At 53.9% G+C, this 60,948-nt stretch overlaps 6 protein-coding genes, 1 long non-coding RNA gene and 3 other non-coding genes across 16 annotated transcripts; 8 read left to right on the forward strand and 2 right to left on the reverse strand.

The window, feature by feature from the left end:
- Positions 1-5,728: 5,728 nt before the first annotated feature.
- Positions 5,729-18,497, forward strand: KLK15 (kallikrein related peptidase 15). Its single transcript, XM_058708919.1, has 6 exons — positions 5,729-5,739; positions 7,877-7,985; positions 15,943-16,159; positions 16,438-16,737; positions 16,857-16,993; positions 17,633-18,497. Exons 1-6 carry the CDS (start codon positions 5,729-5,731, stop codon positions 17,795-17,797), a joined length of 939 nt encoding a protein of 312 aa, XP_058564902.1. The 3' UTR covers positions 17,798-18,497.
- A 1,044-nt stretch (positions 18,498-19,541) lies between these two features.
- Positions 19,542-23,819, forward strand: KLK1 (kallikrein 1). Its single transcript, XM_058708490.1, has 5 exons — positions 19,542-19,623; positions 21,047-21,206; positions 22,441-22,727; positions 22,865-23,001; positions 23,617-23,819. The coding sequence occupies exons 1-5, from the start codon at positions 19,578-19,580 to the stop codon at positions 23,770-23,772; spliced, it is 786 nt and encodes a 261-aa protein (XP_058564473.1). The 5' UTR covers positions 19,542-19,577; the 3' UTR covers positions 23,773-23,819.
- Positions 23,820-24,166: 347 nt separating this feature from the next.
- Positions 24,167-34,445, reverse strand: LOC131499922 (uncharacterized). 3 transcript variants are annotated; one of them, XM_058708508.1, is made up of 5 exons: positions 34,343-34,445; positions 31,857-32,057; positions 25,614-25,760; positions 25,086-25,178; positions 24,167-24,899 (listed from the first exon to the last, which is right to left on the reverse strand). In XM_058708508.1, exons 1-5 carry the CDS (start codon positions 34,362-34,364, stop codon positions 24,697-24,699), a joined length of 666 nt encoding a protein of 221 aa, XP_058564491.1. In that variant the 5' UTR covers positions 34,365-34,445; the 3' UTR covers positions 24,167-24,696. The 3 variants fall into 3 exon arrangements, with proteins under 3 accessions (XP_058564491.1, XP_058564489.1, XP_058564490.1); XM_058708506.1 differs by having other exon boundaries at positions 25,086-25,214; positions 34,343-34,444; XM_058708507.1 differs by lacking the exon at positions 34,343-34,445 and adding an exon at positions 32,552-32,865 and having other exon boundaries at positions 25,086-25,214.
- LOC131499877 (uncharacterized) lies at positions 34,397-39,272 on the forward strand. Of its 3 annotated transcripts, none has more exons than XM_058708411.1 (4): positions 34,397-35,528; positions 35,943-36,220; positions 36,781-38,747; positions 39,027-39,272. In XM_058708411.1, the coding sequence occupies exons 1-3, from the start codon at positions 34,651-34,653 to the stop codon at positions 37,092-37,094; spliced, it is 1,470 nt and encodes a 489-aa protein (XP_058564394.1). In that variant the 5' UTR covers positions 34,397-34,650; the 3' UTR covers positions 37,095-38,747; positions 39,027-39,272. The 3 variants fall into 3 exon arrangements, with proteins under 3 accessions (XP_058564394.1, XP_058564393.1, XP_058564395.1); XM_058708410.1 differs by having other exon boundaries at positions 36,781-38,730; XM_058708412.1 differs by lacking the exon at positions 35,943-36,220 and having other exon boundaries at positions 36,781-38,730.
- Positions 39,273-41,584: 2,312 nt separating this feature from the next.
- LOC131499907 (Friend virus susceptibility protein 1-like) lies at positions 41,585-46,781 on the forward strand. Of its 3 annotated transcripts, none has more exons than XM_058708478.1 (3): positions 41,585-41,668; positions 44,955-44,997; positions 45,369-46,781. In XM_058708478.1, exon 3 carries the CDS (start codon positions 45,430-45,432, stop codon positions 46,303-46,305), a length of 876 nt encoding a protein of 291 aa, XP_058564461.1. In that variant the 5' UTR covers positions 41,585-41,668; positions 44,955-44,997; positions 45,369-45,429; the 3' UTR covers positions 46,306-46,781. The 3 variants fall into 3 exon arrangements, with proteins under 3 accessions (XP_058564461.1, XP_058564462.1, XP_058564463.1); XM_058708479.1 differs by lacking the exon at positions 41,585-41,668 and adding an exon at positions 41,675-43,402; XM_058708480.1 differs by lacking the exon at positions 41,585-41,668 and adding an exon at positions 41,675-42,954.
- On the forward strand, positions 43,257-43,347 carry LOC131500516 (small nucleolar RNA SNORD88). Its single transcript, XR_009256331.1, has one exon. It is a non-coding gene; the product is annotated as a small nucleolar RNA SNORD88 (small nucleolar RNA).
- LOC131500517 (small nucleolar RNA SNORD88) lies at positions 44,765-44,870 on the forward strand. Its single transcript, XR_009256332.1, has one exon. It is a non-coding gene; the product is annotated as a small nucleolar RNA SNORD88 (small nucleolar RNA).
- LOC131500515 (small nucleolar RNA SNORD88) lies at positions 45,209-45,299 on the forward strand. Its single transcript, XR_009256330.1, has one exon. It is a non-coding gene; the product is annotated as a small nucleolar RNA SNORD88 (small nucleolar RNA).
- Positions 46,782-48,697: 1,916 nt separating the features above from the next.
- Positions 48,698-53,278, reverse strand: ACP4 (acid phosphatase 4). The gene is made up of 10 exons (XM_058708420.1): positions 53,113-53,278; positions 52,937-53,041; positions 52,763-52,849; positions 51,572-51,718; positions 51,108-51,206; positions 50,909-51,004; positions 50,106-50,238; positions 49,940-50,022; positions 49,380-49,504; positions 48,698-49,135 (listed from the first exon to the last, which is right to left on the reverse strand). The coding sequence occupies exons 1-10, from the start codon at positions 53,209-53,211 to the stop codon at positions 48,763-48,765; spliced, it is 1,347 nt and encodes a 448-aa protein (XP_058564403.1). The 5' UTR covers positions 53,212-53,278; the 3' UTR covers positions 48,698-48,762.
- Positions 53,279-57,477: 4,199 nt separating this feature from the next.
- On the forward strand, positions 57,478-57,978 carry LOC131499934 (uncharacterized). Its single transcript, XR_009256091.1, has 3 exons — positions 57,478-57,611; positions 57,701-57,760; positions 57,881-57,978. It is a non-coding gene; the product is annotated as an uncharacterized LOC131499934 (long non-coding RNA).
- The last annotated feature ends 2,970 nt before the right edge of the window (positions 57,979-60,948 follow it).

Here is a 60,948-nt window from a genome sequence, read left to right on the forward strand (position 1 = left end):
ATAGAGGCAGGCTTGTGAGATAGTATCTCCTTGAGAGCAGGTCGTCTTATTGTCCTAGATAATGAAGATAAGGTCTCCCTTACAACAGATTTGTCTGCTGTCAGAATAGCAAATATGTCCCTCCAGAGCAAGTCTGTTTGTGGTCCAGGATGATAAAGAGAATATCTCTCTCCAGGGCAAAGGTCAGGCAGGTTTGCTAGCAATCCCATATATTATGTTAAAAAAAAAAAAAAAAGCTCACATTCTGGAAATGGGTAAGCATATTATTTATTAACTATTCAATTAAACATAAATCAGAAAAGGAATTTTGAAATTCCTAGAAACGAATGACAATAAAATATGTAAAAATTTGTGGAAAACAGTGGAAGTAACAATTAGAAGGAAGTCTTAAAAGAAATGAGCTGAGTGTTCATAAGACAGAATAGAAAAAACCCAAAGAACCAATAGGTTAGCAAATAATCGAAAGAGGGGTGGAAATCAAGGAGGATACAGAGAACAACAGCAAAAATGTTGAGATAATTCTCTCAACCAAATATTAGCTCTCTTAAAAAGATTAATGAGAGGCAAATAATAAAGACAAAGACACAAGAACATTAATTTTAAAAAGCAGAAACAGGGTGCCTGGGTGGCTAGTCGGTTAAGCATCAGACTCTTGATTTCAGCTCATGATTTCAGCTCAGGTCATGATCTCACGGTTCACAAGTTCAAGCTCTACTTGATCAGAATGTATCATTTTGTTTTTTATTTATTTTTTTAAGCTTATTCATTCATTTTGAGAGAGAGAGAGAGAGAGAGAGAGAGAGAGAGAACTAGCAGGGGAGGGACAGCGAGAAGGGGGTCAGAAGATCCTAAGCAGGCTCTGTGCTGGGAGCAGAGAGCTCAATGTGGGGCTCGAACCCACAAACCTCGAGATCATGACCTGAGCAGAAGTTGGGCACTTAACCAACTGAGCCACCCACGCGCCCTAGGATGTATCATTTTAAGACACACAGTTGGATTTGGTTAGCTTATATTTAATTTTTTTTTCTCATCTATATGCAAATTGAAACCAGCCTATAGTTGTCATATTCTATCATTATCCAGACTTCAAAAAATAAATCGAACTTCAAAAATAAATTGCAGCTTCCTGCCTTTCTCCTTCTTTCTAGAAGAACTTGTATAAGCAAGAATTATCTGTTGCTTGAGAGTTTGGTCACAACATTTTTCAGATCGTCATTTAAATATCTTTAATGATTGTAATCCATTCAAATTTTGTGTTTCATGTAGCGACCTTATGTATGTTTTCCCATTTATTGGATACATTTGTTTTACTATTTTTATGATTAAAAAGAATTCTATTATAGTTGTTTGCTCTTTTATTTCTGTATTTTTTTAAATTTTATTTTAATGTTTGTTTATTTTGAGAGAGGGAGCATGTGCACATGAGAAGGAAGGGCAGAGGGAGAGAGAGAGAAGAATCCAAGCATGACTTTTTAGTCTTCCACGTCCCAAGCTCAGAACTTCAGACTTTAGATTCCAGACCCCATGATTACAGACTCAGATCTGTGACTCCAGGCCTCACAATTCTGCCTTGGGATTGCAGACACCAGGCTTCTGATCACAGGCTCTAGAAGGCAGAACCCAGAATAGATACACTCAGCTAGAGATAATAGAATTCAGACCAGGCCACAGACTCCAGATTCCAGACCCTTTGAGGCCAGATTCCAGAACTCCAGGCAGACAGCAAGCCTCAAAGCACAGACCCAGCATGTCAGATCTGTGTTCCAGAATCCAGCCTTCCAGCACTGAAGCCAAGCCTCACAGCTTAACTCCAAATCCCAGATTCTGGACTCCGGAATCCAAGCTTTGGGTCTAGAATTCTCACACTCTAGGCTTCAGGTGAGGTTTGCAAACATGTTCATCTTAGAACACCTTAACACACTTGAAATTTTTGTTTATGTGGATTGTATGTACCAATATTTATCATATTAGGAATTAAAATGGAGACATCTTTAAAATATTTATTCATTTAGAATATTTAGAGAGCACCCCCTCCGACTCCCTGCGGGACAGGTGGACAAGATTTTGTAGGTCTTCAGCTTCTAAAGAATACTAATATTCTAATACTAATACTAATAGAAAATTTTTTCAATGTTTATTTATTTTTGAGAGACAGAGCATGAGTGGGGGAGGGGCAGAGAGAGAGGGAGGCACAGAATCCGAAGCGGGCTCCAGGCTCTGAGCTGTCAGCACAGAGCCTGACGCAGGGCTTGAACTCACGGACCGTGAGATCATGACCTGAGCCGAACCAGGTCAGACGCTTAACCGACTGAGCCACCCAAATGGCCTTCATTGATTCATTTTAAAACAATTACAGGGGCGCCTGGGTGGCTCAGTCGGTTAAGCGTCTGACTTCCGCTCAGGTCATGATCTCACGCTCCGTGAGTCCGAGCCCTGCATCGGGCTCTGTGCTGACAGCTCTGAGCCTGGAGCCTGCTTCGGATTCTGTGTCTCCCTCTCTCTCTGCCCCTCCCCACATTCATGCTCTGTCTCTCTCTGTCTCAAAAATAAATAAACATTAAAATTTTTTTAACAAAAATTAAAAAATAAAACAATAACAAATATATGTCAATATAAATAATGTATCTTAATGAAAAATAACTATTTTCTGAGACAAAAAAACCATTGAGAAGATAACAACGTTTTTACATTTTTGCAAGTTTCTTTAAAATGTGGCAACAGAAGACAGCTGGGTTGATTCCCCTATCTGCTTCTGCATTTAATTTGCTGTGCTATCACTTTCATGTACACTCATGAAAGTCAGAGCGAGAAAGGTAAATAGTGCATTAGGATTAACAGGAAACTAGTTTTTGACCTCACAAGACCCCCTATAACAGTCTCAGGAACCCCTTCAAGTTTCTACTAACTACACTTTGAGAACCACTACACTGGAATACAGATTTCAGGCCCAAGACTCAGACCTTAGCCTCTGGAGAACACAGTCCACTTCCACAGCCCTATTTTCTTTTCTTTTTTAAACTTTTATCTATTTAAGTAATCTCTACGCCTACTGTGAGGCTCGAACTCAGGACCCCGAGATCAAGAGTCGCATGCTCTTCTGACCGAGCCAGCCAGAGCCAGGCACCCCCTTTGTCCTATTTTCTGAGTTCAGATTCCAATAGCAAATTCCAGAATCCACTTCCCACACTCAGACCCCAGGCCCAGACCCTGGAGTCCAGACTTGATGTTACAAACTCCAGAATCCAGGTTACAAACCCGAGATTGTTGGTCCCAAGTTTCTGGCTCCAGACTTCAGTGGCAAGTGCCCAGCTGCTATTTCTGGATGTTGGTCACTCTGACCCATCCACCGTGATTCCCAACTTCTTCCTTCGGAACTCTGCCTCTCTCAATACTGCCTTTTGACTACCAGGTGTGCAAAACAGCAGGATCTCGGGGCCTGGCTCCTCATCACCACCAAGTCCTTGGGCTCTTTGTCAGCCTCTCCTGTTGGTGCCAGGGCACAAGGGAGGGGGTGGGTAAGGCAGGTCTGTTAATATGCAAAGGGGTGGAGACATGGGTGGAAGATCAAAGAGAGAAATGGATAAAGGAAGAGTCAGAAAGGAGGCAGAACCAGAAAGACAGAGAGAGAGAGATCTAACTGAAACAGAGCTGGGCAGAGGGAGGAAGACGGAGGAAAGTAAGGAACAGACATAGAAAGGCAGAGGGGCATCTGGGTGGCTCAGCCAGTTAAGCATCTGACTTTGGCCAAGGGCATGATCTCACTGCTCATGAGTTCAAGCCCCGCTTTGGGTGAGCTCAAGCCCCACTCCAGGCTCCGAACTCTCTTTCTCCCTCTCTCTCTCTGCACCTCATGGGATTCTCTCTCTCTCTCTCTCTCTCTCTCTGCCCCTCGCTCACTTGTGCTCTCTCTCAAAAAATAAATAAAATAAAGTTATTAAAAGAAAAAAAAGAGACAGAGAGGAACCCAGAGAAAGGAGGAGGGAGGAGGAGGGAGGGGAGGAAGGGATGGAGGCAGAGAGGAGGGAGGGAGGGACAGAGTCTGAAATGGCCAGAGAGCACCCCCTCCGACTCCCTGCGGGACAGGTGGACAAGATTTTGTAGGTCTTCAGCTTCTAAAGAATACTAATAAAAAATACAAGATTACCGGTGTAAACTTATATATGAACCTGATTATCCTAATGAGAAAAGAAATAAAAAATATAAATAGCAAATCTACAGGATAAAAAGAGTAACAGCAAATGACATGTTTCAAATCATCTCGAGGCACCTGAGTGGCTCAGCCGGTTAGACGTCTGACTTAGGCTCAGGTCATGATCTGGAGGTTCATGGGTTCGAGCCCCGCATTGGGATATGTGCTGACAGCTCGGAGCTGGATTCTGTGTCTCCCTCTCTCTATATGCTCCTCCCCCGCTCGTGCTCTCAAAGATAAATAAACGTTAAAATTTTTAAATACAAAATAATAAATAAAAAAATCATTTAAAAAAATTTTAAACTATTCCTAGTAAAAGAAAATAGTATATCAGGAAGCTATTATGAACCCGGGCACTAACTGTGCGCTTCCCTCATTTCCCCACGGGGGCGCTGCCTGCGGCCCACTGCCGTTACGGTATAAAAGGCTCCCGCGTCCCAAGGCGGTAGGGCTAGGACGCCAAAACGCTCGGAGTGGGGACCTGAGGGAATGGGGGGCTGGAGGGTTTGCACTCTTGGATCTCGTGGGACTTGACGGACGGGGTTCTGGATTCCTGGTCGGAGAGGGGAAGAAAACGGCGGGTCTGACTGCCGCTCGAGCCATCGTGAGCGGTTTGGGACTTTTAGGTAGCTGAGAGGCAGAGTCAGGGATGGTGCCCCGGGGTCTGGGGAGAGGTAATGGGATCTCCAGATTCCCGAAGGGTCAGAGGGCTCCAGGTCGCCCACTGGTTGATCGTTCTGTCCTCTCCTCACTCGGTGTGCGGGTAACCACGCGGGCGCACGCCTCCATGCCGGTGCCCCTGGACAAGCATCATCAGCGCAAAGGCAATGACTGAAAGCACCAGTGGGGGGCTCCAGGCGTCGGCCACAACCGCGCCGAGGTGCGCGCACGACGTCCCTCGCAGCCACTAGCCTGACCGCGCTGCTCCTTCTTTGGTGCCTCCCGGCGTGCTGCTCACGCCTGCCCCCTTGTGGACGCCCTCCGCGTGGCAGCTGGCTGAGCCCTGGTGTCTGACGAAGAGCCCGGGGCCACAGGGAGCCCTGAGTTGGAAGACGTTGAGAAGAGCCAGATGCCCACAGTTTATGAAGCCTAGACTCCTCGGCTTCTGGGCGGAGGGACCCGAACTTAATGGGTCCACTGCAAGTCCACCGGTCTCCCCAGCGACTCTCCTCCATGGTGCATTGTGCCAACCCGTATCACGGGCTGGGCATCATCGACCCAAATAATACATGCCAGGGCGACCTCGCCGACTGCATCCAGGACACCTGGGTCTGAAGGAGGAGGAGGCTGGAAACTGACACCTCTCGGTCCTCGGGAGGAGGGACTGAGGAGCCAGATGATGTCGCCCGCACCCCTGTCCCTCCATTGCCCGTAGCCAGAAAGCCAAATGATCTCCACTGTGTGGACCTCAAACCTGTCTAAAGACTTGTGTGCCAGATACCTCGCCCAGAGGGTGACAGACTTCATGCTGTGTGGCGGGGAGTAAGAGGATAGTAAGGACACCTGCCTGGAAAAATGGTTAAAATAAAAGGAGTCAAGATGGCGGAGAAGTGGGGGGGGGGGGGGGGGGAAGTTCCCTCCTCCCTCAAACTCGGCAGTATTGAGGTCAGAGCACTTGGAATTCCAGGAATCCGGGCTACAGAGTGACAGAAACGTCTCCAGGGGTCCACGGAGACAGCTTGGCGGGACAGGATTTCTTCAATGAACAAATCAAAGCACACCTAGTGGAAGGTCCAAACCACCACTCTGAGTAGTGACATAAAGCAACCAGAGACACAACAACAGAGAGCACACAACACTGCAAAGACACCTGCCTGCTGGCCATCTGGGCTGGGGGAGGGGACCAGATTCAGAGCTGGGGTGGAGGGTTCACCAGGCCCAGCTGTAGCCCCGCCCCCCAAGGCCTCCGCGCCTGCCCTACCCTATCCCACACCCCATCCGGCACTACCCGCACCTCCGTCCACACCACAGTCCACCCCCTTCTCCGTGCAGCACATATCAGCTCAGCATCCATCACGTGCCCAACACCAACCTAGCCCCTGAGAAGCCCGCAGTGACCAGACAGAGAACAGCGCCCCTCCTGGGGCCCCACTGTACCAGGGGACACAGGCAGAAACAGTGAACCTGACCCAGAAGGCATAGTGCATGTCAGGAGGCGACCCAGTGGAGCTGGGGGAGACAGCAGGTGTGACGGGGGAGGAGAAGGCGTGCAGAAGGGGAGACAGGGAGGAAACACCTGCAGCAGGTGAGGGTGAGCCGTGCGGAACGTGGGGGAAGAGGAGGCCGGGGAGGCGGGCCTGGTGTGTGTGAGGGTGTCAGCGGGGCCAGTGTGGATGGAGCCCAGGGAGCAAGGGGAGGGGGGAAGGTGACGCCAGAGGGAAGAAAGGGGCCTCACCTGGCACCACGGGGAGGACGCGGCCGTTCCTCCGAGGGACCCAGGGGCCGTGGGCGATGTTGAGCAGAAGCAGGACAGGGCCTCACCTCAAGGGTCCCTCAGGCATCTGTGCGGGGGTCAGACCACAGGGGTGAGGAGAGGCGGAGTGAGGACTGGGCTAGCCCGGGTGCAGGCAGGGAGGGAGAAGGGGTCCACTCCTGATACCTCTAAAGGGAGCCCTCAGGGTTTGCTGAGCGAGTGCGAGTGAGGAGAGGGGCAGAAGGGACTCAGGATGACCTGAGCTCTGACCCCAGTCTCTCAGCTGAGCAGCTCCAAGGAGACATCTACACTCACGACGTCCCCCCCTCACAACACGCAGGTGGGAGCCCAGCCTCTCACCTCCTCAAGCCCCACTTGAGCCCAGCATTTTCCACCAAGAGCCCTGCTCTTCCTCTTCCACCCCCTGGGTCTGTGAGTCCCCCAGTCTCTGGGGCACACCCCTAACTTCCCCTCCCCCAACCCATCCCTCCCCAAGCCTGGCCCCTCCTGCCTCCCGGCTGTCACTGACTGTCCCCTTCTCTGTTCCTACGCCCCAGCCCAGATCAGGCCTGTTAGCACCTCCAGCCTTCTTCACCCGCCTCTGTCCCTCATTCTCCCCCTCTATCCCATCCCCGTCCTGCCCCAGTAGGTCAATCTAAACTCAGAACTGACCTTGCCCTTGCGTGCTCACTTCAGGGCAGTGCTACAAGCAGTGAGCCCCTTGCTCAAGGAACTTGAGTTCACTCTAGGAGCTGCCCTCCAAGAGTTGGACACGGCCAGGATTTGGGGCGTGGTCTCTCTGCTCCTTGGGGGGGTGGGGGTGGGGGAACTGGATGGCGGCGTGGCCTTACCTCCGGGGGGCGGGGCGGGGCCTAGGCCGGATGTTATCTGGGCAGGTCTAGCCGAGGGCTGTGGAATTAAGTTAAAATCTCTATTCGGGAGAGGGCTGGTCGCCCGGCTATGGAGACTTAACATGGAGGGATGATTAGAAGCTGGACAAGAGGACCGAAAGGGTACGGCAGAGAGTGGGGTCTGTTGTGATGGGAGATTCCTTCAGCCCTGGATCCGAATCCCAAATCAGCCTCTCAGGCAGTGCGTGAGATCAGGAAGGTTGTCTTTGAGCCCGGGTCCTCATCCTGGGGGTCCAGGATGGAGAGGCAATTGAAGATGAGTCTGGGATTGAGGGCGGAGCCAGATTAGCAATGGGGACGGACGTGATGAAGCAGTTGCCCAGAAGCTGACCTGTCCCCTGGTCCTTCTTTGTGCCACACCAGAGAAAGCCGTTCCAGCAGTAACAGCCTCACGCTACTCAAGCTGAAAGCACCAACCACCAACTCCGACGCCTCCAGCTCCACCGGCAGCGCCCCAAGTGTGCCAGCCCAGGTAACCCTGCCTCATCTCCAGCTGGGTCTGGAGGAGGGAAAATGAGCCCTATCTTTAAGTGTCACTGTGTCTCCATCCTTGACTGTCTCTGCTCTCGTCGTGTGTCCCAAGCCAGTCCTCCAGTGCTGTGGCGTGGCAATGTGCAAGAGGTGACTGAGGAGGTCAGCAAAGCCACCTGCCGGTTGCAGTACCCTCCCCGCACGCACATTCTGTTCCAGTGGGGCCCCGAGGCGCAAAGAGAACAAGATGGGAGACAGCGGGCCATGCAGAAAGGAGGGAAGGTGACAGAAAAGGAGGAAGGAGATGCCCAAATTGAGATGAAGACGGGGGAGGAAGGGAAGCACTCAGAAAGGCAAGAAAAAGAGTAAAGAAAACAAAGAAATAGAGGGAACCAGAGGGGAAGAGAGAGAGATGGAGAGAGGGGCAGGCTGGGGGACACCCAGAAGGGCTGGACTGGATGTTGGTCCCTCCCCCTCTGTCCATGAAGGACGGTGGGAGCTCTCTGGTCTGGGTGGAGGGACACGGCCTTGCGTCCACCGTCCACGGCAGTCCACCCCTGTGGGAAACCAAACGCCTACACAAACCCGTCCCATCACTGATTGGATCCCGAAACTCCTGTAGACCAATTAGGGACAAATCCCGGGACAGGTCTCCACCCCCCACCCACCTCCATACCTGCCCCTGCAGCCGCCAAGATTCACCTCGTTCTTCAGTCAGAGTTCCAAGATTCTGGGTCCTTCACCCAAACCCTCCTCCCTCAGACCCAGGAGCAAACCCTCCGGCGGACAAGTGCACATTGGCGCCACCTAGCGGCGGGAGCCTCCCAGGACAAAAAGAAAAGAGGCAAAAGTCGCCAGGCACGGGTTTCAGGCATTCATGCCTCAAAACACTCCTGTGAGGCAGAAGCAATTATTCTCGTCTTACAGATTAGGAAACTGAGGCACAGAGAGGCCAAGCGACTTTCCCAAGGATGTGTTATGTGCTCGAGGCAAGATTCCAACCCAGGCCCCCTGGTTCTGGAGTCCACATCTGAATCACACCCTGTGTTAACCAGTCTTTCAAACGCCAACCTAATTTTGTGATTTACACACCTGTTCCATGCGTATTACTTCATCCAACCCACAGACCATCCCCATCCCTTTTCTACTCCTACCCCACACTAAGACCCTGATAACCAGAGAAGTGACGCTTTGCACCCAAGAGGTAACAGGATCCCTTGGACCATTCTCTTGCTCTCCTCCCAACTTCTACAGCCTGGGTGATCTTGAACCAGTGGGGCCCTCCCCTTCCCCCTATCTGTTCCTGTGTGAAATGGGGCGAAATTAACAGTCATGGTTTGCTATGGGCTCTTAGCTCCTGACATGCACTAGCTCTTAGATACTCCTTGGAAAACTCTATGATGGGGTCCTCTGAAGACCTGATTTTAAGGATGAGACTCAGAAGCACAAAGAAGCGAAAATACATAACAGGATCTCCCAAATTAGCAAATGGGGGAGCAGGGGCCTGAGCCCAGGCTGTCTGACTTTAGGGCCAGCACCCTGAAACACCACCTTCGAGTGGTCCCATAATGAAGGGGAAGGGGGAGCTTCCAGCACCAGGAATCCAGGGTTATTCCAGGGTGGTCAGCATACAGTGACTGTCTCCCTAGGGGAGGGATTCAAGGTGAGTCTTGTTCAGACAAGGGGGTCCCAGCCTCGAACGTCCCACTGAGGGCAGGAACCTTGTCCAGTGGGATGCGGAGTCACCACAGAAGGGCTTGTGAGCAGGAGGAGAAAGGGGTCAACTCTGAGTGTTAAAGAGACCTTCAGTGTAGTGAGACCTTCTGAGGCCACCTGGTGATGGATGGGAGGGAGGCTGGAGGCAAGGATCTAGAAGCTGCACCCAGGCCAAGGGAATAGAGAGAAGGGGTGGGGCTGGGGACCGCGGAGCTGCAGGGCCTAAGGGAAAGGGAGGGGCTGGGACAGTGCCTGGGGGAACTGGGTGGTGGGTGGAGCTGTCCCTGAGATGAGAAACAAGAGAGGAGGAGTTTGGGGAGAGACAAAGGAGTTAGGACGCGAGTGAGAAGGGCCTGGGGACACTGGGGGCGGGAGGATGCCAAAGAGCGAGTGCCTCCAGAGGCTGGAGTTCAGGGTCAGATGAAAGAGACCTGGGTGGTTGGCGGTTGATCCACAGGAGTCGAGGAAAGAAAGGCTCCGGGGAGTGTTCGCAGGAGGAGGAGGAGGAGGAGCAAGGCAGAGGGCGGAACTCGGCCTGCTTTTGGAGGTGAAGGACAACTGGAAAGATGCCCAGGAGGACTAGGATCGATAGCCCAGGTCTGCCGCGGTCAGAGTGGGCGGGAGGAGGGGCGCAGACGTCACCGCGTCGAGGGCGGAGCCAGGCGCCCTCCCCGTGAGCCCGCGAGCTTGGGCTGAGCTAGGTGTCAGTTCCCTCGGGGTCCCCATCTGTGTCACATGCCTGCGTGACTTAGTGGGAGGAACACATGCGATCACGATGGAAAGCGCTTAGCCTGGCACCAGGAAGTTCTCATGATGATTAAATACCCAGGGGTTCACCTCCTTCCCCTCGCCACCACCCACTCAGGTCCCACAAAGGAAGGTGGCTCAAGACCTCAAGTCTTAGATTCCAAACACCAAATTCCAGATTCCTAGTCTGGACTCCAGATTCAAAGGCTTCTAGTATCCAAGACTAAGAACTGTCACTCAAAGACCAGACTCTAGGATCCAGATTCCAGACCCAAACTCCAGAATTCAGACTCTAAAATCCACACTCTATACTTCAAGTCATAAATGCCTGACTCTAGACCTCCAAACTCAGAGTCCAGAGTTGGAGAGCCACAGAAAAAACTGCAAAACCCAAGATCCAGAATCTAATATCCAGAATCCAGAGTTAGGAGGCCCAGGCACCAAGATCCAGAATCAGAGATCTGAATCCAGAAATCAAGATCAAGTGGGGATCCAGATCCAGAATCCACTGTCCAGAATCAGAGATCCAAGGTTCAGAATCCAAAACCAGGGATCCAGATCAACATCCAGAATCCAAGATCCAGAACCCTACTCCAGGCACAAGAAGCATGACTCTAGAATCCAGTTTCCACACTCTAGACCCCAAATTCCAGGTTCCAGACTCCTGGTCCTATGTGTTGATCTCTGATTTGGGGTTCTTGCCCTCCTACTTCCTCTCCCTTGAGGAACTGTCCCTGGCAGGGAATTCTTCCTTACAGACTCAGACAAAAACTTCAACCTAATAAATGCTTATTAGGCCTTGTCCCCCACCCCACTAGCCACCTAGGCATCCCCGCCTGTAAACCTGAATCTCAACCACCTCCCACCCCACCCTACCCCCTAGACCTGGGTGGGGCTGGGAACTTATAAATTCAAGTATTCAGATACCTGCTCCCATTCTTCTGGCATCCAAGCTGCCCCATATGAAGCTGGGGGAGTGGAGGGGGTGAGATCTTTTGAGATAAAAGTCAAGGTTGGGGGGAGGTGAGAGACACTAGAGGAGACACAGGTCTGCCCTGATCTAGAAGAGACACTGGGTGCCCTATCCCCGGGAACAGACATGGACTGCCCTGAGGGAGCTGAGTTTCAAGGGCACCTGTGTAATTTCATGTGTCCTTTACTGAGGCTCCAAGTTGAACCTGAACCAAGAAAATGTCCCGGAGATGAAAGAAGGAGCTGCGGGGAGTGGGAGGGGGGGGGACGGGGAAGGGGTGGGGGTGGAGTGAATCAGGAGGATGTCCCCAAAAACACTTGTATCAGAGCCAAGAACAAAGTCAGGAGTCATCAGGGGTTCAGGTCAACTCAGCTCAACCTCCCCAAGGTGTCCCGTGTGACAGGCTCCAGGCTGGGCAGTGCTGGGGACACAGAGAAGACCTTGCCTGAGCATGTCTGGGGATCTGTGATGTGGTGGAGGCAGAACCAGGGCTCAGCGGCCCCAGGGCCTCCCAGAAGAGGTGGGGGCTGAGCTTTGGGGGCGGAATATGAATTTGGAAGATGAGAGGAAGGCTTTCCTCCATTCCCTAAGCTTGCTGGGGCCTCCCATGGACTAGACCCTTCACTGGGCAGTGCTGGGGATCCAGATTCCAGTCAAGCCAAGCCTGCCCTCAGTAAGTTCCCAGTCTGGTGGGTAAGGTAGACACCATGGACCAGAGAAGGTCAGAAAAGGCCTCAAGGAGGAAGTGGACCTTGAAGGGAATGGCATACCTGCCAGGAGGAACAGCCTGAGCAAAGGCAGGGAGGCATGAAATCACAGAAAGGAAAATGGGAGAATGAGCTATGCCTAGAAAGGCAAGGTCATGAGACACCTGATCAGAGGGGCTGGAAAGGGAGAAACCCCCATATCCTCAAAAGTGAGGCTGGGGAGCGAGGACTTTATCCTGAGGGTGCTGGGGATCTATGAGGGCTATAGGCAGGAGTCGGACAGGGCCAACTCTGGGCATGGAAAGACCCTGAGGGGGCATGTAGGGGAACGAGCTAGGGGAGTGGGAACTTGACCGGAGGGACAAATGGGGGGAAGACACACCCCCAGGAGGCCAGACAGGAGGCTGGGATTAAGGTCTGGGGGGAGAATGTATCCTGAACCAGAGCCTCAGGGTTGGAGAGAGATCCAGGGGCAAGTGGGATGGTGCTGGGGGCTGACGGGCTGTGGGGCACCTGAGGGCCTGTTCTGGTGCCTGGAGAAACAACAGGAACCCTCAGAGATGGAGAACCTGGGCGGGGCGGGGGGGGGGGCGGCGGAGAGCAGTCTGGGGTGGGGGTAGGGGGGACCAAGATGGTGAAAGAAGTTTCTCAAGCAGCAGGTGGAATGGATGTGTTTGTGCCTGGAGGGATTCAGGGGAGGGTGGAAGTGTCCAGGTTCAACTCCATTCACTCTCTCCCCTCCCCAGACTTCAGCAGAACCCTCATCCCTTCTCCATAATGTGGCTTCTCACCTTCTCCTTCCTGCTGACGCCTGCAGGTGAGGTGGGCCCAGGTCAGGTCTGGGTCTGTGGGGGTGTGGTACCTCTCCGCTACATTAGGAGCAAAGCCAGGGCTTACGATCTGCCAGCACCCCCAGCCCTGCTCCGCCCCACCCCACCCAGCCACCCGATGCTCCTGAGTGCTCACCCTACCCCAAGAACTTTCAGAAACCTGGGGCTGCTCTGGAGTCCCCAAGCCAACTGGGTCTCTCGCTGCTCCCGACAGCAAATCAGCTCTGGGGATGACACAGACCTGAGTTCAAGGTCTGGGGCCGCCCCTTCCTTGCTGTGTGACCTTGAGGAAATGACTTCGCCTCTCTCCACCTAGAGTGCCTTCTCTAGAAGACAGCACCTACCCATGACAACCACGGTGAGGTTTCAATAGCACAATGTAGATAAAGCTCATAATAAGCATTCAACAAGTGTTAGCAAGGTCAAGAGCACAGACTCCAGGTTCGAATTCGAGCTCACCATTTTTTTTTTTAAATTTTTTTTTTTTCAACATTTTTTATTTATTTTTGGGACAGAGAGAGACAGAGCATGAATGGGGGAGGGGCAGAGAGAGAGGGAGACACAGAATCGGAAACAGGCTCCAGGCTCCGAGCCATCAGCCCAGAGCCTGACGCGGGGCTCGAACTCACGGACCGCAAGATCGTGACCTGGCTGAAGCCGGACGCTTAACCGACTGCGCCACCCAGGCGCCCCTCGAGCTCACCATTTTGCAGTTACTGAACATCTCTGCGACTCGAGATCCCCAACTGTACCATGGACATAGGAACTGATGCCCCCAGGGCAGGATTGAATGTGGTCCTGTGTGTGGGGCACGAAAAGGGACTTAGCCCAGGGCAGTACCCCGTGAGGGTGTTGTTAGCACTGCTGAGTCCTGGGTACATGCTACAGCTCATCTAATTCTCAAAACATCTCTGTAGGGTGGGCTCTACCGGCCTCACTTGACAGGGAAGAGGGCTGAGGCTGGAGAGGGGTGGCCACAATGTCAAGGTGACCCTGGGTAGCAGGAAAACTCCAAACCATGTTCAGCTACCACCCATGGAGAACTTAACTGTAACCTGACGCCTCTACCTGGAGAAGTTGAGGGTGGACTTTCATTATGTCCCCACGTGACCCTCGCCTCTGGGGGCCCCTTGAAGCTCCCCCCTGCTGCCAGCCTCCCCTCAGGCTTTCTCTGTGCTCTCTCCTCCCTGCCTCCCGCCTGCCGCTGCACCCAGCCAGGGCCTCCACCCTCCTCCGGCTTGGACTGGCCAGATGCAGCCTCGATGCCCAGCTGTTCAGCCTGCACCCTCTGTCCTTCTTTGCAGGACAACCCCACCCTTCCCTTGTTAAGCCCCCTGTCTACCACATCCGCATTCCCCCAACCTTGCCAGGGCCCTTGGCCCAGTTCTTGACCCTGGCAGGCAGAATGTGGGTATTTTGTCTAGCTGTGCAAATTCCTGCCCCAGTGTGGGTGTCTGTGTGTTTGGCTGTGATCTTGAGGGCTCATATCCCCATTGCCCAGTAGCGGGTCACGGTTTTGTGACTTTGAAACATCGCTGTTTATGTCCTTGTGCATGGTACAATGCTGCAGTGCCCTGCGTGTGTGTGTGTGTGTGTGTGTGTGTGTGTGGTGGGTTTGCAAGGCCCTGTGTGTCCACATCCTGCCCACATGTGTGAACCAGGTCCCCTATGTGAAACGCAATGAGTGACCTTGAACACCAAGTGACTGACGAGGCAACAGGTCTAGAGATGGGAAAACAAGTCCTGTCTTGTGCCTCTGGCTATGTCTTTGACCTTGGATGCCTAGCCCTGTGTCCTTTGTTTCCCTGGGGTGTGATCTAGTGGGGCCACATCTAAGTGTTGGCCCTCTGGGTCAGTGTCTATTACTCTGAATCCCCACAAAGTGACTTGAGGATGAATCATAGTTTTGACCTTGATTATCTTCATTTGAGCCTGGTCATTTGAGCCTGGAGTTACTTTGGCTAAATTTCTGTCCAGAACCTGAACATCCACATGTACATCTGCATAAATAAGTCTACGTGTCCTTTGTTTAAAATAAGTAGTATTTATTAAGCAGCTATAATAAGCCAGACATCTCTCTCTGTCTCTCTTATTCATTCCTTACAACAATCCCATCTTACAGATGAGGAAATGTAGGCTCAGAGAGGTCAAATAATTTGCTCAAAGGCTCACAGATAACATGGACACAGGGGTTTTACTCTAACATTCCGATATAACCACTATACTCAGAATCACGTCTGCGCACAAGTCTTTGGGGGACCGAGTGCATATCCATGTCTCTCCCCATGTACCCTTATTAAGGACCCCACCTTGCTGTCCAGCCCCTGGGTGCTAGACCAAGTGCAAGTCTGTGACCTAGTACGTTCAGACCCACACAGGAGACTGTAAATTTAGATGTGAGCTTGTATGTCCAAATCAGTGTCTGTGCATGTGTGTGCGTGTGTGTGTGTGTGTGTGTGTGTGTGTGTGTGTGTATCCACATGCACACCCACACTGGAACTGTCCAGACTCATATATACCTATGAATCTCTGTGCTGTGATCCTTGAAGCTGCAGCCGCAGCTGTATGTTTGCCCATGACCTTATGTGGCCACATCTGCATTTGGCTGAGATGTCCAGACTCTGGAGCCAAGACTGGGTGTCATACACTGAGTGGCCACATCCCATCCATCTGATGCCTGTGGCAGCGTGGCGACCTCGAATGGCTGGTCCCAAGTGACCATCTTTCTGGATCCTTATCCAGTGTCCCTGTCTCCACTTCTAATCTCAGACGACTTCTTGCCTTCTGGTCCTTCCCCACATACCCGCTCTCCCAGAATCCTGTAGTAAACGGGTGAGGGTGAAGGGCAAGGGGACAGTCCTGGAGAAAACAAGCAGCAGTTGTCAAAGCCCGAGAGAAGACAGTACTTGAAATTCAAGGATGGGGACGTCCTAAGACATTGGGGGAAAGCACAGGTGAAAAATACATACTATGGGCAGGGTGTAGGCAAGGTGCCACAAGAGAAAAGACTGTGTCCTGAGGGATCCTCCTCTGCTTCCTCTCCCAGCGGCCCAGCACCACTCCGCCAAGACGCTGAAAGGTGAGGCGTGTGAGCCCCACTCCCAGCCGAGGCAAGCGGCCCTCTTGGAGCGTGGACGCTTTACCTGCAGTGTTTCCCTCACTCTGCAAGCCGGATGCTGTCTGCTGCCCACCGCCACACCGGGTATGAAGGCAGGGCTCAGGGTCCTCAGGGGCAGGATGCCAAGGGCCTAGGGATCTGAGAATCTTGGATTCTGAGGAGGAGAGAGCTGGAGCCTGGGGGCTGAGTTCCAAGTGTGCGCACCTCCGTGGCCCCGGAGGGGCAGGGGCTAGAACTATTGGCTTCAGCGCCTCGGACACAGAGGGTAATGGCATCTCCAGATTCCCCGAGGGGTGAAGGACCCCAGCTAGCCCGCTCTTTGGTCTTTCTGTCCGCTCCTCACTGCCCTTGCGGATAATCACCCGCGCACGCGCACAGCTTCATGAGCGTGCACCTAGGCGAGCACAATCTGCGCAAGCGCGATGGCCCGGAAGTGCTGTGGACTGTGGCTCGCCTCGTCCCACACCCGTGCCACGAAGCGCGCAGCCATCGCCACGACGTCATGTTGCTACGTCTAACCCGGCCCACGTGCCTCTCCTCGCCAGTGCGTCCCGTAGCGCTGCCCACGCGTTGTCCCCAACCAGGCGAGGCCTGCGTGGTGTCCGGCTGGGGCCTGGTGGCTGATGACAAGCCTGGGACCAAAGGGAGCACAAGGTCACAAGGTGCGTGAAAGGATGGCGCTGGGTGTCGGGCCTCCAGGGACCCTATTCTCCAGGGTTCGTGGGCGAAGGACACAAGGGCCTGAAAGTATGGATTCACTCCAACCCACTGTCCTCCCCAGTGAGTCTCCCAGATATGCTGCATTGTGCCAACATCAGTGTTATCCCGGCCACATCTTGTAGCAAGGACTACCCAGGGCGCCTTATGAACACTAGGGTGTGTGCAGGAGTAGAAGGCGGAGGCACGGACTCCTGTGAGGTCAGAGCCATGGGGGAGGGGAACAGGCTTGGGTGTTGGGAGGGGGTCGGGTTGTGCTTGCTTTGGGCCAGAGAAGATGCTAGGGATAGATTTGGGGGTGGAGAAGGAAGAGCAGTTAGAACGGGGGTGGAGTTGGAGATGGGGTTGGAAATGCGGGTAGGGGTGGGTTGTGTTTGGGGTGGATGACGTGGTGGTTGGTCTGGAATGGCCTGGCTTTGATTTGAGAATAGGAATGGGCTTGGTTTGATTTTAGAAGGAAAATATGCTGGGTTGAAATGCGGATGGGGTAATTTTTGTCTGGGATGGGAAAGCCATAACAGCTGGGATTGGCTGTGTTGGCAGTAAGGATGGACACAGGCCTGGCTCGATTTTGAATGGGGACGACGTGGGGGTTGGGTCGGGTTGGCGTTACACGGCGGGGATTGAACACGGATTGGCTGAGTTGTATTGACTTGTGTTAGGTTGGGGTTGAGTTGGATTAGATTGGGTTAAACTGGGTTGTATTGACTTGAGTTGGAGAGGGATTGCATGGGGTGGGGTCGGATTGGGTTTTGACTGAGATCGTGCCCGGTGATTAGGCTAAGGATGGGGGCACTGGATCCAGAAGTTTCCCACTCCGACTTTCTCTTCCCCACACAGGGTGACTCCGGGGGACCCCACACAGGGTGGCTGGTCTGTGGGGGAGTCCTGCAGGGAATCGTGTCCTGGGGTGACGTCCCCTGTGACACTACTCACAAGCCTGGTGTTTATACCAAAGTCTGCAGCTACTTGGGGTGGATCAGGGTCACCATGAAGAGGAACTGACTATTTTGGTCCTACCGCCTGTGTCTCTGACTGAGCAGAAACTCCTGTAGCTGGCCAGCCACCCCATCCTGACCTGGGACAGAACTGAGCCATCCCTTCACACCCCATCTGTCCACGACGCACATGTTGGCCAAGGATTTGTCCCATGTCAAGCCAGAGCTGGTGCTCAAGGTCACCTGTTTAAACACTGAGATAACAGTGCTGATGCAAGTTTCTCTGTAGGAGTTGCTGTGACTTTCTTCTGGGGATGAAGGGAAGTGGGAGCCAGAGACTGGGTGGGGAACCCAAGGCCACTGTGCGTTGCTCCGTTTCACTCGCTGCCCCGATGCCTAGGTGAAAAGAAATAGCTTGAAGCAGGGCTCTTCCTTCACATACACAGGATTAGCTGTGCAGTCTTGAGGAAAAGACTCGATGCCACTCAGCTTCGGTTCCCCCAGGTGTGAAACAGAGATCTTCATGTTGCTTACCTCACAGCGTTGTAAGGATTAAATGAGGAAGGTTATATGAACTCATTCCAATAGTGCCTGGCACAGGGCAAATATATCTCTGGACCCCAGCGGAAAAGACCCCCAGCACACGCTAGATGATCAGGAATGACTTCATTGTCTTCGAGATTCAGTTGTGGGCCTCCTGGCAGCCAAGCAAGAAGGCAAATGCTCTCCTTTTCCTTAGGCAGTCTCCCGACATGCAGCGGAGGCTGGGCTACCCTGTGGCCTACTCTGATTTTGCTGAAGAGCTCAGAGAATGTGCCAGAAGCCCAAGAGTTTACCGTTGAGGTTGCAGAAATCTCGTTCCTGATTCTCTACAGAGATTCTTCCCAAAATGTGGTCTTCAAGGTCACTGAATGTTGAACCACATGAACCTGGCTCCTGAGATCTAAATATTCTACTGGGGGAAGGGGAATTACAGTTTGTAGACAGGCCTCTCTTGACCTTGGGAGGCAGATAATCTGGAATTCCTGGGACTTTAAAGGACCTAAACTTGAGCGTCCAGACTTGGACGCTCAAGGAGTAGTGGTGGGGTGTGATGAGATCCCAATGTTGTTCTGGGAGGGGCGGGGGGACATTGGATTTTGGAATGCTAGGGGACTTATTTAGGGAGACCACTGACACCTCGTTTCTGGATCTGGGGGCACTAGGTGGTGGTGGGTACCCTGAGATTTTATTCGGAGAGAAACAATAAATGGATTTGGACCTAGATCCTGAGTCTGGGAGTGCAAGAATCAGGGTGTTCTGAAAGCCTTACATTTCGGAGGCAGCTGAAGCTGGGAAACTGGCGTGTTGGCCCCAAGTGGTACGGGGAGAAGGGAATCGGAGCCCCTCAGCTGGTGTTTGAGGATACCCTGGGTCTTCAGGTGTGTGACCTTCCTTGGGGTTCAGGTATATATCGGACTTTGTATTGGAGGTCATTGATTCTTCCGTGCTCCTGTTTCTTCTCACCACCCCCCCCCCCAACTCCCCTCACCAGCTCTGTCTCCAAGAGCAGGGGCCTGGGAGCTCCAGGCCCTGCCCTGTCTGGCCTCAGGCCCCAGGAATGCTTCCAGCACAATCAGGGCCCGCAGAACAACAGGTGCTTGCTCTCCCGCCCCTTCCACAGCTCTGGGGTGGGAGGAGGTGTCCAGCCCCCAGGAGGCAGCAGGGGCAGGGCCTTGGCCAGCATCTGGATGCCAGCAGGGCAGGGGCGGGTCCTCAGGGTGGGGAGGGGGTGGATGAAGGCTTTAAAATGCTCCTTGGGGAGGCTCCTGAGCTCCAAGCTCACCACCTGCCTGCCTGTGGTCACCATGTGGTTCCTGGTTCTGTGCCTTGCCCTGTCCCTGGCGGGGGCTGGTGAGACAGAGGGATGGGAGGGGGAGGGGGAGAGTGGACCCCACTTTCATGCTGCCCTCACCCCCAATAACTTCTTCCTCTCCCACAGTCCATCCCAGGCCGGGTCCCCGGCTCTCTCCCAGCCCCTCTTCTGTGGTCACAGTTCCCACTATTGTGCTAGGTCCTGCTCCCTCCCAGGAACCCCCCAAATTTTCTCCTCCTCCCCACTCTGACCCCTGCCCTGAGCCACTTTACCAAAGGGGCAGAGGCTGGGCCATCTGTCTCTCTCTTTGGGGGACTCCTGCTCTTGCAAAGAGTGCCCCCAGTCCCAGCAGATCCTGGGACCCCGACAGCCCCCTTCTAGTCCTTAGTGGTTCTCTGGCTCTAGGTCCTGAGTCCCCAAATCCTTCCATACCCTGGTGACTTTTCCCATCCAGCTGTCAGTTCTCAGCTAGGTCCTCCAGTCCCTGGCATCTGGTTTCCCTCAAATCTTCCCAAGACTCCCTAAATTCCATCAGACACCTACACTTCTCCCCAAACAGACTCCATGACTCCAGGTGGACCCGCTTCCCCTCCTGGTATGAGGATTCTACAGATGTCTCTTCCTTCCCCACCTCTTTGCCGCTGAACCCCAGTCCAGCACCCCCAGCCTTCTCCCTGAGGAAGAACACCCAGAACCCCCAACCACACGCTCCTTTCCTTGTGGAATTTCCTTCCCCTGACCACGCCGCAGCCCTCCCCAAATGCACCCCTCCTGTGAAGCTCTGTTCTTCTAGACTTCCTTCCAGAATCCCAAGTACCTTCAGAGCCCAGCTGTCCTCCCCTACCTCCCGCAGGACCCCAACATGTGATTCTAAAACCCCACACCAAGTGGGAACGCAGGGAGGACCCACAGCTGCTTGGCCCCAACACATCTCCACCTTCCTTCCTCTCCGACACCACCCCCAGGAGAACCCCAGATCCCTCCAACACCCTCAGACCGTGACCCCAATCTCCATGAATCACCCAATCCCAGAAGAACTATCATCTGGCTCTCCCTCCTCCTGAGCCCCATCCCAGTCCTGACCCCAACCCTAGTTCCAGGACCCCAGACCCCCAGAGGACCCTCTCCCAGTCCCAGTCAAGAGGCACCAAATCACCCCTGTATCACCTGACCCCCACACCACATGCTGCCCCAGATGCTGCCTTCTTGTCTCCTGCCTGATCCCTGCGGTTGGCTCTGCTCTCAGCAGTCTCCCCCGCCAGGACCTGCCACCAACCCACAATCCCAGGGCAGGCTCCAGACTTCCAGGCCCTTCCCATACCCCTTGCCCGTCTCCCCAGACCTCCAGCCCTGCTCCTCTGGACCCATGTCCCCCCAACCCCGCCACACAACCCCCTCTCCTAGCCCAGGCCTTCCTGGTGCCACCTCCCCACCTGCTCTGACCCGGCACCCTCTCTACAGGTGCTGCGCCTCCCATCCAGTCCCGGATCATAGGAGGCTGGGACTGTAAGAAGAATTCCCAGCCCTGGCAGGCAGCTCTGTACCATTACAGCAAATTCCAGTGTGGGGGCGTCCTGGTGCACCCCCAGTGGGTGCTCACAGCTGCCCACTGCATAAATGAGTGAGTGGGGGCAGAGGGTCTGGGGGGGGGCCGTCTGTGCTCCCACAGGAATAAACAGTGGGCACTGTCCCGGATTAACCTCAGGGGAGGCTGGAGGACTGAGAGAAAGAAAGACATTCCTGGTCTAGGTCATGGAGAGTGGCAGGGACAACCCCAGGAAAGCCCTCCGCTGGTACCTGTGTCTTTTCATCTCTCCTTGTAAATGTCTTCTTGTGTCTCCCCCTCCTGCCTCCCTGTGTCTCTCCATAACTGGCTCTGTTGTGTGTCTGTCTGTATGACTAAGATTCTTCTCGGTCTCCCTCTCTTTGGTCTCAGCGCCTCCGTGTCTCTCCAGGTCTCTGTCCCTCTCTGGGTCCCTCTGCCGCATCCCTGTCACTGTATGTCTCACCCTCCACCTCTGCCTCTGGGTCTCTGCCTCACTCCCAATGCTGCTGAGCACCCCCCAGGATGGGACCCCAGAAAGAGGAAGGGATTATCCCCATATGTCTCTGTGTAAGGGGTCTTCCCATGTGCTCAGCCCCTCCCTCCAGGACAATGATCCACTCCAGGGGGACACAGGGAAGGGCTGGTTTCAGCTGGAGCCTAGTGGGAGCCCTGGAGGAAGGAGGAGGCGAAAGAGGAGGAGGAGGGGGAGAAGGAGGAGGAACGGGTGGGAAGGTCTGGGGAGGGAGGGGGACGCCGTCCTTGGGCTGGGGGCCAGGCCACCCGCTCCTGGGGAGCCAGCCCCACAGCCCCCGCTGCAGCTGAGCAGGTCCCAGGCCCTCCCCCCACTCCCATGCTCCCTTCCTGTTCTCTCTCGTTCCGCCCCCCCCCCCCCCCACTGCCTGTGTTCCTCACTCTCTCCCTTTGCTTCCTCTTCCCTCAGTCACGTTGCCTGCTGCCCCTGCTCCTTCCAAGTCTGTTCCTTCACTTCTTCTTCTTCCCCGGGACCCTTCCTTCTGTCTCTGTCTCCTTTGGGCTCTGTTTCTGTCTTCCCTCTGCCTCTCATTCCCTCTCTCCTTTTCTGCTCTCTCCTTTTCACTCTCACTGTCTTTGTCTCTGGCTTTGATCTTGTCACATCCTTCTGTCTTTCACTCACTGTCTTTTCTTCATAGCTCTTTACCTTCCCAACTGTCTCTCTCTCCATGGTTACTCCTTGTTTCTCTCTCTCTCTCCCCGCGACACCCCCCCCAGGCTCCCCATCGCCCTTTCCCCCTCCTCTCTCCTCATTCCCTGGGGCCCCCTCTCTCCCCAGCAATTATCAGCTGTGGCTGGGTCGCTACAACCTGTTTGAGCACGAAGACACAGCCCAGTTTGTCCAGGTCAGTGGTAGCTTCCCACACCCTGGATTCAACCTGAGTCTCCTGGAGAACCACACCCGCCTCCCGGGAGAGGACTACAGCCACGACCTCATGCTGCTACGCCTGGCAGAGCCCGCCCAGATAACCGATGCTGTGAGGGTCCTGGACCTGCCCACCCAGGAACCCCAAGTGGGGAGCACCTGCTACGCCTCCGGCTGGGGCAGCATCGAACCAGATAAGTGTATGCCCGGGCCAGACCCTGCAGCCTGGAGCCCAGACCCTTGGGTGTAGGGAGGAGGGGCTGGGGACCCGGACTCCAGGGTCTGAGGGAGGAGGGGCCGAGGAGCCACTTGGGGTCTTTTCATCTCTGTTCTGTAGTCACATACCCAGACGATCTCCAGTGCGTGGACCTCAAACTCCTGTCCAACGATGTGTGTGCCAAAGCCCACTCCCAGAAGGTGACAGAGTTCATGCTGTGTGCTGGATACTTGGAGGGCGGCAAGGACACCTGTGTGGTGAGCCAGTCTGTCCCCCCTTCCCCTCCCTCCTGGGCCTCAAGGTGCTGGGGGAGGGGACTCGGGCTCTGGACTGCTGCTGAGAGCTAACTGGGCATCTGTCTTTGCGGCTTCCAGACTGTATCTCCCCCCAACCAAGCCTCAGCGCCCTCTCCCTGCCCCCTTTCCTTCCCACACCCCCATCCTGGTATCACAGGCACCTCCCTCCACCACATCGGAGTTCACCTGTCCCTCCCTCATATTTACTGTCTAGTCAGAGAAAGCTGTTTGGGAGAGGTGACATCAGAGGGGAGTCCTGAAGGTAGAAGGGTCCGGTAGATGGATTCTGCTCCTCTCCCACTGACCTGTCGGCTGGGACTGTTCTGGACCCTGCCCCCTGTGCAGAAACTGAACCCTGAAGTCCCCTCCCCGTTGGCCATGACTCCAGCCGCTGTCTCCTCTGTTGGAATCCCGCCCGCCCTCTGGCAGTGGACTGTGGAGAGAACCGTGTCCTCTCCCGGGCCTGGGGAGTCACCGTCTCGAGCTCTGTGAGCCCAGGTGTGAGAGCTGGGGCTCCACAGGCAGAACCCCGCCGCCACGGCTGACCTTTGTCATTTTCTCCCCCTTGTGCTGCAGGGGGACTCCGGGGGGCCACTGATCTGCAATGGCATGTTTCAAGGAATCACGTCCTGGGGCCACATCCCATGTGGCAGCCCCAATATGCCTGCTGTCTTCACCAAAGTGATTTCGCACCTGGAGTGGATCAGAGAAACCATGACAGCCAACCCTTGAATGCCCCCATCGTGTTTCCTACCCCAGTAAACTCAATACGCATCAGATTCACCTCACGTTTGCTGTCCTCTGGCCTTCCAGGCCCTGCGCACCTGGAAGCTGGGGACCACCCCGCCCAGTCTAGAGCCCAGTCCTCTCAGTCTCTTGCCAGGAAGCTTATGAGCTGGGGGAAAGGAAGGAGTAAAGACAGGTGTAGACAAACCGGCACAGAGAGAGGCTCAGACCCTAAAGGGCCAGGCAGGGACTCAAGACCGGTTCGCACACCGGTTCACACACGCTGGGCCCGACCCTGCCCTGGGGAGAGAGGACGCCACGGAGGGTCACACGTGGAGGTTGTGAGGCACCCAGGTTTTATTGTGGCAGAGAAGTCAGGAAGTGTGTGTGTGGGGGGGGGGGGGGGAGGGGAATGTGGTTGCAGGCCACGCCTTTCTGGGAGGGGCCTGTTCCGCAGAAGGGCGGAGCTACATCCAGAGGCGGTGAGTGTTGTGACCGGCCGGGGTCCCGACTGGGTATCCAGGGGCGGGGCTCCCCCTCTGAGGGGTAGGTGTCGAGACCATGGAGTGCAACTTCGGGGCGTGGCCTAAGAGGCCCAACCACCCAGGGGCGGGCCCTAGCTAGGCTCAGGGGCGGGGCCACACCAGCCGGGAGCGCGGCACGCCGCGCACAGAACTGGAGGGGGCGGTGTCGCGCTGCAGGAGGGAAGGCAGGTTGAGGACTCGGTGCGCGGGAACAGAGCCGAAAAGGGAAACCCCAAGCTCGAGGGGTGGGGGTTTGTCGCCTGTCCTCAGAAGGCACGGCCTGTTCTTTGGGAGCGGGCCCTCGAAGGGAGGTCTATTCTCCGGCGCGTTGCCACGACGGAGGGGGCGGGCCCGGTATGCGGCTGCGGTTACCGGTCAGTTTCCTGCGAAGCTCGGGTGCAACTGTTTAGAGAGGCTCGAGGGGGCGCCCCTCGGGGGTGAATGCACTGGACAGGTCCCGGCTGAGCTTGCGGTCCGCGTCGGACTGCAGTTCGGACGCGCGTCTCTGAGCGTTCTGCTGCGAGACCCACCGACGGCAGCTCAGACACCGCTCCATGAAGGGCGAACTTCTGCCCCACATGCCCAAGTGGTTTAAGTAGTTCAGCACTCCTGGGGGCCGGGGGCTGGTGAGCGGCTGAACTCCGGGCCCCGCCGCAGGCCCCGCGCCACCCCTCGAGGCGGCCTCCCCTCCGGTCCGCCCTTATCCGGCCCCAGGCCCTGCCCCGAGTCCTCTCCCGGGCCCCGCCCCCTGCCCTACCGAGGCACCGCCCCTTTCTCCCGAGGTCCCGCCCTCACCGGCCAACAGCATCAAGGCGCCGGCGCCCCAGCACAGGTAGGTGGTCACCAGGTAGGATACTTGTGGCCTCGGGTGTAGCGTCTCACAGTTGACTACAAAGAGCGTCAGACTGAGAACGATCAGGAACCCTGCACTGGGGTGGGGCCGGAGAGACGGACACAAAGGCTGGACAGGAACCCCAGGATACCCCCATAAAGAGAAGAGAGACAGAGACGGCCTCTCTCCTCCCACCCTCCATGACAAGCAGGTGTGTGTGCATACACAGGCACACAAACTCCTGTGCAGACACAAAGACACCCGGAGAGAAGCAGGAAGAAAAAGAGGGAAGCAGGAAGGAGAGACAGATGCCCCCGACACTCACCCCGACTGAGATGAAAGAGCTGAAACAGTGGGGCAGAGATCCCGAGAGACGTTCAAAGACAGAGTCAGCAGGACAGAAATCTTGAGATACACCTCCCCAAAGCCAAACAGAGAGTCCTGGGGCAAGACACTGGGGGTATCTCCCCTTCCCCCAGGCCGACACTTACCAGTGCTGAAGCTGAGAAAACTGAAGACAAGGTCGATCTTAGTAAGGCGTCGGAACACTGGCCGGAAGGAGAGGCACATGAAGGGGAGGAGGATGAGACACAGGGTCAGGGCCAGCATCATGAAGCCCATGCTCATATGGATGAGAACTGGAGGGAGAGGAAATGCTGCCGAGTCATCCCCAGATGCTCTCCAAGGTCACCCTCCAAACTCACCCTACCGACAGCCCATGAGCAGCCCAACAGACACCCCCAAAGTTTGGCTACAGACAACCTCAACATCACCCCATTTCCACCACCAAAGTCCCTTCTAAAAAATCCTAAAATCTCTCTCTCTCAGAGTCACCCCCAGGCACCTGTAAAGTCAAAATCATCCCCAATGATACCCTCAAAGTTGTCCCAATCACCCCCACCTCCTCCAAAGTCCACCCTCGTAATCAACCCCACCCATACTTCCAAGGTGACCCCACAGATGACCCTTAAGCCATCCCCACTCACATCCTCAAAGTCACCCCACGGAATCATCTCAATCTTTTCTAGAGTCATCCCCACAGACACCTCCAAAGTCATCCCACTCATACTCCCAGAAGGCATCCCACAGCATCTCACAGTAATGCCCTCAGTATCACACCCAGACACCCCCAATAGCACCCTCAAAATTGTCCAAGACACTTTAGTTCCCCTAGTCTCCAAAGACACCCTGCTTCTGCTCAGGCGTCTCCCATTCACATCCCAAGGTCTTCTAGTGATCCCATTTTTACACCCAGAACCTCCCCCCATTATCACCCCCATTCACACCGCAGAGCCCTCCCACAGACATTCTCCAAATCACCCACCTCGATCCCCAGAGCATACACACTCTGATGTACACACAAGAAAAACTTCCAGATACTTGAAAACCACAGAACCACACTCAGTTTCAGTGAATATTTATCCAATGTACATTTCAGAACAAGAGTTTTGGCCCCTTCTGAGAATTACATCTCTTTTTAGCCCTTCTCTACATTGCCTACTTTTGAACAGTGCAAGACTGTCTCAGCCAAATGAGCTAAGACTCCATCCGCTTTGTTTCTGGCAAACGGCATATCTCTAACACATAATCAGAAAGCAAAAGCTGGGACATATATACAGAATAGCAATAGTGCTCTGGGCATCAGTCACATAATCCTGGTTGAGAGATTCTCATGACATACCCTGCTTTCTGGGGGCCACCAAAATAGTCATATGACTCCACCTGAGTCAATCACAGTGCCCCATACCCCAGACCACGGTGATTGGCCCAAAGATGGGCATATGACCAAAATCAACCAGTCAAGCTCTGCCCTGGGACTTTCTCTGACTGAAGCTGCCAAGAGCCCTCGTTCCTCTAGTCAGGAGGTTTATGAGCTTGGAGCTTCCTGGCCTTGGACCTAGCCTCATGGGGGATAGGAGATCTGATAGGGTAAAACTAAGAAAGAAAAGCAGACGAGAGGAGAAAGAGAGTTGAGATGACATTCAAGTCCCTGGCTCTTGTCAACCCAGAGATGAGCCCACTTGGTGGTTTGGTCAGAAGTAGACATTTGTGGCTTACCTCTCCGACTCACCCTCCTGCCTGTTCCCCACTCTCAGCCCCAGTTATAAGCTAATCAGTGCATTGCATCACTCTGGCTGCTCTACTTGGTTTGAGGTGCTCATGTGACCCAGCCACACAAGACTTTTGCAGGAACGTTTTGTGTTCTTTTTCCTGCCAGGCTTGAGCCCACATCGTTAGCAGTTCTACCAGCTGTTTGTCTTCTCTCAGATCCATTGCCCATGCTTCCTTATTCTGTGTCGCAAAGGCTACATTTCCCAACCTCCTTTGATCACTGGCTTATCAGTACATTTGGCTAATGGGAGGCACTGGCAGAAGACTGGCTCTGGAAGAAGAGAACAAGCCAGTGTATTTATTTCCCTCTCCCCAACCCCCACCTCAGCTGGTGTCTTTAGCAGTAGATTCATTTTTATTTTTTTTTTCTGTGATTCTAGCCACCTCTAAGCAAATAGCACTACGAGTCTAAGCCTTCCCGATGGCTCCAGCTTCCAGGCTCTGGTAATACCACCTCTTTTCTTTGTTCTTCTGGGCTAAAGGGTGTAGCAGCTTCTTGAGTTGCTAATCTCTGCTTTGCCTCACCATTACCTACTCAGCTTCTCAGCTATTCTGTTACCCATGAAATCAATCCCCTATATTTACTGTCCTCTAAAGCACCTAGAATGATTTATTTTCCTAACTAGATCCTGACTTGCCACTAGGGGGAGCCTTGAGAATGAAGCCAATCCAAGTAGCCAAGAAACAGACAGATAGTAATGTGTCTGATACTATCACTTGGACTCTTGAATTCAGCCATGCCTGAAAGCATTCCTACTCCCACTCTTTTTCATTTAGGTGAGACCAGAAGTTCCTTCACTCAAGCTACTTCACGTTAGAGTTTCTGTTACTTGTGGTCCAAAGACTCCTGACTAATTCAAATCCCTTCCATAAGTTGGCAAGGAGTGCAGGATTCAATGCTGCCTACATACCACCCACTAAAATCACAAACTGTAACACACACACACACACACACACACACACACAACCAGAATTGAATGTTCATCAACAATCTAGAGGGAGAAGAACTCCTCAAGCTGAGAAGCAATTGGTAAAGTCACAGAGGCAAAGCTGGATAAATAAGAACATAAAAATTCTGAATTTCTACACCTTAACAAAAGACCCTCATAACCTGTATGTTGTGTCTTTATGCCAACCATAAAGCATTGTACATTCTGAGCATTCAGTAAATGCTGGTTTACTTTTAAAAAGAGAACTGTAGGGGCGCCTGGGTGGCTCAGTCGGTTGAGTGCCAACTTCAGCTCAGGTGATGATCTCACGGTCTGTGAGTTCGAGCCCCGCGTCAGGCTCCGTGCTGTCAGCTTGGAGCCTGGAGCCTGCTTCCGATTCTGTGTCTCCCTCTCTCTCTGCCCCTCCCCCGCTCATGCTCTGTCTCTCTCTCTGTCAAAAATAAATAAACATTTTTAAAAAATAAATAAATAAAAATAAAAAGAGAGCTATAATACTGCCTGTGTGCTTTTTAAGTGATAAACACACACAGTATATACAGAGACATGCTTCTGTGTGTGTGTATATGTATGTGTTTGTATATGTTTATATGGTCATACCGTTTAAGAATAGCCATTTTCTCATATGTGTAGAAAATATAACTGGAGGAACACATAAGAGCTTAAAAATGGCTTAGTAGCAGGGCCCTGGGTGGCTCAGTAGATTAAGTGACCGACTTTGTCTCAGATCATGACCTCGAGGTTCCTCTGTTCAAGCTCTGTGTCAGGGTCTGTGCTGACAGCTTGGAGCCTGGAGCCTGCTTCGGATTATGTGTCTCCCTCTCTCTCTCCTCCCCTCCCCTGCTCACACTCTGTCATTCTCTCTCTCTAAATAAGCATTAAAAAAAATTTTTTTTAATGGCTCAGTAGCATCAGTCACCCCCCAGGAAGGGGAATGGGTGGGACGGGAGACAGAAATGTAAGGGAGACTCTTGCACTCGTTAAAGTGCTGAACCATACAAATATATTCCTCGTTCAAATAAAATAAAAGTAACTTAAATCTCAAAGAAAAAATTTTAAATCACACAAAGTTAACATTTAGGAACAAATGGGAAATGTAATGAACATTCACCTCTCTTTTTTGTCTTCCCAGCACCTTTGGAAACCAGTCCACATCTGGGGAATTTTCCCCAATGTATGCATCCACACTCTCCAGTAAGGAAACCAGCCTCCCTTAAGGCGAAGACCGCAGCACGTGACCAGGATCCACCAATAAAGAAGAGCCACGCTAGACTTGGAATTCACAGCCAGAGGGAGGCCTGGACTCTCTTCTGGTAGGTGTGGCCACTGCTACCTGCAGAGTCCCAGGGCACCCGAGAAAGAGGTTCCCCAGTGGAGTTCAGGTCTAGAGAGCAAGCTGTAGTATGTATGCCCAGCCAGCCAGTCCTCCAGGGAACTTTTTGGGCATGTTCGCCATCACTTGGCCCCCGGAGCCCAATTCTCTGGCCACACAGAGATTCTTCAAACTCCCGCAGCATTGTTTATAAATCCATTTCCTGCTTACACTAGGTTTAATTGGCTTCTGTTGCTTGTCATGAGAATCCTGACATATCAAAGCCTTACAAAGTCTCCTCAGCCCTTTAGAAACCCTGGTATCCCACCCTTGGGCGTCTACCCCAGGATAATTTTGCTCCATTAATGTATCATAAATATGGAAGAAAGTTGTCCACCCAGCATCCATTCCCATTCTTCTGGCAACAGCAACTTGACTTTGTTCAGAGGAACTCTGTGCCCACACTCTGTCCTTGTGCTTTCAGACAGAAATGACCCCTCCATTGACTCTTAAGAAAAGTGTGTGATCCAGACCCAGCCAATCACAGCATGACATCTTCCTGTTCAGTGTGGGTGCGGGAGGAGTGAGAATCCCAGGGAAGTAAATCTGATCCCATCAGAGCTCATCCTGAGATCTTTGCTTGAGGGTACAGAAGACAACTTGCTCTCTTTTCCCCACGGTTGTTCACACAAAGGACAGAATCTGGGTGCTGCTGATGCCCCATTACCACAGCTTGCCTGAGGGCCCTACACAGAGGAAGCCTTCATAGACAGATTCCCTATTGACAGGCTTTGAGCACCTGGATCCAGCAGTACCTGAACTGGACTTTACCTCTGGACTTTCCCATAACTTGAAAGCATGTTTGTCTTGCTTACACCAACTTGAGTTTGGGAGGTATACAAGAAAGAGATATTGAACATAAATAAATAAGATTAATACCACACAGTGTTCTGAAGTTTCATAAACTTATTTGAGATCTGAAGTGACGATAGGTGCATTGGCTGAAAAACGAATTCCCTAGGATAATAATAGCCCACCCTGGTGTAGCACCTAATATGTGCCAGGCACTGTACTTGCTAATTCTTCCAACAGCCCGTGAATAGGGGTTACTACCACTACCATTTTTTTTTTAATTTTTTTAACGTTTATTTATTTTTGAGACAGAGAGAGACAGAGCACGAGCAGGGGAGGGGCAGAGAGAGAGGGAGACACAGAATCTGAAAGGGGCTCCAGGCTCTGAGCCGTCAGCCCAGAGCCCGACGGGGGGCTCGAACTCACGGACCGTGAGATCATGACCTGAGCCGAAGTCGGACGCTTAACCGACTGAGCCACCCAGGTGCGCCACCACTACCATTTTAGAAATGAGGAAACTGAGGCACAGAGAGGTGAGAGAACGTGCCTAAGATCACCCAGCGACCAAATGGTTGAGCCAGGATCCAAACCCAGGCACCCTGGCTCCAGGTTCTGGACTGCCTCCTGTTGCAATGCTCAAAAGCACTGGAAACACACACAGAGACATAAGATAAAGCAAAATGTTTCCGAAGGAGCTGGAAATTTCCTTTTTTAAAAACAATCATCTTTTTGGGGCGCCTGGGTGGCGCAGTCGGTTAGGCGTCCGACTTCAGCCAGGTCACGATCTCGCGGTCCGTGAGTTCGAGCCCCGCGTCAGGCTCTGGGCTGATGGCTCGGAGCCTGGAGCCTGTTTCTGATTCTGTGTCTCCCTCTCTCTCTGCCCCTCCCCCGTTCATGCTCTGTCTCTCTCTGTCCCAAAAATAAATAAAAAATGTTGAAAAAAAAAATTAAAAAAAAAAAAAAAAAAAAACAATCATCTTTTTAAAGGAACTATTTTCGGGGCATCTGGGTGGCTCAGTGGTTGAGTGTCTGACTTCAGCTCAGGTCATGTTCTCGTGGTTTGTGAGTTCGAGCCCCACATCGGGTTCACTACTGTTAGCACGGAGCCCACTTCGGATCCTCTGTCCCCCACGCTCTCTCTGCCCCTCCCCCACTTGCGCTCCCTCTCTCTAAAGTAAACAATACGTTTAAAAAAACCTATTTTAAAAAGCGAGGGAGAAAATGATGGTGACTTTAACATCTAATCGTGAGGCAGATTGGTTTCCGGTGAATTGTAATGCTCTTCCCATGAGCTGTGACAGTCCTGTTTCCCTGTCTCCTCAAAAGCCATGTATAACTCCAGGAGACTTCTCCACAAGTCCCTTCAGAGAATCTCCAGAGACTCTCCTGAGAATTCTAAACATTTATCCCCAAGAACATGCAAAGAACTTCCCCCAGAGATTCCCACCCCTGATAACTTCCCAAGATGCCCCACTTCGAGTGCCCCATAGTCTGTCCAGCCTCCTACTGACCGGTGACTTGGCCCAGGCTGACACACTTGTGCTTCCTGCAGTCTGTCCAGAAGCCCAGGTAGCCAGTGTAAGAGCCCTGCAAGTACGCCAGACGTCCATCCACCACGCTGAGCATCATCAGGGTTGCGAGGATGCTGAAGACCAGAGACCAGCCCCGCAGGATGAACTTGCGGTCCTCCTCCCAGGAAGAGACCATGTCCGCTGGGAAAGAGTAGAGTTCCTCGGGTCCACATCCACCTGCACCACACTGCTGCAGCCTAGTCTCCATTTCCAGCCACAGCCACGTCTGCACCTCCACCCAGACCCCAATCCCAACCTCATCCCCACCTCTGATCCCAAATGCACCCTCACTCCCACCTCTAACCCTGACGTCCAGCCCAGCCTTCGCCCACAACCCCATTCGGAGCCCAAACCGACTTGTTTTGTCTCCACCCCCATCCTCCAGTCCCTGTTCCCCAAACCCCAGCTCCATCTCTGCCCTTGACCTCAACTGCTTCTCTAGACCCCTGTCACAAATCCCCATCCAGGACATGGACAACTGCGACGTGGGTTCCACAGTGTGCTCGTGAGGCCAAGACCCGTGGTGCCAGCAGAACGAAATGCCAGTGGCGTGCCCTGCGTTCACCAAGCCCCCTGTGATCTTACCAGACTTCCCAACTGGCAGGGAAATCCTGTCCCTCCCACTATTCACTTACCTCCAGCCACACGAGACTTCACAGGGTTCCTCTCACACCGGGAGCTTTCCTACCTCAGCAATTCAAGAAGCAGTCCAGGCTGCTCCTTCTGCCTGGGGCACCCTTCTCCCACCTGTGCCCAGACTGCCTTGGCCACCCTTTAGATCTCACCTCCCACGTCACTCCACCCACATCTCCCATCCTGAGCCCCCCAGCCCAGCCCAACTTCAATTCACCCTTCAACTTCAGTTCTTGGCAAGGTCGCCCACCAAGTGCTCCCTTATCAGTGCAACACGCAAGTCTCCTTCACTGGCATCCCTTATCTCACTACTTTCTTACTATCTCACTACTATCTTACCGAACAGACCCCCCTGAGGGTAGAGAACAGATCTCTTCTTTTTCCCACTGCACCTTCATCACCTGGTACAGAGCCTTTGCTGGTTGTTAAAGTAAAAAGGTAACAATCGAGGGGCACCTGGATGACTCGGTTGGTTGAGCGTCCCACTCTTTTTTTTTTTAATTTTTTATTTGAATGTTTATTATTTTTGAAGGAGACAGAGAGACAGAGCATGAGCAGGGGAGGAGCAGAAAGGGAGACACAGAATTCAAAGTGGGTTCCAGGTTCTGAGCTGTCAGCACAGAGCCTGACGCGGGACTCAAACTCACAAAGCAGGAGATCGTGACCTGAACCGAAGTCGGATGCTTAACCGACCGGACCACCCAGGCGCCCCAAGCATCCCACTCTTGATTTCAGCTCAGGTCATGATCACTGTTCGTGGGTTCAAGCCCCGCATCAGGCTCAGCACTGCTGGTGCGGAGCCTGCTTGGGATTCTCTCTCTCTCTCCTGCCCCTCCCCCTCCTCAAAAACGAAAATAAACATTTTTTAAGATGGTAACGATTGAATGCATGGGTGTATGAACTGGTAGACACATCCATGGTTATCTATGTATAGTAATTCCTTCCTGTCCTGTGGCATCTCTCAATTTGGATTTCAGAGAAGGTTGGGTCTAGGACTCAGGCACGAGCTTTGGAGGATGGAGAAAGTGTCTTTGAGAGTCAAAATCAGCATCTGTGAAGTGCAAAAAATTCAACAGGTTTCTATTACAATGGGTTCTCGATGCTTTTACACTTCGTCTTTATGACAATCCTGTGAATTATCATTGTCTCCTTTGACAGTTGAGGAGTTAGATGGGTATTTGTGTAATTAAAGACATAAAAGTTTGCGGGTTTCCTTTTTTCTTTTTTCTTTTCTTTTCTTTTCTTTTCCTTTCTTTCTTTTTTATTTGTTTGCTTGTTTGTTTGTTTCTCAAAAGTCTACCACACGAGCCAAAAGAAAGGATGGAGAGAACGCAAGCTTGGATTGGAGGTCTTTGAGGCCAGAGAATAGGTCCCTGAGGTCTCAGGAAAAGGTGAAGAAAGACAGAGACAGTGGAGAGACGTACTGAACTTGAAAAGGGAATAAAAGGAGGAAATCAATTCAGGAAAGGCCCCGGGAGTGGGGTGGGGTAGGGGCAGGTAGAAGGAGGGAATTATAAATTCAGATCTCAGGCCTTCCAGAAACTGTAAGAACTGATCTCAGAAATGCTGGTGCCCCAGTGCTGGTTCAGCCCTGCCCAACCCTGGCCCTATTCTGGCCCATCTCTGACCCTGCGCTTTCTCTACCCTGACCATTCTCTCCCCCTCTCCCCCACCTTTGCCCAGTCCTGACATCTCTCAGACCCAGCCATGACCTCTTCTTGACCCAATCCTGACCCTGCCCATACCTCACCTGGAACCCACTCTGACCCAGCCCCAGCCCCCATGTCACTCACACAGGGTAGAGCATGAGTCCATGGCCAATGTCCCAACCGCCTGGAATCTCTCCAACTGTCATGGAACCTCCCCCCCAACCCCAGATGCAGGCCAGACTGAAGCCCTGAGGCCTGCCTGTGGACAGCAGGAGAGACCAGAGAACACAGAAGAAGGGTCAGAGAGATCCAAACCGCCAAGGGCCAAGCCTGAACCTGGGAGGGAGACCAACAGACTTCCAGGTGGCCATGGAGGTGCCTGGAAAGAGGGGCTAAAAGCAGTTGGTGACTGTTTAGTGCATCTGGGGACTGGCCTTACGCTGCATCCCCACATGTCCCAGAGGTCCCAGTCTGGACCCCAGAGCACCCAGCCAGGTTTCCTTCCAGGAGCTCCCAGTAATACTCAAAATGAGACCGAAGTCTCTCCACCAATTACTTACAAGCCCCAGGTCAGAATCCAAGACTCTCAGCCCATTATCAACAGTGGCCGGGTCAGCATCCAAGAGCCCCCGCCCATTATCCATAATCGCCGGGTCAGCATCCAAGAGCCCCCGCTCATTATCCATAATCGCCGGGCCAGCATCCAAGGGCCCCCACCCATTATCAACAGTCACCGGGTCAGCATCCAAGAACCCTTGTCCATTATCCACAATCGCCGGGTCAGCATCCAAGACCCTCCACTAGTCCACAGTCGCTGGGCCAGTATCCAAGATGTGCCACCCATTATCAACAGTTGCTGGGTCAGTACTGAGGACATGCCATCCACTGTGAGCGGTCATCGGCTCAGTATCCAAGATACACCGTCAGTTACCTACAGTCAGCGTTTGAAGACCCAAGATGTTCCACCAATTTTCCAAACTCACCACTTCAGCATCCAAAACTCTCCATTACTTCCTCACGTCTCCCTGAACAATGTAGAGTCCCTTAACTACAATAGTAGTCAAGTCAGTAGCCAAGACCACCTTCCAACAAGTCAGAGTCCTTGTTTAAGTACTCAATGCCTCACATTGCCAATCCGGGCCAAAGTCGATGTCCCCCCTTCAATTACTCACAGCCCCACGGCCAGTGTCAAAAGCACTGATTCAATTATCTGGACCACCCAGGAGAGTTTCAAAGACTCTATGGACAGCTCCCTGTACAACCCAAGTACTCTAGACGACAATATCCAGAGCATACGTTCAAGCAGATCTGCTGAGATGGATTCTGGCGGGTGAGAGGCAGGGGTCCAGGCAGTGGGCCAGGTTCTGGGCTAGGATTCTGGGGGAGGGGCAGTAGTCAAAGGTCAGCGACCAGAAGCAAAGCCAGTCTACTGGAAACTAGAGGTTGGACCCAAGTGAGGCTGACCCTGGGTAGGGCATAACATAAAGGCTGGACCTGTAATTCAACCTAGGAACTGAACTTGGGGGTGGCAGGGTCTGGAAGTTAGATCTGGAGACAAGGGAGCCTAGAGGCTAAACATCTAGAGGCAGGACCTGAAGGATACAGGCCAGGGAGAATGGACGTAGAGAAGATAGTCTGAAGGCTACACTGGGTGGGTCATGGTCTGGTCTGGCAGTTGGACTGGGGTGACTGGGCTGGGTGGCTGGACTCAGTGGTGACACTTGTGGTGGGCGATCTGCTACAGGTGTCAGAGAAGGAGTAAATGCAGGTATTCACAGTTGCCCATGGGCTGGCGGCTGCTGCATGGAGCCAAGAAGATCAGCCGTCAGGTGAGCCTGGCACTGAGCCTGGCTGGCATGGTGATCATCGGTCTCATCACCCTGGGCCAGCCCTGGATCCACTTCCAGGTTCCATTGACATCCCCTGGGGATCCTGATGGCCCCTCGACCATCCCCATCAACACCATCTTCTTTGTGCAGTGCCCTGACATCTCCTGCCTTCATGAGTACGACCAGAATGCTTGTAAGGCCTACCCTATACTCACCCTTCCTGGGACTCATCTCTCTTCTTTGTCCCGGGGACCCTTCTCTGCCCTCTCTAGGATGGTCTTCACTGCCCAGGGTTAGTCTTCCCTTCTCTGGGATAGTTCTCACTACCCCCGGATAGTCATCCCTTCCTCCAGATGGTCCTCATTGCCCCAGGATCATCCCCATTGCCCTATGCTCACCTTCAATTACATGATACCCATCCCCACAGTCCTCTTAACCCTAGGATCTTACACATTATCCTGAGACTTTTTCACCCCAAGGAATCTTTCCTCATCACACAGAACTGGTTCCTCAATTCCCACCCCTCTTCTCACTGCCCAAGACACTGTTCTCACTGACCCAGAGGTGTGCCCTCAATGCTAAAGGCATCTGCCTTAATATCCCTTCTCTACAGCCCAGTTTCAATTTTCTTAAAATGAGAAAGAAAAATTTGCAAGGGAGAGGGTTCAGGAATACTCCCAGCCTCATGGGGGACCCTGTCCCCCATGCTCAGTCGGAGGGCCTCTTGGTGTTCTGATTTTCTTCCTTCCCCAGACTTGTTGGACTTTGCCTGGGCCTTTCTCATCCTTGCCAGTATTGCCGGCTTCTGCCTGTGCATCATGCTCATAAACATCATCTTCTTCACCAGCTCCAACTTACCTGTGCTGGACTTCTCCAACGTCATCATCAGCACCCTGACAGGCATGGCAGTGCGATCTATCCCTCAGGAACCGAGGCGAGGAGTACCTTGCCCAGTGCCCATGATGATACCCAACCCCCCCCCACCACATCCCAACACCATCCGCACCCTCACGTACATTGCCCATCCCAGTTCTATCTCCCTCCAAATCTCTGATCAATCCCAATAAAAAATATACAAGCTTCCAACAACACAACCTCACCTCCAGCCCCAATACCAGCCTCCAGTTCACCCGCCACCTCTCCACGTCCCCACCCCCCACTCCCATTTTATCTCTTTCCAATCTCCAAACCATCCTCACTACCGTCCCCAACCCCTTTCCAAATCTCAGCACTCATTCCAAACCCAACCCAACTCTAGCACCGGTGAACCTCACTCTCAAACTCAACCAAACCCCGTCCCCCACCTCACCCTCTGTCCTCACCACTCAAACTTCAACCTCTACCCAATACCCATTTCCAGTGCTGACCCAGCCCAAATCCTTTCTCCACCCCCCCCACCCCCCCCCCCGCCCCCTGTCCCCGGCTCGGTGATTTTGTTCAAGTTACTTAATCTTTCTGAGCCTACGGTTTTCTGTAGGGTGGGGGTGAAATTTCCTATCGCGTGGAGATGTAGTGAGGATCGGATTAGAAAATGTTGGCACCTGATGGAGCTATTTAACCTTGCACAATTCCTTACCATGATAATCCTTCCACGTGACCCAAATGTCTCAAAATTGATATGCTAATTCTAATTGATTAGAATTAGTCTAGTTTTCAATTTGCATTGCCAAATCACACTTTTTAGAAAAGGAGCTGGGTTGGCACATTAATTTGGAAATGAAGGATATTACGTTCCTATCACTTGTAATGATTGACCACAGCTTTTAGTTTTATCAGGAAAACATTTTTGGACAATGATAGCAAAGTCAAGAGTAGGAAACATTCAACTCCCTATTTCCTTGTTTGCAAATAGTATTTATCCAATTTGTCTGGTAGCTCTTCCCAACTGTTTACATATAAGGTACAAAGGGTAGAAAACACCTCAGTTTTATGTCATCTAATATAAGACATTTTTCTACAAAAAAAAAAAAAATTCTGCTCAGTCTTTTTAATTACATGAGAAACACCTCTTATATTATTTTTCAACAACATAAAGAAAAAATGACCCAGGTCTTCACTACCTGAATTTTTTTTTAAGTTGAAATATGCAGAATGAGTGGGTTCCTAGTCTACTTCTTCAGAAGCCCAAAATTAAAGACCCAATACAATCATCATCATCATCATCATCATCATGTCAATTCTTGTGGGCTCACTGTGTGCCAGGAATTGTGCCAATCTCAACAACTCCTCACGACAGCCCAAGGAGATGAGTCCTATGACTCATATTTTTTTTTACATACGAAGGAAGTGAGGCTCAGAGAGACGGAGTAGTTACCCTAAGGTGGGAGGGAGAGGCAGCACAAGAGCTCTGTTCTGGTTGGCCGCAAAGCCTATGGTTTTAGACACAACCCAATGGTCCCGATGTGCTCTACCACGACACTATCAAGAGCCTGCTTTCCTGCCTGCGCACAGAGGTACGGGGAGGCAAAAGACACTGGGAGAATATCGAGCGAGAGCCAGGCAGCCATACAACTATGGGCAGGGGTCTGCACACACCTGATGCCCAGCTTCCTAACACCTGTACTCACGCAGGGGCCAGCATGATACTGGGTATCCTGTTCTACCTGATGCAGGCCCATGGGTACCTGCAGGAAGGCATGACCTACACTCTGGGGCTCAGCTTCTACCTGGCGTGGACCGGCATCTTTCTCTTCCTGATGAGTGGTCTGGGCTGGGCCGGGGTTGGTTTTGGGCATGGGTTTTCAGGGATATGCGTAGGGACTGAGTGGGACAGCGTTCGGGATGAGGACGGGTTGTGGACAGGGCTGGACAAGCTGGGATTGAGGTGGGAGATGAGGGTGGGGTTGGGCATAGGGCTGGATGAAGGGATGGGGTTGGGTACGGGTTGGGAAATGGATTGGGGGCAGGGTAGGCGTGTGGCTGGGCTTGGGAAAAGAATCAGGATCTGGAGTAGGCTATGAATGCTGCACCTCACCCCCTCTGCTCTCTTCCTTCTTCAGGTTTCCTTTCCTGTCTGAACTACATGAACTTCTGGTCCATCCTGGCGCTCCAGGGCATCTGGACTTGATGGCGCTCCAGGACACAGGGATGACCCCACCGCTGGCCTGCTCCCACAGCTCCCTGCCAAGCACTTGACAACCCTACTCTCTAGTCCCCCACCCCCACTGAGAGTCTTGCCCTTTTCGGTCCCCTCTTAATCCCCCACTCAGATTAATAATCTGTATATTTAAATAATCTGTACCTTTTGCCCAGAATATTCTCTTAGCTCAGTACCTTCTAAGTGTTCTGTGGAAATGCCAACTCTCACGGGGGCCATCCCTTGGGCCCTCTGGGGTAGAGGGACAGGTGAGGGAAGCGATTCAGAGGAAAGAGACGCAAGGCACAAGGTCAACAAAGAGGCTGTGCCAATGGTTCCTGGTATACATACAAATGGTGTCAATCAATATTTGTTGAATAGCTGATTCTCTCCAAGCCCTTAGGGCTTCATCTTTTACTTCCCAGACCCCCAATAATGTGCCCCTCCTGAGGGAAATTCTCCCTGCACCCACTCCTCACCTCCTGCCCTCACCAGCAGCCCCTGTCATCACTTCCTCTTTCTTCTCGCCAAACTCCTCCAACACAGGGCTGTTCTTTTTAAAAATTGTCTATCTGTCTATCTATCTATCTATCTATCTATCCATCCATCCATCCATTTTTAAGGCTGTTCCATGTAGCATATTTTTGCTATCAGAGTCATTTGGTGAACAGGGCACGGTTGAAACTCAAGTACAAATTTATCTCACTACCTGGGTCCCCCTACAGGCCCTTGACCTGGGGGGTCCCCTCGACCTCCCTTTCACACAGTGGTTAAGCTGGAAGGGTTGAGTCTAGGCTCTGCCACCTACTAGCTCCGTGACCTGTGTCCAGGCATTGACCCATCTGGGTCTCAGTTTCCTCATCTGTAAAATGGGAGTAATGATAGTACTTCAATCTAGATAGACTTTAACATAACACCTAGTTTGTGCTCTTTAAGGGTTGCTAAAATAATCCGCTTCTCTCCCACAAAAGGCTCTCAAATTTGCTCATCTTTAATGAAAATAAGCTGCAACTATATGCCAGAGACTGGATCTATAGCAGTGATCAAACTAAACACACATCCTTGTTTTTATGGCTTCACATTTCCGCAGGGAGGCAAAACAGATATGTTAGGGATAAGTGCCATGAGGAAAAATAAAGGAGGGGAATAGAGATGGGTCTGGGAAGGGGCAGGGGCTCTATGCCAAGGTAATATCTGAGCAGAGACATGATTGAAGAGAGGAGAGCCATGGGGATAGGTTGGGGGAAAGGATTCCCGGCAGAGGGAACAACAAAAGTTCTGAGGTACAAACGTCCTTGGCAGGTTCCAGGAAGATTAGGGAAGCCAATTACTAGTGTACCCTGAGCAAGGGAGAGGGAGACAGGGACAGAGGGGGAACAGGGGCTAGGTCCCTCCGGGCCTTGTGGGCCACAGTGAAGACTTTGCTTTTTACTCTGGGTGAGGCAAAAGCCAGTGAAGAAAGGTCTCCTTTTGTTAATATAAGGATATGTTCCTTTTACATCAGACTATAAGCTCCGTGGGAGGTGTCTCCTCACCGGAAGAAAACAACCCAAATGACCAGGGAGACCAGCTAAACAATGTGTGTTCCACTCACACAGAAGGGAATATTTGGCCCCCGTTTAAGGAATAAGGTCACTCTGTACTGATCCGGGGGAGACTATTTAGGGGACAAACTGGAATGAAAAAAAAAAAAAAATCGCTACCCATAACATGTGTGTGTATACAGCCATAAAATAAAAAGTCCACACCACACTGTTGACAGTGGCGACTCTGGCGAGTGGGTTTGAAGTAGAGGAGTTTCCTTTTTTATCTCTGAAAAGAATGTTTCCAATCAAGTCAGCTGAAAGACACTCCTTAGAGCTTGAACCCTCCCTACCAAGAATCCAAGCCCCCAGGTCTTAAACCATCTAAACTGGGGGGTGGAGGGAGCACTTCCGGCCCTCACACAGCCCAGGAGTCCTGGCCCCCATCCTCCTCCTCCCTTAGAGCCAGAAGCCCAGCCTTTCGCCCCGGCGTCCAGGCACCGACCCCTCCTCTTGCTGCGCGGAACGAGCCTCTCATTCCGCGCCACGCTAGCGTTACCCCAGAACGTCCCCCCGTCGATCTCCGCACTGGCCCCGCCTCCCATTCCCGCCTGCGGACTCAGTGTGGGTCGGCCCCGCCCCTTCCAGCCAAAGCTCGCGCCACTGCCGCGCTGGCAATTCCAGGAGCCTCCCTTTCTGGCTCGGTCCGGGCTCGGGGTCCTTCCCCTTTGCCGCCCGCCTTTGGTGCTGTCCTCAGAGTTGCCTGACGCTCATGAGAGGACAACGGGCCCTGATATTCCCCTGCTTTTTTTTCTCCGCCTCTAGGGACAACATTGTATCGTCTGTTTAGGAAGATTTTTTGGAGGGAACAGGCATTATTCGCTACCCCAAGCACCAAAGCTGGATTTGCGGCCCCGGCGCGTGTGTTGGACGCCTCGGGGCGGAGCCCGGGCAGGGGCTTGTGGCGGGCCTTACAAGCGGCGCGCACTATAAAGCGGGACGCGAAGTCGCCCGCGCACACTTTGAAGAGAGTGAGGGTCGGGTGAGCTGTCTTTGTCTTATGGCTCTTTTCCGTCTGTGCGGCCGGGCGTTGGGGTCTGGGTCGCGCCTGTCGTGAGGTGCCCGGGGCTGCGGCGGGGCGGCCACGTCGTCGCGTGGAAGGGGTCAGGCCCTTGTGAGACCCCAGCGCGCGCTCCGAGGCGAGCCTGGGGATCTTGGCGGGGTGGGCAGTGGCGTCCGAAGAGGCAGGCTGGTGGCCCTTTAGGGGCCCTCAGGGTGGGGAGGACTCCTGCCCCCGGAGCGAATGAGGGTTTTCAAGGCCAGCGCTCCTTGGCCCCGCAGCTGGGCTGCGCCATTTCTGTTTCCCACGTCGCAGAATTCCGCCATTTTGTCCGTTTTTCTTGGGGGTGGGGGTGGGGGGGAGCGCGTGTGACCCTGAGTTTTTTTTGCTGAGGTTTTCCACTTCTGGCTGCATGAGCTTCCCTTAGGAAGTCGCTGTTTTTTTCCATTCCACGTGGCTGGCATTTTAATGCAACGTGGAATAAAGATATGGGGGGAGGTAGAGGCAGGATCTCCGGGTTTACCAAGAGCTAAGTGGGAGTGTGGAGTCTGTAGATGAATTACGGGGTTTCTGAGAACCACATGGGTGCGGTCTTAGGAGACAGCAAGTGGGGCCTTTATCCTCAGGACTCATTCGGACACGGTCCCTCCAAATACCAGAGTTTTGTATTCACCCCATGCACGAGTTTCGGGAAACGTTACTTCTGAGCTAATTGGTCCTTAATTCAGGTCTTGGACATCCGTTTCCCCATCGCCGAGGAAGCCCGGCCCCGGGGCAGCTAGCTGATTTTCTATGTCCCCACCGAGACCCAGCAAAAATCCTCCCTGAGTTTCTCACTTCAGGCAGCCACCTGAAAATCTGTCGAACTTCATCCCAAGTGTTGCCCTGTCACAAGTGGAAGGATTTTTTTCCTCCACCACTGGCGCGCCCTCTTTTCGCCATTTTCCAATGTATTCCTTTCTCATCCCCCTTTTTTTTTTACTTGTTAAAATCCTCACACATGCGGGGAAATACACATAAGTTTAACATTTTGCCAACAAATGCTTTATTTCTGCCTGGTGTTCTGAAAGCACGTCTTTAATTTCATCAGAAATAATGGGGTCTCCTGTGTGCTTTGTGTCTGTGGTTCCTGAGCCCTCTCCAAAATGTCTTCCTCTGGTCTGTTCCAAAATGGTTGCAGAAAAGGGTCTCTGCTCATCGTGAGTGCTGCTTCTATGTTAGGGTTGGGTTTTTTCCCCCTAGGAGAGCTCCCTCCTTCTGCCACCCCGGTAGGTTCTTCAAGGGATTTGCACCTTAGCAGCTTTCACTGTTAAGGGTTAGTAACAGGTGTAGCCAGTGCCAAAAGTCTGTAAAATTAGGCAAGGGGAGGTAGACACTGGGTTTGCTCCATGTAGGGGGTTTGATGACGGTCCCCTTGTGGACCGGTGACACTGGGGAGGTGGGGTTGCCTGGGGTCTGCACAGGAAGAATTGTGGACTTTGATACCCTCCTGGTGGATTTTGTGCTTCCCAGTCTCTTAAGTGCAGTTAGTTGGGCCTCTGTTCCTGAAGGTGAGTGGCCGTGGGGACCTGGGCTCCCGTGATGTCCAGCACTGGGCTCTGATCACCCCTGAGGATTCCGTGCGCCACGGGACCTTTGACACCTGGGGATCTGAGGAGCCCTGGTTTTGATGTCTCTGGACCCTCCCAGACTGTTCAAGTCCTTCCTGTGTTACAGGTGTGTCTTCAAGCAGGGGGACCGGCCACTAACATCCCCTGTCAGTGACAACTCTTGCCTCCGCCTGCCCCCCCTCATCTAAAATAACCTTACCCTCTTTGGGATGACTTCACATCAGATAGCTCTGGGACCTAATTTATGTGCCAGCATTTGTGCTGGAGATTTACATGCAAATCCCTGTTCATTTATAGCAGTGGAAATCCAGCCAGAATTGGGCCGGGTCCAAATCCCAGCTCTGCTGTTCATGGGCTCAGAGAGCTGGTCTCCCGAGCCTCAGTTTCTATATCCGTAGAGCAGGCACAGCACACCCAGCGGCATATGGGCCCAAATCCTCTGCATGGTTGGGGGTGGGTGGTGGTGATATTTCCTACCTAAAGGTAAGGGTTGGGCAAGATGGAGAATACACAGATTGTGGCAGGAAACACTGAACATGTATTTGGGTTTCAAGGAAACGGACTAATCAAAGCTAATTTTCAAAGTCAGAAGAAAAGAAACAAGCTGTCAGCACTTCTCACTGTTCACACTGAGGGGTTTGTAGATTGAACTTGGACAGCCGTCCTTGGATGGATACACTGATACAGTTAGTAAAGTTACCCTCCAGTTTGCACAGTAACCATTGTTTAAAGTGACCCTTTATCTAGAGAATGTTGCACAAATGTTTCAAAGCCCAGTCATAAAATGGGCACGGGACCTGTTGTCTGAAAAGAAGCCAGTGTTCTCTGGTCTGGGGCGATTTGTCCCTGGTCCTTGGATGTCGGGAGTGGACAGGACGATGGCCGTGGTGCAGTAGGATGCAGGCATGTTCTCTGGGAGAGCTCGGGGGTGTCCGCTCTCGCTGGCCGGTACTTTGGGGGGAGAAGCTCCTTTCCGTGATTGGGGGTGGGGCTCAGTCTGAGGGCCTGTGCTCTTCGCCTGAGGCGTCCTCTGCGGAGCTCTGAATGTTTGCTGCAGCGGAGAGGGCGTTTCCGGGAAGATGGGGTAGGAAGTTGCCGTTTGTGGAGGGACGTGTGAGGGGAGAGCAGAGCTGGAGGCTCTGGGAGGCAGCTAGGGAAGACAGACCTGGGGTGCAGGCTGAGCAGGTGTGGGGGTGTCTTCAGTGGGGCACTGCTTTGAGCTGGGCGGGGTGGGGGGGTTGGTGGTGCCGAAGTCTGTTGTGGCGGATCGTACAAGGTGACAGCCAAGGACAAGCCACAGTGAGGCTTGGTCAAGGGGCATCAAAAGGCACGTGATCAGGGCTTCTTGGCACCCCAGTGGCCAGGTATTGTGGTCATTTGTCCTGCCTGGGTGAGCTCTTGTCTGTCCTCCCCCTTAGGACTGGAGCCAAGTGGCTCTGTGACCTGAGTGAGGAGGGCAAGGGCACCAGGGCCCCCATGATGTCCAGCACTGGGCTCTGACCTCCCTTGAGGACATGGTGCCCGCCCCCCCCCCCCCCCCGGGACCTTTGACACCCAGGGGGTCTGAGGGTCCCCACTCTGGGGACAGAGGGCTGGGGGCCGTGGTTGCCTGTGCCCTGCTGACCAGCTCTTCCCCTCCGGCTCCTTCCTGTCTGCAGGTGGTTCCTCCAGAGTCAAACAGCGCCGCTGTCCCTGTCCTTGGTAAGAACAGAAGAGGCTCCTTACTGGCCATACCATAGCAATAAATCTATCGTGAAATATGTAGATTATGGTAATAATACAAAAGCAAATGCCGACTGGTTGCCCAGAGCTGGGCCCCCTGCTAAGCACTGGATGAAGTGTGGGGCAGTGAGGGGGAGGACACAGGAGAGATGGCAGCGACCCTGTCAGCGCTCCCGAAGGGGCTGGCTGGGGACCCCCGTGATGTCCAGCACTGGGCTCTGACCTCCCCTGAGGACATGGTGCCCCCCGGGACCTTTGACACCCGGGGATCTGAGGGGTCCCGGTGGGGGGGGGGGGTGCTGGGGTGTGTGGCTCTTTTCCCACCTGACGGCCTCTCCCCTTCCCTGAAGCTCCTGCCCAGCAGCACCCCTCCTGGCTTCCTGCTGCTCCTTGCCCGGGACAGCCATCGTCATGGCCGAGCGAGCACTGGCCCCCACCCAGTTGGGGCGGGGGGACCGTTACTACACGTACACCGAGCTCCTGGCCATCTCGCGGCGCTTCAAGCAGAACCCCAACGAGCTCATGGTCACCTGGATCCTGCGAGTGTACGACCAGGGGGGCCCGGCCCTGTTCCTGAACTCGGGAGAGCTGGCACTCCTGGGCGACCTGACCGGCGACGCCATCTTCAACTACCACTGCAAGACGCTGCGGGGCGGCTGCCAGACGCTGCTCGCCTGGCTGCTGCTGGCCTGGCGCCAGCGCTGGGAGTCCTTCCTGCACTTTGAGGCCACCGAGCTCCCCTTCCGCCCCTGGACCACCATGGAGGAGGGCGTCCAGCTGGTGCGCGAGCTGGGCATGCTCGACTGGATCTACCGCGAGCCGCCCTCACCCCCCGCGCCCGAGCAGGGGCCCTGGCCGGCGCCCGAGGACGTGCCCTTCACGCAGGGCCTCCAGCGGCGCCTGCTGACGGCCGCGCCCTCCGAGCTGCGGCTCTCGCTGGTCAGCCTGCTGGTCAAGGGCATGACGGTGCTGGAAGCGGTGATGGAGATCCAGACCATCGCCGACGTGGGCCTGCTGTGGCGCCAGAGCCAGCCGGGCCGCGCCAAGCTCATGTTGGGGCCCAACCCGACGCGCAAGGACCTCACGGGCTGGCTGCTGAGCCATGGCGTCCCCAAGGAGAGGGTGGACAAGCAGCCCACCAAGGTCCTCCTGGAGCTCTACATCAAGGAGGCCAAGCGCAGCCGCGGCCACCCTGCCTACGTGCTGGGGGACGAGCAGCCCCCGCCTCCCCCCTACTCAGACCAGGCCTGTGGGGAGGAGCCGCCCGCACCCGGGCGCCATGACTAGCCCCTCCCTGGGCACGGTCTCCCCGCTGCTACTCTGCGGGGGGTGGGTGGTGCTGGGTTCCAGGAGAGACAGAGTCCATGCCTCCTGAGCACCCCCAGGGGGGACTGAGGGGTGGTCCGTTTGCCCTTCTCCAGACTCCCAGGCCTCTCTGAGTGCTCGAGGTGCCCTTGCCTCCTGGCACCCTATCGGTGTCACCAGCCAGAGTGGTGGAGGGAAGCGAGCCGGCCAGTAGCCCTTGGGTGCCTGTGCCCCCATCCCCAGGGGCACATGCCATTACATTTCAGTCTGTTACGCTTCAGGCCCATTGGCATGGTGGGCGGGCACCCCCACCCTGCCCCACCAGCCCCCAAAGCACTACGGGCCAAGTGGGATCTCCCCACAGCCCACAACTTGAAAGCACCTTGAAGTTTGTACCCTTTTTCTTAAGCTATTTTTAAATGCAATGTTTTTACCTAATAATTTAAGCACGTACAACACTTTGGTTTTCCGGGTGCTTCTTTGTGGCTTGGAATGATTTTCTCTTGAGTGTGTGTGCGTGTGCGCATGCAGTGCCTGCCTTCTAAAGTGGACTTTTGCTGTTGGCTCACCTGGAGAAGGGGCAGCAGTCAGTCCTCTCTGCTTTCTAGCTGGATGTGTGGCATCTGGGCCGGGTCTGAAAGTGTTGGGGCCAAGAATCCCAGCTCCATGGGGACAGACCACCCGGATGGTCGGCACTAGGCACAGGGCGCTCATTGAGTATGCGTGTCACTGTGTCTGGGCTGTCCTAAAGGACAGAGTTTGTGGTGTGGTCCTGGTGTGAGATTGCATCCGGAACCCTCTCGGGGCAAGGGCAGGGGTCACACAGAGGAGCCCCCATCTTTCCACAGGCTCTCTCAGTATGCCGAAGGCTGGGCTCCTGTCATCCTGCTGGAGCCAGTTAACAAAGAACCTGCGAGTTCTGTGGGTCAATGTGAGCAAGAAAGTGCCCGCCTCTCCAGGGGTACATGAAGACCTTCTGAGGTGCCCTTACCGGTGGGTCTGTTGGTAGTCTCAACATAAAGGACGGGGGGTTCTCTGGCTTTTCCGAGCTGCGTAGACAGGGCTGCTGACCCCAGTGCAACCCTGCCCAGCCCTTTCTGCACCCTCCCCCCAAGGTCGAGGGGCTTGTACCTTATTCCCTCTGGGCAGGGGGGGTGGGGGGGGAGGTTTGGAGTCCCCGTGGCTAGGAGTAGCTTCTTGCTATGAGCACCCGCCTCCCACCTGTGATCACCTGCATCCCAGGCTCCCCACTGATGGTGCTGGTGGGTTCACACAGACCACTTGATGTAGGCGTGCTCATCAGTGTGATGCATGTGGGTTATGGCCAGTGAGGGGATTGGTGTCTCGGCCCAGGCCACCCAGGGGGAGGCAGCCCTCAGATTTGGCCACCCAGTGCCATCCGGTGCTACATTTGCGAGGATGGAAACGGCCGTCTGCCCAGTACGTCAGCGGCCAGCCACGTGTGGCCAGTGCAGCTGGGACCTGAATTTTCCACTTTATTTAAATAGCCCCATGGGAGCCATTGGGCACACAGGCAGGTCCCACCCCCTGCAAACTTGCAGCCCCCAGAATGACAACGTCACCGGCCCCGCCCGCTCTGCTGGCCTCCAGCAGGAGTTTAATGGCAAGGGATATGGGGTCTGAGGAGTCTCAGCTCTGCCAAAGGAGATGGGGGCACGGAGGCCAGTCACGTGCCGGGAGTCACAGAGCCTCAGGTTTGCCGGTGGCTTTGGCCCTTGCACCTCCTTGTGAGCTGTCCCTCTGCGCGCACGCTTGAACCCCCCCCCCCCCCCCCCGGGGCGGTGGAGAAGACTAAAGGTGACAGCTCAAAGCCAGGTTGGGTGACTGCCGTTCTCAAGGGAGTGTGTGACCCGCGGAGGGGCTCACTGAGCAGGCGCGGCTCCGTTGCCCGCCAGGTGCGCGCATCACGTGCTGCACCTACAAATGCATGTTCCCGCAGGCACTCACCTACCGTCCGCTCCCATGCACCCGCATAAATGCACCCACATAAATACACCCGCACATGCAGGCACACCCACACGCGTACAACATGCACAAATGGAGGCTGCGCACGCACCGCACGCACGCACAGAGGCCTGTCACACGGACACGCGCATTCTTGTGCCAACACGTATATGCAGACACCTCACAGGCACCCAGATAAGCGCAGAAACATTCGCACAAGTGTCTGTACGCACGTGCACGCACGTGCCATATACGTGTGCGCAAGCCGCCCTTCACGCAGGCCCCCACACACAGGTAACAGCACGCGCGTGCGTGCGCACGCAGACCCGCCCGGGGCTCCGGGGCCCGGGAGCCCTCCCCTCGGTTCCCACGGGGCCAGGCGCACACAGTAAGTCACGGGAGCCAGAGCAGCGGGTGAGCAGACATGTTGGGATGCAATGGCAGCGCGGGAAAGGGGGCGCCCGGTTTCCCAGCTCACACGGGGCCCCCCCAGGCCCGCAGGCAGCCGGGTCTCCAGGCCAGCAGGCCCAGCCCCATGCTGAGCCCCGCCAGCACTGCCACGGCCCCGGCCAGCAGGGGCACCACCGTGGCTGCGGGGAGAACACGGGAGTGTGAGTCGTGGGACTCGGGCCCCCCCACGCTCCCAACCCAACGCCCGTGGCCGTCACCTGCAGGGGTGGCAGGCTCGCGGGAGCCGTGGCAGGGGACCCCGTGAGCCGGAGGCCGGGCGGGGGCGGTGAGCTGGCGGAAGCGGCCTAGTGGGCAGGAGCCCGGGCACCCTGGGAGGTTGAGGGGCAGGGGCAGGCCGGAGGAGTCGTTGCGGTAGAAAAGGGAGATGGTGACGTTCCTGGAGGGAGACAGGAGGTGGTGGCACCCGAGCCCCTCCCCACCGCCCCCCTGCCACTGACTTAAATCTGGAGAAGAGGAGCCGAATAGGGAGACTGGGCTCCTGACTCCCACCTGTCAACCTCCAAGTGCCATCCGGGGCAAATACCCGCTCCGGGCTCTGGCCACGCCCACTGCCCGGGACCCCAAGTCTCTTCCCGCGACAGTTCTGTCCTGCCCCTTCCTGGGCGCCACCCCCTCCTTACCCAGCATCCTCGTCCGGGTCCCCGAGGTGCCTCCGGAATTCAAAGCCGAGGCAGGCGGCGTACGGCGGGGTGTGACCGTCATAGAGACCCAGGGCTCCCTGGAGGGCCAGCAGAGTGCTGTCGTGCTGCGGGTGGATCCCAGGGCTGAGACAGGGCTCCTCTCTCCACGTCTTGTCTCTCCTGAACTCTAGGCTGGTGCATCCAGCTGCCTCCCAGATGTCCCCCAGTTCCCTTTAGCGCCACCCCCCAAATCTGCTCACCTTGGAGGCAATCCCACTAATTCCAGGTAATCATTTAATGAAGATCGGTCAAGTAGACGCAAAAATATGATCGGGCCGTTCAGTTAAACAGCCTGTCCTTCCAGAAGAGCTAAACTCTCTTACAACACCATCACCTCCCTCCTTCCAGACTGCGTACCTCTAGTGAAACGGTCTGAGAGTATGGTTTGGAGATGAGCTACCCAAGGCAGCGGGCGGAGGTTCCACTGGGACCACCCCACCGGCTTTTCCTCCCCTCATCCCTGTGCCCACATGGCACTGCCCCCCTTCCCAAAGACTCACAGCTGAGTACATAACCATCTTGAGGGGCAGCCCCAGGCGCTGGACCCGAGAGAAGTTGGCAAGGATGGCCTCCAGCAGGATCCCTGAGGGGGCACGAACAGAGCGCTGGAGAAGCCCCCAGAGGAAGGCGCTTTGGCCTCCCGGCCTCCCAGCCCCACGACCTCACCCCCTGTCAGCTGGGCCTTCTCGGCTGCCCGGGGTGGACCCACATGGGCCCCAATATCCAAAGCTGAGATCTGCGCTAGCGTCCGTAGGACATTCGGGGAGGCCCAGGATGGGAGGGGAAGACCGTGGGCTTGCTGGAGAGAGACAGGGAGAGGAGACAAAGTGACCAGGACATCCTGAGCTCTCCATGCTCCCCTCAGATCCCCCCCCCCCCGCAGTGCCTGTGCTGTCCCGTTAGCTGCAGCCCTCTCCCCCACCTCCCTCATGGGAACCCCTCATGGGCCGGATCTGGTCAAAAAGCTATGGTGTGGCCGATAACAATCATTAATTAACAACGACCATCACCGTCCAGGAGCCCTCACCCACGGACCCAGAGGTGTCTCAAACTTCAGACGTCTGGGACTTTAGAAGGGTCCGATGGTGGCGTCACCGTCTACACCAGAGCACGCCCAGTGCAACTATCCCCACCGTGCAACTAGGATGATTTTCACGGCATGTTGGTTTCGGGCACTTTTCCCGCAAGGAAACTAACAGGAGGAATTACAAACACACAGCCTCTGGCCTCCCTGCGGGCCTCACTGTATGCCCGGCACTGTTCTAAGCACATGGCATGGATCTCGATCGTTACAGAAACCCCAGGAGGTGTTGATATGTGCGTTGCTGTCCCCACTGTGCAGATGCGCAAACTGAGGCAGTCAGGGTTAGGGGACTTGCCCGAGGGAACACAGGGAGTGAGCGGCAAACCTGGGATTTGAATCCAGGTGTCCTTGCTGCCTTGGCTGGGTGGGTGGGGCGAGGGCTCACCTGGCACATCAGCGTGTCCAGAACCTTCCACGCCCTGCGGAGCGGCTCTCCGACCAACGAGAGCCCCGTGTAGTTCTCCAGGTGAGTTAGGAAGTCCTGGGTGCACCGGGCTGGGTGAGTCTAACGGACCTCCTCACCCCTCCCTGCCCCGCCCTCCCCGCCACGCCCCTCCGGGCCCCGCCCCGCCGGCCCCGCTCACTGTCCAGCCCTCCAGGGCGGTCTGGTACTCCGCTGCCTCCGTGGCCTCCCTGAGCAGCTCATGGTATCGGGGACAGCTGCGCGTGGGGAACCTCAGCAGCTGGGGGAAACTGAGGCTCAGAGAGGACAGCTTGACTGGGACCCCAGTCACAGCAGAGGGCGTGGGGAATTGGGGCTGTGGAGGCCTTGTCTCTGGTCCAAATCTCTCTTCAAACTACGCGGTCCCTCCCAGATCTGGCCGCGCCACACGGGGATGGCGGGTCACCTCACCTAGACAGCTCTCCCCGGGGGAAGGGCTCACTGCCCCGAGACAGCACACGCCGCCCCCCCCCACCCCCACCCCCCGCCCCCTGGGAGCCGCTCAGCTGGGCCAAACTGCCTCTCCCAGCCACTGGCTCCCTCCACCCAGAGGTGTCTGTCTCTCTCCATCCCTCCCACCCCCCTGCACCTGCCCAGCCCCCTGACCTTGTCCTCGGTGACTGGCACTGTATGTACAGGGATGGGCCTCCAGGCAGCCTCTGGGCGCCCGGGAGCAGCCTCAGGGAACAGCCCTGCGAGGTTGGCCTGAGCGCTCTCCAATGTGCGGTCAAAGTCAGTGCTGCGAACATACACCTGGGGTGGCGGGGAGAAAACAGGCAAGGGGACCAAGATCGGGTCACAGGTCAGCTGCAGCAGCAAACCGAAAGCTTCAGATTCGGTTCCGGGTCGAAGGTTAGGGGTTGGGAGTCAAAACCCAGGGCAAATTGGAGCGTCTGGTTCTCAGTGTTGGAAGTTGGGATCAAGGGTCAGAGGTCAATGTCAGGAGCAGCCAGGTTGGAGGTCAGAGGTTGGGTGAACGTGTGGGACCAGAGGGGTCAGTGGCCTCATTGAAAGAAAGGAAGATCAGAATTGCTGGTGGCTGGAAGTTGGAGTTCAAGGTTAGAAGGGGAGGTTGAAGGACATGGGACCAGAATTCAGTACATGTCTATCAGGGATCAGAGGTCAGAGGTCAGGAGGAATGCTCCTATTGGGGGATGTCAAAAGACAGGGAGGAAATTCAGATTTGCTGAAGGGCAGAGATCAAAGATGGGAAGTTGGGAGGGCAAATTGAACCTGTAAGGGTCAAAGTCACAACCAGCAAGTTTTGGCATCAGAAACCAGAGGTCAGAAAATCTGGAGTTGGTGGGAGTCAGAAGAGAGAGGTGAGGGCAGGAAAATAAAGCCAGGGTTGGGGCGCCTGGGTGGCTCATTCGGTTAAACACACCAGACTCCTGGTTTCAGCTCAGGTCATGATCTCACGGTTCGTGGGTTCGAGCCCCGTGTCAGGCTCCGTGCTGATGATGCGGAGTCTGCTCAGGATTCTCTCTCTCTCCCCCTCTCTCTGCCCCTGCCGCTTCCCTGATTGCGTGCTCTCTCTCCCAAAATGAATAAATAAACTTAAAAAAGAAAAAGTCAGGGTTGACAGAGGTCAGAGGTCAGAGGTGAAACATATTCATGCTGAGATGGGGTCAGAGGTCAGCACGAGTAAGTCAATGGTTTGGAGGTGAGCGATCAGAACTGGGGTGCAAGTTGGGTTATGGGGGGGGGTCAAAGGCCAGAGGCAGAGGCCCACGGTGAGTGTTGGGGTCAGTGGAGGTCAGAGGTCAGGAGGCAGGTGAGGGTCATCGTGGGCAGTACCTCCTCCCGCCGGTACTCGGGGCTCAGAAAGGCCTCATAGCGGTTCCTCAGGAAGCGGCCCAGCTCCAGCTGCTGGCGGACCCCCTCCTGAGGACAGAGCAGGAGTCAGCAGACCCCTCCCTGCCCCGCCCACTCCCCCCCCATCGCCCCCCCCCCCACACCCCGGCCTCTCACCCCAGTCAGCTGGCCCAGGCCCCTGGGCCACAGGACGGTGATCGCCTCCTTGTGCGGGTCGGTGGGATAGGAGGCCAGCGGGGCCCGGTCGCCATGCCGGAACACCTGGGGACGGGACCAGGTCAGGGCCGGCCTGGGAGAGGCGAGGGGCCAGGCCGGGGCGGGGGACACCTCACCACAGCCACAAACACCAGGGGTCCTTCCGGCAGGGCCTGGGGCAGGAGCAGAAGCAGGATAGGTCCAGCGGGGAGGCCCCAAAACCCTGGCCCGGCCATCTCCACACAACCCAGACGCTGAGCTCAGCCCACTGTCTGTGCCGCAGCCCCACCCACTCATTACCCCTGCCTCAGCACCCCCAGAAACGCAGGTCCCGGCATGCCTGTCCCGGGAGCCAAGGCGGGCTCCTGGGATCGACTCCCCCCCCCCCCCCCCCCCCCCCCCGCCACCGCACCTCCAGGCCTTTGGATTAACCCATTTAATCTCCTCTGCGACTCTAGCAGGGGGTGATATGGTTATCACCGTCCCCATTGTGCAGCTGGGGAAACTGAGGCATGGCAGGGTTAAATCATTTGCCTGAGCGGGGCGCCTGGGTGGCTCAGTCGGTTGAGCTTCCGGCTTCGGCTCAGGTCATGATCTCACGCTTCGTGAGTTCCAGCCCCACATCGGGCTCCGGGCTGACAGCTCAGAGCCCGGAGCCTGCTTCCGATTCTGTGTCTCCCTCTCTCTCTGCTCTTCCTCCACTCGCGCTCTCTCTTTCTTTCTCAAAAATAAATAAACATTTTAAAAAATTTAAAAACATCATTTGCCTGAGGGAACACAGGCAGTGAGTGGCAAAACTGGGATTTGAACCGGGGGCCCTTAACCTGGGTGCAGAGGAAGGCAGAGAGACCCCCCACCCAGCCCCACATTCTAGACACATGCTCTGCCTTCTTCTCCCTCCCCACCACCACAAATCGGTTTTTTCCTCTTCTCACCCCTTAAATGTTGGAGCTCTTTGTAGCTCTCTCGGGCTTCTTGGAGATGTCACCCTCTTCCGGTGCTGCCCACAGCTGGCCCAAGCCAGCAGGGCTCAGTGGTTGAACACCCAGACCCCGGATTTGGACAGGCTGGGTTCCAACCCTAACCTCACCCACCATTTACAAGCTGTGCAACCGTCAGCACGTTACTGCGCCTCTCTGTGCCTCGGTTTCCTCATTCATAAAATGGGAACGAGTACAATCTGTACCCCCAGAGAGTTGCTTTGAGGGTTAACGAGTTCAAATATATTAGCACTTAGAACAGGGGTTTGCGGACCAGCTACTAGTTATTTCTTGCTGTGTGACAAATTACCTGAAAACTTAGTGGCTTACGACAGTAGCCACTTATTTCTTGAAGTTTTGGTGGCTCATGAATTTGAGTGGCATACCTGGGTGGTCTTGGCTTAGGGTCTTCACAAGATTGAAGTCAGGTTGTGGCTGGGGCTGCAGTCATTTGGAAACTTGAGCCACTTTTTTTTTTTTTAACGTTTATTTGGTTGAGAGAGAGAGAGAGAGAGAGCCCAGCCTATAAGTGCAGGAGCAGGGGAGGGGCCAAGAGAGGGAAACAGAGCATCCAAAGGCTGTCAGCGCAGAGCCCAATGCGGGGCTTGAACTCACGAACCTCAAGACCATGACCTGAGCCGAAGTCGAACGCTTAACTGACCGAGTCACCGGGGTGCCCCTAACTCGAGTCGCTTCTGAGCTCACCAGGGTGGCTGCTGGCCAGAGGCCTCAACTCACCACCACATGGCCGTTGGTTGCTCCCACAGTCACTGACCAAGAGACAGCAGTGTCTCTTGTAGACTAACCTCAGAAGTCTCCTCCACTATTCCCACCCTATTTTGTTGTTTTCGCAGAGCAGTCCTGTCGCCTAAGGGAGGAGCACCCACGAGTGGGATCAGTGCCCTTGTAATAAAAGACACTCCAAGAGCTCCCTTGTCCTTCCAGCACCAAAGGGCACATCCAGAAGCTGGCTGACTGTGAACCACCAAGCAGGCTCTCATTAGACACCAGATCTGTCAATGCCTGGACCTTGGCCCTCCAGCCTCCAGGAAAGTGTGAAATAAATGTGTGTTCTTGATAAGTCATCCCCTCTATGATACTCTGCTGTAGCAGAATGAATGGACTGACACCCTCTCCGTGTCAAGACCCCAACTTAAGCACCTCTGCAAAGTCACTTTAGCCATGTGAGAGAAGGTGTTCACAGGTTCTGGGGATTAAGGCATTTCAAGGCCATTATTCAGCCAACCACGCAAGTAAACATGGGGAAACACCCTGGTTCTTCACCCACTGGCCGACCCCAGCCCTTTGACCTACTTCAGGACCTTCTCCGTCCTATTCCATGCCCTTGAGACTAGCCCCTGTCTTCAGCTCGGTCCTGGTTCCCTGTCCTCTGGATAACGATTGGCCTCAGCAGGAACTCCAAAGATGAGATGATAGATAGATAGATAGATAGATAGATAGATAGATAGGAAGATGATAGATAGATAGGAAGATAGATAGATAGATAGATAGGAAGATAGATAGATAGATAGGAAGATAGATAGATAGATAGATAGATAGATAGATAGGAAGATAGATAGATAGATAGATAGATAGATAGGAAGATAGATAGATAGATAGATAGATAGATAGATAGATAGGAAGATCGATAGATAGATAGATAGATAGATAGATAGATAGGAAGATAGATAGATAGATAGATAGATAGATAGATAGGAAGATAGATAGATAGATAGATAGATAGGAAGATAGATAGATAGATAGATAGATAGATAGATGATAGATGTTGATGATAGAGATATAGATGATGATGATGATGATGATAGATAGATAGATAGATAGATATAGATGTTAGATAGATGATAGATGATAGATGTTGATGATAGAGATACAGATGATGATGATAGATAGATAGTTGATGATAGAAATATAGATGATGATAGATAGATAGATAGATGTTGATGATAGAGATATAGATGATGATAGATAGATAAATAGATAGATGATAGATGATGATAGAGATATAGATGATGATGATTGATAGATAGATAGATATAGATGATAGATATAGATAGATGTTGATGATAGGGATATAGATGATGCCAGATAGATAGATAGATATAGATGTTAGATAGATGATAGATAGATGATAGATGTTGATGATAGAGATACAGATGATGATAGATAGATATAGATGTTAGATAGATGATAGATAGATGTTGATAGAGATATAGATGATGACAGATAGATAGATGATAGATGTTGATGATAGAGATATAGATGATGAGAGATAGATAGAGATGTTAGATAGATAGATGATGATAGAGATATAGATGATGATGATAGATAAATAGATAGATAGATAGAGATGTTAGATAGATGATAGATAGGTAGATGTTGATGATAGAGATATAGATGATGATAGATGATAGATAGATAGATAGATAGATAGATAGATATTGATGATAGATACATAGATAGATATAGATGTTAGATAGATGATAGATAGACGATAGATGTTGATGATAGAGATATAGATGATGATAGAAACATAGATATATAGATAGATCCTGGGAGGTCCTATTTTCTTTATCTTACAAACTAGAAAATTTGTCTAAGGTCACCCCACTCGCAAGTGCCAGAGTTGGGATTCAAACTCGTCCAGCGGGAGGTCCGTGCGCTGCACTGCCCGCGCCCGGCTCCCTCCTCTGGGCATCTCTCTGTCTGAGAGCTGAAAAGGAAGGGTACAGTGTCACCTCTGCCACCTCGTCTGACCTTAGCTGGGAACATGGGCGCATCCAGCAACTGAAAATGTTACCGTTCTGCGCATGTCCATGGGTGACCGCGAGAGGGCGGGTCTGCGTTTGGGGGATTACAGATAATGTAGCGAGTAGGCGAATTCGCAAAGATGGAATCCGCTGGTAACGACGGGCGACTGTACTTGTTTCTTTACTCTCCCTATTTCTGGTGACCTGGGAGTGAGTTCTAAAGGCGTCACGGACGAAGGGTTAGATGTCTACGATACTAGCGGGGAGGCTGGAGGAGTAAAAGTCAGAGACCGCCAGGGGGCGGTGGGAGGCGCGGGCCCGTGGCCCAGAGGTGGGCAAATTGCGGCAGCCGGCGCTCCCACCCCTAGAACTGGTGGTGACGAGGCTCTGGGATGCCCCGTCCGACTGCTGCTTCTCCCACCCTTGTGTCCGGCAGCCACTGCTGGAGGAAATTTTGTCTGGGCCGCCTCACGTCCTCTCCAGGCTCCCAGCCTCCTCCCTGCTCCAAGACACCGACACTCAGAGCTGACTGGGTGCCTCCCCTGTTCACAGCCTCCCGTGGCTCCTCAGCACCCCGGGGTGGGGGGTGGGGGAACAAACTCCTCAGTGTTGGAGGTCTGGATTCTCCAGTCTCAAGTGTCCCGATCCCAAATTCAGACACTATAGGTCCTTTTCTGCCTCCGAGCCCCCCACCCTCAACCATCTGCCCAATGCCCCCCCCTACCCAGAATGCCCTTCTCTCGTCACCACGGCCACCATTCTGGTCTCCCAGGCAACCCCTCTGAGGTTCTGGTGGCTGATCAGCTGCCTCTGGCTCAGAGTCCAGGAAAGGAAGAGGGAGGTCAAACAAGTGTGCAGCTCAAGGCCATGGCCATGAACTTTCAGGAAGTGAGGAGGGGGCTGGCAGGGGGTGGGGGGAGGCCTGGGGAGAGGGAAGGGAGGAGGTAGGCCCTGACTTCTGACCCCTCCCCCCCCAGAACGTAACCCTGGCCATGGCCGTAATCACCATCCTTGCCTCCATCTACTTCTTCAACAAGGTGAGTGGGCAGAAGGCAGAGGTGGCCGACTGAATCTCTGACTCTGCGGCCCCTACTTTATTGTCTTAGCCTCTCCTCCTCTCCCGTGCCTCTGTATATCTCTGAGTCTTCCTCCCTCAGGCTCAGCGATGAGAAGACATGGGACGCCTAATCCAAGAGCATTCCACCCTGGATCATGACCCTGGCCTCTGAGACCAAATAAATGTGACTGCATCAGCGTATCCTGTTCCATGGTACCACCCTGGCTGGTGCACAGCCTCCCGGGCTCCATTGGAGTCTCCGAGTCAGAGGGAGGAGGGGCCAAGGGTCCAGTCTCCGGGGTCTGAGGAAGGAGAGGGCTAGAGGGCTGGACTCTCCCATTTGAGGCCAGGAACCCAGAATCTGAGCCGGGTTTTGAGGGACGAGTAGGAGTCTTTCGGGAAAAAGTAGAGAAGAGGAAGGACATTTGAACTTTGGGTGCAAAAGCACAGAGAGGAGAGAGAGCAGGGCTCATTCACCTGGCATCAGCACAGACTGGCGTACTTCAGATATACCCTTCTCTGAACCCGGGTTTTCTTCTCAATCGGACAAAGGTAAAAATCTTTGTCCAGTGGGCCCAGGCCACAGCCAGAACAACTTGAGATCAAAGACATGAATTTGTCAAGCTGCAAAAAGTCGGCAGTTATCATCTTCATTGCTGTATTGTATCAACACATCTTGCTCTTTTCTTAGAAAACTCCTATTCAACCTTCAGTACCCAATGCCAATGCCCCTTCCTGTGGAAGTGTGCAGACCTCCAGGCCGAGAGTCTGTCCCCGGCTCCCTTACGACCCTCCTCCTCCCCACTCCCTGCCTCATCCCCAGTAGACGGAATGCCCTGGGTGACGCCCCAGCCTTTGATGGAGCTTCCTCCTCCTCCTCATCTGGTAAACCATTGCATTTCAACGCAACATCTGAAAAGGCAGCTTCTGAATAGCGTGGCCGAACATCCTGGGCTTCTTAGCAAAGGCCTAACAAATTTTGATTAGGAACGGGTTTACAGCCCTGCTACCGTTTGGGCTCGCCGACGGCAAACACTTTGGGCCCGTTGCAACGCAAGTGGTAATAACGCCCTCTTCAATCCTCGGAAGCGGCCTGATAGTTTTACTTACAGGAGGCCCTGGTTGCAAAACCAGGAGTAACCACACGGAGGCGGTGTTGGACCACGTTCCCAGCCAGAAGCCAGTCCGCAGGGCTCCGTGAGGGAAAACCCGAATTTTGGAGACCTTCCTCCCCCTCCCGGCCCAGGGTTTCTCTCTCCCGGGATCTTCGCCTTGCTCCCTGTCTCCCTCTTCCAGCTCTTACAGGGATCCTGCTACACCCAGAGTTGACCCTGTCGCTCCCTGTTCACAGCCTTCCCGTGTCCCCCAGGTTCCTCGAGGACAAGAGTCCCAGCCCCTCAGCCTGACATTGGAGGCTGTATTCCGACCTGATTCCTTCTACTTTTTTTTTCTTTTCCCTTCTTTGGCTTTGCTTTGCTTTGCTTTCCCTTTCTTTTCTTTTCTCAATCTCACCTACCTCCTACACACCCCCGCTCCCCAGTATATCCTTAACCACATATAACTCAGAGATAGTAAAAAATGCCACTCCCCAGTGCCTTTGCACATGCTGTGCTTGCTGTCCAAATTTGCATCAGCTTCCTCTGGAAGGCTTCCTAAAACCCCACGTGATCCAAGTGAGGCTGCCTGCTCTCCCCTCCCATCCTTCCTGGCTGTGACTGGGAGCTTGAGGGTGGGGTGCACAGAATAGGATCTGACGCCTACAGGACCCCCAGCTTGGGTCTGGGCTGTTAATGCTTGTGAAACAACCAAATATAGACAAAGAAGTCGGTCTTTGCATGTGCCCCCCCCCCATCCCGGGTTTTCAACCACTTAGTGCTGGGGTTCTCAGTCCCCTGGGAGCTATTAAGCTTCCATTTCCACAACCACAGGCACTTGGGATAGATGGGGCTCAGCCCGTGGCCACGTGGGGGTCCCTGGGGAGCTTTTGAAACTCCCAGAGCCCAGCTCCACCCCGGACCACTTAAACCACAACGCCCTGGGGTTGGGGCCTGGACATCGATTGGATTTTAAAAGCTCCCCCGGAGAGTCTAATGTGCAGCCAGGGTCAGAGACATCTCTGTAATGTGTTTTCTGAAGACATAAAAGATAGATTTCCCCACACCCGCACCCGCCCCCTGCCCCGCCTCTTGGAGCTTGGTGCATTTCTGAGGCAGCTCCCGAAAGACCCAGATCCCGGAGCAAAAATTAACCTTTAGTTTAGAAACATTTGGGAGTTTTGAAAACCAAAGAAAGCAAGCTATGTTGTTTCTGCCCAGAGCAAGGGGCACTGGAAGTGTGGCTGTGATGAGGGAGCGTGGGGGAAACCGAGGCCAAAGTACAGGCTAACAGCACCCCGCCCCCAGGTCAGGTGTGTGTGATAGCCCTCGGACTCTCCTGGCTGTCCAAGGACATGGAAAGAAAGCAAGTGTCTGACTGATGGAGATCACAGTCATGCAGGACAGGCGTCTCCTTCAGTTTCCGGATGACCTAGTCACTGCAAGAAACGGTCAATCTTATCCAGAGCCTAATCTCCAGAAACCTATAGACTCTGTCTCCTGGAGCCCTAATATCACGCTTATCAAGATGAAGGGGGGTTTAAGTGCTTGCCGGGGTGATGTGGGAAACAAAGACCAGTGAAAACTTCCCTTAACGCCTACAGCCGATTGACAAAGCCCTTGACACAGGCAGAGTGACCTTCCTCTAGGAGCTCGGCTGCCTCAATGATGACACTTTGCTAGGGGCAAAAGGCAATCTTGGCTTAATATTATCCTGACCGCCACCCCCGCCCCCCCCCCAACCAGGATCCTGTGAGTCTCCTTAAATACATAAAGATTCCTTTGCAAACTTCCTTGATCTTTAGCCCCCAAGTATATGTTGGCAATTATACTCTAAGCATATGGTCCCTGATATATATCTGAGGGGTCTCATGACTGAGGTTTTACTAAACAGTAATAAATGACATTTTCCTGGTAACAGCTCGCCCCTCAAGGTCCTGGAAATCCGGCTTCCAAAATTCCTTAGAGACTTACGCTGTCCCTAAGGCCCTCCCAACCTGAGGGTATATAATCAGTCACTCTCCGCAACCCCAGTGCCCCTCTTTCTGCCCACGGGTCCTGTCCCCGTGCTTTA

The sequence above is a fragment of the Neofelis nebulosa genome, chromosome 17 (assembly GCF_028018385.1).
Source record: "Neofelis nebulosa isolate mNeoNeb1 chromosome 17, mNeoNeb1.pri, whole genome shotgun sequence".
Classification (NCBI taxonomy): Eukaryota; Metazoa; Chordata; class Mammalia; order Carnivora; family Felidae; genus Neofelis; species Neofelis nebulosa.

What these genes read in the sequence shown, in the direction of transcription:
- LOC131499877 (XM_058708411.1), top strand. Translation starts at nt 34,651, where the DNA reads ATGTCCCAGAGGTCCCAGTCTGGACCCCAGAGCACCCAGCCAGGTTTC. An exon ending in GCTGAGATGGATTCTGGCGG is followed by an intron (nt 35,529 to 35,942) that starts GTGAGAGGCAGG and finishes GATCTGCTACAG; the next exon opens with GTGTCAGAGAAGGAGTAAAT. An exon ending in TGAGTACGACCAGAATGCTT is followed by an intron (nt 36,221 to 36,780) that starts GTAAGGCCTACC and finishes TTCCTTCCCCAG; the next exon opens with ACTTGTTGGACTTTGCCTGG.
- LOC131499922 (XM_058708506.1), bottom strand. Translation starts at nt 34,364, where the DNA reads ATGGACTCATGCTCTACCCTGT. An exon ending in CAGCCTGGGCCAAGTCACCG is followed by an intron (nt 25,761 to 31,856) that starts GTCAGTAGGAGG and finishes CTCTCCCTCCAG; the next exon opens with TTCTCATCCATATGAGCATG. An exon ending in TTTTCTCAGCTTCAGCACTG is followed by an intron (nt 25,215 to 25,613) that starts GTAAGTGTCGGC and finishes ACCCCAGTGCAG; the next exon opens with GGTTCCTGATCGTTCTCAGT.
- KLK1 (XM_058708490.1), top strand. Translation starts at nt 19,578, where the DNA reads ATGTGGTTCCTGGTTCTGTGCCTTGCCCTGTCCCTGGCGGGGGCTG. An exon ending in CCTGTCCCTGGCGGGGGCTG is followed by an intron (nt 19,624 to 21,046) that starts GTGAGACAGAGG and finishes CCCTCTCTACAG; the next exon opens with GTGCTGCGCCTCCCATCCAG. An exon ending in GCGGCAAGGACACCTGTGTG is followed by an intron (nt 23,002 to 23,616) that starts GTGAGCCAGTCT and finishes CTTGTGCTGCAG; the next exon opens with GGGGACTCCGGGGGGCCACT.
- ACP4 (XM_058708420.1), bottom strand. Translation starts at nt 53,211, where the DNA reads ATGGCCGGGCCAGGGTTTTGGGGCCTCCCCGCTGGACCTATCCTGCTT. An exon ending in CCGAGTACCGGCGGGAGGAG is followed by an intron (nt 51,719 to 52,762) that starts GTACTGCCCACG and finishes CCGCCACCCCAG; the next exon opens with GTGTATGTTCGCAGCACTGA. An exon ending in GACCCGGACGAGGATGCTGG is followed by an intron (nt 49,136 to 49,379) that starts GTAAGGAGGGGG and finishes GTCTCCCTCCAG; the next exon opens with GAACGTCACCATCTCCCTTT.
- LOC131499907 (XM_058708478.1), top strand. Translation starts at nt 45,430, where the DNA reads ATGGCCGAGCGAGCACTGGCCCCCACCCAGTTGGGGCGGGGGGACCGT.
- KLK15 (XM_058708919.1), top strand. An exon ending in CCCCAAGTGTGCCAGCCCAG is followed by an intron (nt 7,986 to 15,942) that starts GTAACCCTGCCT and finishes GGCAGGGTGTAG; the next exon opens with GCAAGGTGCCACAAGAGAAA. An exon ending in GCTGCCCACCGCCACACCGG is followed by an intron (nt 16,160 to 16,437) that starts GTATGAAGGCAG and finishes GCGGATAATCAC; the next exon opens with CCGCGCACGCGCACAGCTTC.